The 70,959-nt window shown below is 37.9% G+C and overlaps 8 protein-coding genes and 2 long non-coding RNA genes across 17 annotated transcripts; 5 read left to right on the top strand and 5 right to left on the bottom strand.

Annotated features, from left to right (window-relative positions):
• Positions 1–16,872: 16,872 nt before the first annotated feature.
• Positions 16,873–39,622, top strand: LOC105954299 (protein TRAUCO). The gene is made up of 4 exons (XM_012977970.2): positions 16,873–16,890; positions 17,427–18,588; positions 38,606–38,845; positions 39,372–39,622. Exons 1-4 carry the CDS (start codon positions 16,873–16,875, stop codon positions 39,440–39,442), a joined length of 1,491 nt encoding a protein of 496 aa, XP_012833424.2. The 3' UTR covers positions 39,443–39,622.
• On the top strand, positions 19,721–21,215 carry LOC148766421 (uncharacterized). Its single transcript, XM_088826774.1, has 3 exons — positions 19,721–20,281; positions 20,366–20,591; positions 20,673–21,215. Exons 1-3 carry the CDS (start codon positions 19,751–19,753, stop codon positions 21,119–21,121), a joined length of 1,206 nt encoding a protein of 401 aa, XP_088682900.1. The 5' UTR covers positions 19,721–19,750; the 3' UTR covers positions 21,122–21,215.
• Positions 30,046–32,297, bottom strand: LOC148766420 (uncharacterized). Its single transcript, XR_016034861.1, has 3 exons — positions 32,202–32,297; positions 31,921–32,104; positions 30,046–31,775 (listed from the first exon to the last, which is right to left on the bottom strand). It is a non-coding gene; the product is annotated as an uncharacterized LOC148766420 (long non-coding RNA).
• Positions 39,623–40,657: 1,035 nt separating the features above from the next.
• Positions 40,658–58,811, bottom strand: LOC105954292 (ABC transporter G family member 12). The gene is given in 12 exon segments (XM_088827286.1): positions 40,658–41,184; positions 41,271–41,378; positions 41,478–41,750; positions 56,796–57,080; positions 57,234–57,311; positions 57,313–57,369; positions 57,446–57,568; positions 57,665–57,885; positions 57,888–57,939; positions 57,942–58,147; positions 58,456–58,700; positions 58,702–58,811. Coding segments are annotated over 12 exon segments (2,115 nt in total). The 3' UTR covers positions 40,658–40,827.
• LOC105976990 (uncharacterized) lies at positions 48,419–55,845 on the top strand. 2 transcript variants are annotated; one of them, XM_013002255.2, is made up of 3 exons: positions 48,419–50,216; positions 50,329–50,659; positions 50,764–50,839. In XM_013002255.2, exons 1-2 carry the CDS (start codon positions 48,419–48,421, stop codon positions 50,364–50,366), a joined length of 1,836 nt encoding a protein of 611 aa, XP_012857709.2. In that variant the 3' UTR covers positions 50,367–50,659; positions 50,764–50,839. The 2 variants fall into 2 exon arrangements, with proteins under 2 accessions (XP_012857709.2, XP_088682899.1); XM_088826773.1 differs by lacking the exons at positions 50,329–50,659; positions 50,764–50,839 and adding an exon at positions 55,788–55,845 and having other exon boundaries at positions 48,419–50,277.
• On the bottom strand, positions 50,044–56,478 carry LOC148766418 (uncharacterized). The gene is made up of 2 exons (XR_016034860.1): positions 55,788–56,478; positions 50,044–50,277 (listed from the first exon to the last, which is right to left on the bottom strand). It is a non-coding gene; the product is annotated as an uncharacterized LOC148766418 (long non-coding RNA).
• On the top strand, positions 50,341–52,390 carry LOC148766419 (E3 ubiquitin ligase BIG BROTHER-related-like). Of its 7 annotated transcripts, none has more exons than XM_088826781.1 (7): positions 50,353–50,659; positions 50,764–50,791; positions 50,843–50,912; positions 51,437–51,478; positions 51,559–51,680; positions 51,770–51,878; positions 52,143–52,390. In XM_088826781.1, exons 1-7 carry the CDS (start codon positions 50,353–50,355, stop codon positions 52,188–52,190), a joined length of 726 nt encoding a protein of 241 aa, XP_088682907.1. In that variant the 3' UTR covers positions 52,191–52,390. The 7 variants fall into 7 exon arrangements, with proteins under 7 accessions (XP_088682902.1, XP_088682907.1, XP_088682904.1 ...); XM_088826778.1 differs by having other exon boundaries at positions 50,825–50,912; XM_088826783.1 differs by having other exon boundaries at positions 50,764–50,794; positions 50,849–50,912.
• Positions 58,812–63,187: 4,376 nt separating the features above from the next.
• LOC148766417 (ABC transporter G family member 12-like) lies at positions 63,188–64,605 on the bottom strand. Its single transcript, XM_088826775.1, has 4 exons — positions 64,343–64,605; positions 63,989–64,261; positions 63,771–63,878; positions 63,188–63,688 (listed from the first exon to the last, which is right to left on the bottom strand). Exons 1-4 carry the CDS (start codon positions 64,538–64,540, stop codon positions 63,356–63,358), a joined length of 912 nt encoding a protein of 303 aa, XP_088682901.1. The 5' UTR covers positions 64,541–64,605; the 3' UTR covers positions 63,188–63,355.
• A 7-nt stretch (positions 64,606–64,612) lies between these two features.
• Positions 64,613–65,615, bottom strand: LOC148766416 (ABC transporter G family member 15-like). Its single transcript, XM_088826784.1, has 2 exons — positions 65,133–65,615; positions 64,613–65,048 (listed from the first exon to the last, which is right to left on the bottom strand). The coding sequence occupies exons 1-2, from the start codon at positions 65,454–65,456 to the stop codon at positions 64,920–64,922; spliced, it is 453 nt and encodes a 150-aa protein (XP_088682910.1). The 5' UTR covers positions 65,457–65,615; the 3' UTR covers positions 64,613–64,919.
• An 82-nt stretch (positions 65,616–65,697) lies between these two features.
• Positions 65,698–67,531, top strand: LOC105977923 (uncharacterized). The gene is given in 1 exon segment (XM_013003360.2): positions 65,698–67,531. A coding segment is annotated over 1 exon segment (1,632 nt). The 5' UTR covers positions 65,698–65,783; the 3' UTR covers positions 67,416–67,531.
• The last annotated feature ends 3,428 nt before the right edge of the window (positions 67,532–70,959 follow it).

Raw genomic sequence — 70,959 nt, 5'->3', positions numbered from 1 at the left:
ACCGCCCACGCGCCGCCGCCGTCGTCACGCACGCGCCGCCGTCGCCACACCTTCGGTCCAGCTGCCGTTTGGTGGTGTTCCTGCAGCCCCGAGGATTGGTAATCGTAGCTTGTACGTGATTGGTTCTTGATTTCGATTCGTTGAAATCTCACGCTACAAGAGGTAAACAAATCGAAACTGTCGTAGATTAATTCGAACATGTTTGTATGAATTGCAATTTATGACTATGAGTAATATGCGATTATGTGTTTCGATTTCATTAAATGATGTATAAGCATGTTTCGTGATTTTCGATTATACGTATTTTCAATTAAATCGAAAATTTACCATATGTATGGCGGAAGCGTTAAGGTACGTTGACTATGTGATTAGTTTATGCATGTAATCGAAACTAGTTCGATATAAATTTTTTAAATTCCGCTGCGTATACATGCACGATCCCCAACAGCTCATACTAGATAAGTTCACTGAACTCCCTCGCCCTAGAAATCTGTAAGTGGTTCTCATTCATCGAGTACTAGGTTTTTAAGATATAGTTGTACACCATTAGTCCTTAAGACCCAGACATCACCGTGACTTCACTAGAGGACCGATTGTATCGTGACCTGTCCCTGAGTCCCACAGCGGACCACTCCAAGGGCCAACGTTCGTGCAATCCGAAATCTAGTGTGAAGTATGTGCATTGAAGTAGGGGATTCGAGCGCTTGAGTAGTCATGGATGTCCTGTGTATTCTAACGGTTTATAATCCAAGGAATCTCTGGGAGGAGTTCGTATAAGAACAATGTGTTGTTCGAATCACAAAGAGTTGTGAGCCCACGGCTAGCATACACCTGAACCATTGAGGGTCACACTTCTCGTGTAATACGGATCCTTGATAACAATGAGCATAGGTTAATATGTTAATCTTTGCAAATTTGGAGGTCAATATGATTGAGTCCAAGATTCGTGATTGTGGATTACGAGTCGGCAAAACGTAGAGAAAGAGACATGCGGAATTTAGTGAACTTTCTAAATTGGGAAGTTTCCAGATTTAACAGGTCCACTGAAGTGGAAGTTTCCACTTTTAGAAATTGGAAATTTCGAAGAGGCACTCGTATCGACGAGGACTTTAAGCTCGTCACAAATATAATTTTGTTATAATTTTGTGAACGATCGTTTGCTAGAAACGAGGCCGACGAGGGAGTGGGCTTAATGCATCAGTGGGTCAAGCCCAATGACTTAAGCCCACAAGGGTTGAGAACCCTAGTATAAATAGACCTCAAACAAGAGTTTGAGTTCAGATTTTTTACTCCCACAGCCCTAGCCGCGCAAGCCTCTCGGCCGCCGCTGCCCCGCCGCACCGGCGTCGTTCGCCGCCGAAAACCGCCGGTTTTCTCTTCTTTTTCTCTCGTATTTCCCTTGTTATCTAACCCCTTTGTATCTAGTGCTACAGTAGGGGGAGATCGGTTTATTCGAGGTGAAACCTAATTGGAGAGGAGCTGCAGCCCCGAAGACATCGCTGAACCGCCCCACGCGCTGCCGCCGCTGATTCGCACGCGCCGCCGTCGCCTCACCGTCGGACCAGTTGTTGTTTGGTGGTATTCCTGCAGCCCCTAGGAATGGTATAACGCAGCTTGTACGGGTTTGAGTTCGGATTTCGATTCATCGATATCTCACGCTACATGAGGTAATTAAATCGGAACTTTCGTAAATTTGATTCGAACATGTTTGTGTGAATTTTAATTTACGAGCATGAGTAATATGTGATTTCGTGTTTCGATTTTTGCAATATGATGAACAAGCATGTTTTATATTTTTTCGGTTTTACATGTTTTAATAAAATCGAAAATTACCATGTGTATGGCGGAAGCGTTAAGGTACGTTGACTATGTGATTAGTTCATGCATGTAATCGTAACTAGTTCGATCTAAAAATTTTAAATTCCGCTGCGTATACATGCACGATCCCCAACAGTGGTATCAGAGCCACGGGTTAATCGTTTATTTGTCAACGTGTTTATCGCTTTCGAAAGCATGCTTCGATTTGTTGAATTGTTGAATTTTTGGTGTTATCAAATTGGGTGGTTTAATATTAATTGAATATTTTGAATATTTTCAGAAGATATAATTTTTTTTTTAATTTGAAAAATTCGGATTTTTCCTGCATTTTTAATGCTGATTTTTTCTGCTGTTTTTATCGGCCTTCAGCTGACCGAACCGATCCGGTCGGACCGGTCAGCACACACACAGAAAAAAAAATATTGATTTTCTGATATTAATATTAAAATTAATTGATTTTTAATTTTTGAAATTATTTATCAATTAAACCCAATTATATAATTGATCCATTAATTTAATTTGAATTCAAAGAATAGTGTTGGATTAATTATTAAATTAATTCGTTAAATTATTTTAATTAATGGAACACAAATTAAATGGCAAATAATTAATGGACTTCATTCTTATTTGATTGATTTATGAATGAAGGGAGTCCGTTAATTATATTTGCAATTAATCGTATTAATTAATTAATTCATGAGATGAATGATTGTAATTAAGTACGATGATGATCGTATGTCTCTCTTAGGATCAATATGCGTTTCCACATACCTAGAGAACATAGTTGTAGGAATCACAAACGATCATAACCTAAAACTTCCGATGAGCTAATAAGATTTAATAAATAAAATCCCTCATTCTTAATCAAGAATAATTATCAAGCTACAAAGAAAAACCAAATTGTTGAATTTTTCTTTCCTTCTACCAACAATTAAATTATGTGTAGCCTCTCATAATAGTGCAGTAAGTTGTGTTAGCGGGGAATGCTATTATGGGATAAGCTGTAATTTAATTGACATTAGATGGAGATACGGTCATAGATAAAATTCTATTGGATTAATGTGGTCGGCTAGATTACCTAGGGATTGCATTAGTTTGATATAGTTGGATCTATGACATCTCATATTGGTAGGCTAGACTTGACACACGAAGATTTTGATATTCACTAGATTAACTTAGGTCATTATCAAGTGTGAGGTAAATCAAACTTTAGGGTCACATAGTGATGTGATTGATAGTACTCTACCTTTAGGCTTATGTAATCGGGATAGATTAACTACGGGTTACATTAGCGCTATTGGACCTAAAGCCCATTAAAGAAAAATAAGTTTTCTCGATTGTCTGCTAGAGGGTGGTGGATTTCGATAAAATTAGTGGGAGAACAATTAAAATATAAAAGTCCAAAATTTTAATTGTAACGATTATTACGAAATAAACTCTAAGTATTGTCTTCTTAAAATTTTCTCAGCAACAATGTCCAAACATCCCCTTTCCTCAATCCTCGACCAAAACAAACTCACCGGTCCAAACTATTTGGATTGCCTTCGCAATCTGAAACTTGTGCTCCAAGTCGAGGAGCGTCTCTATGTGCTCAATGAATGTCCCCCCGCTGCTCTTCCTGCGACTGCTACTGCTGACGAGACTGCCACTTTCGAGGCATGTAAGAAGGACGACCTCCATGCGAGGTGCTACATGCTAGCATCCATGGTGCCAGAGCTCGCGAGGAAGTATGAGTCTCACGTGCATGCTTATGATATCAAGCATCATCTTGAAAGCATGTACAGTGAGAATACTAGGGCATCGAGGTACTCAGCTACCAAGGAGTTGATCACCATGAGGTTGTGTGAAGGGGCTTCGGTCCACGAGCACGGTCTCAAGATGATCACTCTCCTTGAGAAGTTGGTGAGCCTTGATGTCACCCTCCCGGCCGAGCTCTCGGTGGATTTGATCCTACTGTCCCTTCCTAGTTCTTATGAATCGTTCATAGTGAACTTCAACATGAACAAGCTCGATCTACCATTAGATGAGTTGTTGAACATGTTGGTCAGCTATGAGTCCACGATCAAGAAGGAGAAATTTGTTCTCCTAGTTGCTCCTTCTGCGAAGAAAGGTTCTTTCCAGAAGAAAATGAAAGAAAGGAGTTTCGGCCCGAGCAAGAAACTTGAGAAGGGCGAGTCGAGCGGAGTGAAGAAGGACAAGGTCACCAAGCAAGTTGATGACGCTTGCCATCATTGTGGAAAGAAGGGTCATTGGCAACGCAACTGCAAGGCTTACCTCGATCAGAAACGTTCTGAAAAGGGTACGTATTTAATTGAAGTTAATTTGTCTGTTAAATCTTCTTCTTGGGTATAGGATACTGGTTGTGGCTCAGTTCTTTGTAATGATTTGCAGCTCATGACAAGAAGTAGGAGGCTTAATGTGGGTGAGACCTACCTAAGAATGGGCAACGGAGCAAGGGTTGCTGCTGAAGCCATTGGGACGATTTATCTTTATGTTTTGGATTCTAGTTTTTCCATTGTTTTGAACAATTGTTTATTTGTTCCGTCACTTATTCGAAACCTTATTTCTATTCTTGTTTTGGATAATGAAGGTTTTACTTTTGTTTTTGGAAATTCGATTTGCATTATACAAAAGGATCAAAATATAATTTGTAAGGGACAACTTATAAACAACTTATATGAACTAAATCCAAGTGAAATACCAATTAACGTTATATCAGCAAAACGAAAAGATATAAGTCTTAACACTGCACAACTTTGGCACGCTCGACTGGGTCATATTTCCTTGAGAAGGATGAATGAATTTGTAGTGAAGGATTGTTCTCCTTGGAGGACGTGAAATCACTTCAAACTTGTGTATCCTGCCTTAAAGGAAAAATGACCAAAACTCCCTTCAAAGGGAAGATGGAACGAGCCGAGGGTCTATTGAATTTGATCCATTCAGACGTGTGTGGTCCACTAAGCGTTAGTGCTAGGGGTGGTTTTAACTACTTCGTTACCTTTACCGACGATTATTCTAGGTATGCTTTCGTGTACTTAATGAAGTATAAGTCTGAAACTTTTGAAAAATTCAAAGATTTTAGACACCAAGTAGAAAACCAACTCGGTAGACGTATTAAGAAACTACGATCCGATCGTGGTGGCGAATACTTAAATACTGAGTTTATAGACTATCTTAAAGAAAATGGGATTCTGTCTCAATGGACTCCTCCTGGAACTCCTAAACTTAATGGAGTTTCCGAACGTCGGAATCGAACACTGTTAGACATGGTTCGATCTATGATGGGGTTCACCGAGCTACCGGCATACCTGTGGGTTCATGTACTCCTAATTGCCGTGTATTTGTTGAATAGGGTTAACACCAAAGCAGTTAACTCCACACCTTATGAACTTTGGCACTCCAGGAAACCCAGGTTTAAACATATTAGGATATGGGGTTGTCCCGCTTACGTGAAGCGGCTAGTGGGAGATGAGTTGGATAGAAAATCCAACTTATGCTATTTTGTGGGGTATCCCGAGGATTCCATGGGATACGAATTCTACTATGTTTCAGAGGCAAAGGTGTTCGTCTCGAGAAATGTCGTGTTCCTTGAGAAGGAATTTCTATCGGATAGAAAGGGCAGTGTAGTTGATCTCGAAGAAGTTCGAGAACCACAATCTGAAGTTCAAGCACAACAATCAGATAATGAACCAATTCAACAAACCACTAATATACCTCATGAACCGTCGCTGCGTAGATCCGAAAGAGTTCGGAGAGCGCCCGATAGGTTATTCCTCGTTGATGAAGTTGACCAAGGATGTGATCCTAGAACTTTCAACGAAGCTGTATTGGATACAGACAAAGGACATTGTCTTAATGCCATGAAATCCGAAATGGACTCTATGTACTCCAACAAGGTATGGACCTTGGTAGATCCACCCGAGGGAATCGTTCCCATATGCTGCAAGTGGATCAATAAGAAGAAAATTGGAGTAGATGGAAAGGTATCGACCTACAAGGCTAGATTGGTAGCGAAGGGTTATACTCAAAAGCAATGAGTTGACTATGAAGAAACCTTCTCTCCAGTTGCTATGCTTAATTCCATTAGGATTTTGCTGGCCATCTCTGCGTGGTATGACTACGAGATATGGCAAATGGATGTGAAGATCGCTTTCCTTAATGGGGACATTGAGGAAGAAATTTACATGGCGCAGCCAGAAGGCTTCATATCTTCTGGAGATGAGCAAAAGGTTTGCAAACTCCAGCGATCCATTTATGGATTGAAACAAGCATCCCATAGTTGGAACAAAAGGTTCGACACAACTATCAAAGAGTTTGTATTTGTGAAAAACCCGGAGGAACCTTGTGTCTACAAGAAGGTTAGTGGGAGTGCAGTGACTTTCCTTGTACTTTATGTTGATGACATACTACTCATTGGGAATGATGTAGGGATGTTACAGTCAACTAAAGTATGGTTATCCGCACGTTTCTCGATGAAGGATTTGGGAGAAGCATCCTACGTATTGGGAATACGGATCTATAGAGATAGATCGAGGAGATTAGTTGGCTTATCCCAATCCATGTACATAGACACCGTTCTTAAACGGTTTAGCATGGAAGAATCCAAGAAGGGATTCTTGCCAATGTCCCATGGGGTTCGTCTCTCGAAATCCATGCGTCCTCAAACGCAAAAGGAAATCGAGGAGATGAAAAGGACACCTTATGCATCCGCTATAGGAAGCATAATGTATGGCATGCTATGTACACGACCTGATATTGCGTATGTTGTGAGCGTCACAAGAAGATATCAGTCCGACCCCGGCCCGGCCCATTGGAAGGCTGTGAAGGACATTCTCAAGTACTTGCGAAGAACTCGAGATTTGTTTTTGGATACCGAGTTGAAATTAGAAGGCTTCACGGATTCTAGTTTTCAATCGGACGTGGATGACTCGAAGTCAAACTCGGGGTATATATTCAAAGTCAACGGGGGTGTCGTGTGTTGGAAGAGTTCCAAACAAGGCACGACGGCTGATTCCACCACCGAGGCTGAATATATTGCAGCAACAGATGCATCAAAGGAAGGGTCATGGATTAGGAAATTTATCCAAGAGTTGGGTGTATTTCCGAACGCTAGCGATCTAGTACAGTTGTACTGCAATAACAACGGAGCCGTAGCGCAATCTAAGGAACCAAGAGCTCATCAGAAGTCGAAGCACGTGTTGAGAAAATACCATGTGATCTGAGAGATCATAGAGAGAGGTGAAGTCAAGCTAGAAAGAGTCACCTCGGAGGACAATATTGCAGATCCCTTCACCAAGCCATTGTCAGGATCAGTCCACGAGAAACATCGAGAGTCGATGGGACTTAGATTTATGAGTAGTTGGCTTTAGTCAAGTGGGAGATTGTTAGAGTAGGTGACCAACAAGTCAACTTGTGGTTGTGGTCTTTCTCTTTTTCTTGTAATAAAACAATCGTTTTTCGTTCGTAATAATAAAATATTTCATTTGGCATTCTATATCTCTTATCCCATGCAAGTAGCATAGATATAGCCCTAACGAGTTACTCTATTACTGTGAGTTGATCTAGTAGAATCATGAGATAACTAAGCAATGTAATGTAACTGTTAAACCTTGTTCCTAGTCGATGGGTTACGCCAATAATGTGGATACCGGCCTTTCCCTTTTGAGACTAGCACTTAGTGTATGTGTATTGCTTCTCATCAGTCCTCGGTGTTGTGACATCGGCATACTTGAGTGGGTGCTCATACTAGATGAGTTCACTGAACTCCCTCGCCCTAGAAATCTATAAGTGGTTCTCATTCATCGAGTAGTAGGTTTCTAAGATATAGTTGTACACCGTTAGTCCTTAAGACCCAGACATCACCGTGACTTCACTAGAGGACCGATTGTATCGTGACTTGTCCCTGAGTCCCACAGCGGACCACTCCAAGGGCTAACGTTCGTGCAATCTGAAATCTAGTGTGAAGTCTGTGCATTTTAGTAGGGGATTCGAGCGCTTGAGTAGTCATGGATGTCCTGTGTGTTCTAACAGTTTATAATCCAAGGAATCTCTGGCCAGAGTTGATAGTGGGGTGATTAGGGAAATGTGTTTCCCTAAGTCACACATGAACGGATTTATAATACCTAGAACGTTCGCACGGTTATTGAACTTTATAAAAGGTCTAGGTGAACCAATGCCTCTAGTTCAATCGTGACATGTGCTGCGAAGGGATCGTACTGTATGCTAACTATATCATAAGGTTCTTGCAAGCACTTCACTTGTATCTAGGGAATCATGATGCGTAGTTGCTAGACGGCAATCTTGATTCGTTGGGCACCGATTTGATCGGCGATTAAGTAAAATGAGTTTTACTCTAATCGGAACTCTTGGGAGGAGTTCGTATAAGAACAATGTGTTGTTCGAATCACAAAGTGTTGTGAGCCCACGGCTAGCATACACCTGAACCATTGAGGGTCACACTTCTCGTGTAATACGGATCCTTGATAACAATGAGCATAGGTTAATATGTTAATCTTTGCAAAGTTGGAGGTCAATATGATTGAGTCCAAGATTCGTGATTGTGGATTACGAGTCGGAATAAACGTAGAGAAAGAGACATGCGGAATTTAATGAACTTTCTAAATTGGGAAGTTTCCCGATTTAACAGGTCCACTGAAGTGGAAGTTTCCACTTTTGGAAATTGGAAATTTCGAAGAGGCACTCGTATCGACGAGGACTTTAAGCTCGTCACAAATATAATTTTGTTATAATTTTGTGAACGATCGTTTGCTAGAAACGAGGCCAACGAGGGAATGGGCTTAATGCATCAGTGGGTCAAGCCCAATGACTTAAGCCCACAAGGGTTGAGAACCCTAGTATAAATAGACCTCAAACAAGAGTTTGAGTTCAGATTTTTTACTCCCATAACCCTAGCCGTCCAGCCCTAGCCGCACAAGCCTCTCGGTCGCCGCTGCCCCGCCGCACCGGCGCCGTTCGCCGCCGAAAACCGCCGGTTTTCTCTTTCACTCGTATTTCCCTTGTTATCTAACCCCTTTGTATCTAATGCTACAGTAGGGGGAGATCGGTTTATTCGAGGTGAAACCTGATTGGAGAGGAGCTGCAGCCCCAAAGACATCGCTGCACTGCCGCTGCACCGCCCCACGCGCCGCCACCTCTGATTCGCACGCGCCGCCGTCGCCTCACCGTCGGACCAGCTGATGTTTGGTGGTATTCTTGCATCCCCTAGAAATGGTATAAGGCAGCTTGTACGGGTTTGAGTGTTGGGGATCGTGCATGTATACGCAGCGGAATTTAAAAATTTTATATCGAACTAGTTTCGATTACATGCAAAACTAATCACATAGTCAACGTACCTTAACGCTTCCGCCATACATATGGTAATTATCGATTTAATTGAAAAACGCGTAAAACCGAAAATTACGAAACATGCTTATTTTTAATTTCACAAAATCGAAACATGTAATCACATATTACTCATGCTTGCAAATTAATAATCATACAAACATGTTCGAATCGAATTACGAAAGTTCCGATTTATTACCTCTTGTAGCGTGAGATTTCGACGAATCGAAATCCTAAAACGAGTCACGTACAAGCTGCAAATTACCAATCCACGGGCTGCAATTCACGGCTGGAACAAGCTGATCCAGCAAGCGGCGAATGGCAACGAACGGCAGCAGCAGCGGCGGCGCGTGAGCGGCGGTGCGGCGCGTGCGGCGGTGCGCGGATTCGTCGGGGCAGCAGCTCCTCTCCAATTAGGTTTCACCTCGTATATTTTGACCCACTCGAACTACAGCACTAGATGTAAACGAGTTAGATAAACAACAAGAATAAACGAAGGAATAAACGGGAGAAAACCGGCGGTTTCCGGCGAAGACCGGCGGTGGCGCGGCGGAGATGCAACGGCCGAGAGGAGGGGCTGAGCGGCTAGGGTTTTGGTGCTGAAAAATCTGATCTCAAAACTCCTTTTGAGGTCTATTTATATCTAGGGTTTTCAACCCTAGCGGGCTTAAGTCATTGGGCTTGACCCACTGATGCATTAAGTCCATTCCCTTTACGGCCTCGTTTCTAATAAACGATCGTCCACAAAATTATAACAAAATTATATTTGTGACGAGCTCAAAGTCCTCGTCGATACGAGTGCCTCTTCGAAATTTCCAATTTCCAAAATTGGAAACTTCCAATTCAGTGGACTTGCTAAATCGGGAAACTTCCCAATTTAGAAAGTTCACTAAATTCCGCATGTCTCTCTTTCTCTACGTTTATTCCAATTCGCAATCCACAATTACGAATCTTGGATTCAATCATATCGACATCCAATCGTTCAAAGATTAACACATTAATCTATGCTTGTTGTTATCAAGGATCTATATTACACGAGAAGTGTGACCCTCAATGGTTCAGGTGTATGCTAGCCGTGGGCTCACAACTCTTTGTGATTCGAACAACACATTGTTCTTATACGAACTCCTCCCAAGAGTCCCGATTAGAGTAAAACTCATTTTACCTAATCCCGATCAAATCGGTGCCCAACGAATCAAGATTGGCGTCTAGCAACTACGCATCATGATTCCCTAGATACAAATGAAGTGCCTGCAAGAACCTTATGATATAGTTAGCGTACAGTACGATCCCTTCGTAGCACATGTCCCGATTGAACTAGAGGCATTGGTTCACCGAGACCTCTTATAAAGTTCAATAACCGTGCGAACGTTCTAGGTATTATAAATCCGTTCGTGTGCGACTTAGGGAAACACATTTCCCTAATCACCCCACTATCAACTCTGGCCAGAGATTCCATGGATTATAAACCGTCAGAACACACAGGACATCCATGACTACTCAAGCGCTCGAATCCCCTACTACAATGCACAGACTTCACACTAGATTTCGGATTGCACGAACGTTGGCCCTTGGAGCGGTCCGCGGTGGGACTCAGGGACAGGTCACGATACAATCGGTCCTCTAGTGAAGTCACGGTGATGTCTGGGTCTTAAGGACTAATGGTGTACAACTATATCTTAGAAACCTATTACTCGATGAATGAGAACCACTTATAGATTTCTAGGGCGAGGGAGTTCAGTGAACTCATCCAGTATGAGCACCCACTCAAGTATGCCGATGTCACAACACCGAGGACTGATGAGACGCAGTACACATACACTAAGTGCTAGTCTCAAAAGGGAAAGGCCGGTATCCTCATTATTGGCGTAACCCATCGACTAGGAACAAGGTTTAACAGTTACATTACATTGCTGAGTTATCTCACGATTCTACTAGATCAACTCACAGTAATAGAGTAACTCGTTAGGACTATATCTATGCTGCTTGCATGGGATAACAGATATAGAATGCCAAATAAGATATTTTATTATTACGAACGAAAAACGATTGTTTTATTACAAAGAAAAGAGAAAGACCACAGCCACAAGTTGGCTTGCCGGTCACCTACTCTAACAATCTCCCACTTGACCTAAAGCCAACTACTCATAAATCTAAGTCCCATCGACTCTCGATGTTTCTCGTGGACTGATCCTGACAATGGCTTGGTGAAGGGATCTGCAATATTGTCCTCCGAGGTGACTCTGTCTAGCTTGACTTCACCTCTCTCTATGATCTCTCGGATCACATGGTATTTTCTCAACACGTGCTTCGACTTCTGATGAGCTCTTGGTTCCTTAGCTTGTGCTACGGCTCCATTGTTATCGCAGTACAGCCGTACTGGATCGCTAGCGTTCGGAAATACACCCAACTCTTGGATGAATTTCCTAATCCATGACCCTTCCTTTGAAGCATCTGATGCTGCAATATATTCAGCCTCGGTGGTGGAATCAGCCGTTGTGCCTTGCTTGGAACTCTTCCAACACACGGCACCCCCGTTGACTTTGAATATATACCCCGAGTTTGACTTCGAGTCATCCACGTCCGATTGAAAACTAGAATCCATGAAGCCTTCTATTTTCAACTCGGTATCCCCATAGACCAAAAACAAATCTCGAGTTCTTCGCAAGTACTTGAGAATGTCCTTCACAGCCTTCCAATGGGCTGGGCCGGGGTCGGACTGATATCTGCTTGTGACGCTCACAGCATACGCAATATCAGGTCTTGTACACAGCATGCCATACATTATGCTTCCTATAGCGGATGCATAAGGTGTCCTTTTCATCTCCTCGATTTCCATTTGCGTTTGAGGACGCATGGATTTCGAGAGACGAACCCCATGGGACATTGGCAAGAATCCCTTCTTGGATTCTTCCATGCTAAACCGTTTAAGAACGGTGTCTATGTACATGGATTGGGACAAGCCAAGCAATCTCCTCGATCTATCTCTATAGATCCGTATTCCCAATACGTAGGATGCTTCTCCCAAATCCTTCATCGAGAAACGTGTGGATAACCATACTTTAGTCGACTGCAACATCCCTACATCATTCCCAATGAGTAGTATGTCATCAACATAAAGTACAAGAAAAGTCACTGCACTCCCACTAACCTTCTTGTAGACACAAGGTTCCTCCGGGTTTTTCACAAATTCAAACTCTTTGATAGTTGTGTCGAACCTTTTGTTCCAACTACGGGATGCTTGTTTCAATCCATAAATGGATCGCTGGAGTTTGCAAACCTTTTGCTCATCTCCAGAAGATATGAAGCCTTCCGGCTGCGCCATGTAAATTTCTTCCTCAATGTCCCCATTAAGGAAAGCGGTCTTCACATCCATTTGCCATATCTCGTAGTCATACCACGCAGAGATGGCCAGCAAAATCCTAATGGACTTAAGCATAGCAACTGGAGAGAAGGTTTCCTCATAGTCAACTCCTTGCTTTTGAGTATAACCCTTCGCTACCAATCTAGCCTTGTAGGTCGATACCTTTCCATCTACTCCAATTTTCTTCTTATAGATCCACTTGCAGCCTATGGGAACGATTCCCTCGGGTGGATCTACCAAGGTCCATACCTTGTTGGAGTACATAGAGTCCATTTCGGATTTCATGGCATTAAGCCAATGTCCCTTGTCTGTATCCGATACAGCTTCGTTGAAAGTTCTAGGATCACATCCTTGGTCAACTTCATCAACGAGGAATAACCTATCGGGCGCTCTCCGAACTCTTTCGGATCTACGCAGCGACGGTTCAGGAGGTATGTTAGTGGTTTGTTGAATTGGTTCATTATCTGATTGTTGTGCTTGAACTTCAGATTGTGGTTCTCGAACTTCTTCGAGATCAACTACACTGCCCTTTCTATCCGATAGAAATTCCTTCTCAAGGAACACGGCATTTCTCGAGACGAACACCTTTGCCTCGGAAACATAGTAGAATTCGTATCCCATGGAATCCTCGGGATACCCCACAAAATAGCATAGGTCGGATTTTGTATCCAACTTATCTCCCACTAGCCGCTTCACGTAAGCGGGACAACCCCATATCCTAATATGTTTAAACGTGGGTTTCTTGGAGTGCCAAAGTTCATAAGGTGTGGAGTTAACTGCTTTGGTATTAACCCTATTCAGCAAATACACGGCAGTTAGGAGTGCATGACCCCACAGGTATGCCGGTAGCTCGGTGAACCCCATCATAGATCGAACCATGTCTAACAGTGTTCGATTCCGACGTTCGGAAACTCCATTAAGTTGAGGAGTTCCAGGAGGAGTCCATTGAGACAGAATCCCATTCTCTTTAAGATAGTCTATAAACTCAGTACTTAAGTATTCGCCACCACGATCGGATCGTAGTTTCTTAATACGTCTACCGAGTTGGTTTTCTACTTGGTGTCTAAAATCTTTGAACCTTTCAAAAGTTTCAGACTTATACTTCATTAAGTACACGAAACCATACCTAGAATAATCATCGGTAAAGGTAACGAAGTAGTTAAAACCACCCCTAGCACTAACGCTTAGTGGACCACACACGTCTGAATGGATCAAATCCAAAAGACCCTCGGCCCGTTCCATCTTCCCTTTGAAGGGAGTCTTGGTCATTTTTCCTTTAAGGCAGGATACACAAGTTTGATGTGATTTAACGTCCTCCAAGGAGAACATTCCTTCACTAACAAACTTGTTCATCCTTCTCAAGGAAATGTGACCTAGTCGAGCGTGCCAAAGTTGTGCGGGGTTAAGACTTATATCTTTTCGTTTTGCTGATATAACGTTAATAGGTATTTCACTTGGATTCAGTTCATATAAATTGTTTATAAGTTGTCCCTTACAAATCATATTTTGTTCCTTTTGTATAATGCAAATCGAATTTCCAAAAACAAAAGTAAAACCTTCATTATCCAAAACAGGAATTGAAATAAGGTTTCGAATAAGTGACGGAACAAATAAACAATTGTTCAAAACAATGGAAAAACTAGAATCCAAAACAGAAAGATAAATTGTCCCAATGGCTTCAGCAGCAACCCTTGCTCCGTTGCCCATTCTTAGGTAGGTCTCACCCACATTAAGCTTCCTACTTCTTGTCATGAGCTGCAAATCATTACAAAGATGTGAGCCACAACCAGTATCCAATACCCAAGCAGAAGATTTAACGGACAAGTTAACTTCAACTAAATACGTACCCTTTTCAGAACGTTTCTGATCGAGGTAAGCCTTGCAGTTGCGTCGCCAATGGCCCTTCTTTCCACAATGATGGCAAGCGTCATCAACTTGCTTGGTGACCTTGTCATTCTTTACTCCGCTCGACTCGCCCTTCTCAAATTTCTTGCTCGGGCCGAAACTTCTTTCTTTCCTTTTCTTCTGCAAAGATCCTTTCTTCACAGAAGGAGCAACTAGGAGAACAGATTTCTCCTTCTTGATCGTGGACTCATAACTGACCAACATGTTCAACAACTCATCCAATGGTGGATCGAGCTTGTTCATATTGAAGTTCACTATGAACGATTCATAAGAACTAGGAAGGGACAGTAGGATCAAATCCACCGAGAGCTCGGCCGGGAGGGTGACATCAAGGCTTACCAGCTTCTCAAGGAGAGTGATCATCTTGAGACCGTGCTCGTGGACCGAAGCCCCTTCACGCAGCCTCATGGTGATCAACTCCTTGGTAGCTGAGTACCTCGATGCCCTAGTATTCTCACTGTACATGCTTTCAAGATGGTGCTTGATATCATAAGCATGCACATGAGACTCATACTTCCTCGCGAGCTCTGGCACCATGGATGCTAGCATGTAGCACCTCGCATGGAGGTCGTCCTTCTTCCATGCCTCGAAAGTGGCAGTCTCGTCAGCAGTAGCAGTCGCAGGAAGAGCAGCGGGGGGACGTTCATTGAGCACATAGAGACGCTCCTCAACTTGGAGCACAAGTTTCAGATTGCGAAGCCAATCCAAATAGTTTGGACCGGTGAGTTTGTTTTGGTCGAGGATTGAGGAAAGGGGATGTTTGGACATTGTTGCTGAGAAAATTTTAAGAAGACAATAATTAGAGTTTAGTTCGTAATAATCGTTACAATTAAAATTTTGGACTTTTATATTTTAATTGTTCTCCCACTAATTTTATCGAATTCCACCACCCTCTAGCAGACAATCGAGAAAACTTATTTTTCTTTAATGGGCTTTAGGTCCAATAGCGCTAATGTAACCCGTAGTTAATCTATCCCGATTACATAAGCCTAAAGGTAGAGTACTATCAATCACATCACTATGTGACCCTAAAGATCGATTTACCTCACACTTGATAATGACCTAAGTTAATCTAGCGAATATCAAAATCTTCGTGTGTCAAGTCTAGCCTACCAATATGAGATGTCATAGATCCAACTATATCAAACTAATGCAATCCCTAGTTAATCTAGCCGACCACATTAATCCAACATAATTTTATCTATGACCGTATCTCCATCTAATGTCAATTAAATTACAGCTTATCCCACAATAGCACTCCCCGCTAACACGGCTTACTGCACTATTATGAGAGGCTACACATAATTTAATTGTTGGTAGAAGGAAAGAAAAATTCAACAATTTGGTTTTCCTTTATAGCTTGATAATTATTCTTAATTAAGAATGAGGGATTTTAATTTTTAAATCTTATTAGCTCATCGGAAGTTTTAGGTTATGATCGTTTGTGATTCCTACAACTATGTTCTCTAGGTATGTGGAAAACGCATATTGATCCTAAGAGAGACATACGATCATCATCGTACTTAATCACAATTATTCATCTCATGAATTAATTAATTAATACGATTAATTGCAAATATAATTAACGGACTTCATTCATTCATAAATCATTCAAATAAGAATGGAGTCCATTAATTATTTGCCATCCAATTTGTGTTCCATTAATTAAACTAATTTAACGATTAAATTAAATAATTAATCCAACACTATTCTTTGAATTCAAATTAAATTAATGGATCAATTATCTAATTGGGTTTAATTGATAAATAATTTCAAAAATTAAAAATCAATTAATTTTAATATTAATTCTCAGAAAATCGAATAAAAAAATTTTTTTTTTTTTTTTTGTTTGCGCTGACCGGACCGGTCGGACCGGTCCGACCGGACCGGTTCGGTCAGCTGGGGAAAAACAACAGAAAACCGAGTTTTTTCAAAAATTAAAAATTTTTATATTTTCTGAAATATTCAAAATATTTAATTAATATTAAACACCCAATTTGATAACACCAAAAATTCAACAATTCAACAAATCGAAGCATGCTTTCGAAAACGATAAACACGTTGACAAATAAACGATTAACCCGTGGCTCTGATACCACTGTTGGCTATAATATATATAATAAAATTAGTTGGCTATAAGAAACATAAAAGACAATTTAGTAGAACATATATGTTCAATTACAAAATTCAACTTTGTAGAAAAAAAAAAAAAAAAAAAAAATTAAGCAAATACACTATCACTAACTTAAGGAAAAAATAATTGATGCCATTTATAAGCTTATAAGTAAACAAAATAGAATTACAAAAAATAATATCGAAAAAAATATATTAATCGGATTAAAATGTAAATTGCGGTACGGTACGGTATTACCGTGGTATTAGAAATACAATACCAATACCGTACCATATTGTAATGGTACGGTACTAATACCGTACCGTAGACAATGGTAACCGTTGTTTCGGTAATTTTTCGGTAATCCTTGGTTGGTATACCATGGTATATGGTAATCGGTATGTTTTTTCCAGCCCTATATACAGTCTTCCATACGGGACTAGACACTAAAGAACCAACTAATTTAGATATGTAACTCCACATTTTTCTGCTACAATATCAAGAAACTTCTTCATAGTCTTCATAGTCTCATTATTCTTGATTGCAACGATAAAGAGCTGATAATTCTTATGGTGGCGACAACATCCTAGCACTTCAATCAAAGGTTGTTGACTATTATTTTTCTCTCGTAATTTTGGGACGATTTGGACATGTTTGGGAACTATTATTATATATCGGAAGGAGGGATAACCGGTGTTTGGTTACATGTACAGTTAAAATAAAGAATAAAAAAATAGAAAATCGTTTAATAAAGGACATTTCAGACATTTTGTGTACAATTGAAAATATGATTTACATATTATTATTATTACTAGTGGGCTAAGCTATAGAATTGAAGCCCATTATTACTAGTTTATTAGAATTATAAAGCCCAATCATTTTCAGATAAAACTCAACCAGTCCACCGTTTTCTGTGTCCTTTCTTCTCAATACTCACTTCAATGGACACTCTACAGGCCACTTACCGAGACGACAGACACCGATGAAGACTCCCCTCCCCTTCCACCACCGATCACCGCCGCCGCCAAGCTGGTAAACGCCGTCGTGATACCCGATATGAAGCCCGAGTTGCCCGAACAGAATCGCGTGATTGAAATCAAGCAACAGCTTGAAGCCGCTGCCTCCGAAGACGTTTCGCCTGAAGAAATTTCCTCGTACGGAATCGTAACTCCTCGAGACGCCGATCAAATCGACAATCATGGTACTCCGAATTCCGCCGATCTCCCACCAGAAATTGGCACCGAGGAAGTTGGAGAGGAGGAGGAAGAAGAAGAGGAGCCCCCACAGAAGACGCTCCCCGATTCGCCCAAACGCGAAACCCCTGATGCTAAAATTACCGAAATGCCCCCGCCGCCTGATGTAGTTCCTCCACCGCCCCGGAGCGGAAACCCGCCCACCGCCAAATCAGGAAAGAAATCAAAGAAGAAGGACGTGTGGACCACCACCACCAGGAAGGGGAAGAAGAAAACCAAGCATGCATCAAACAGCAGCCACAGTTCCAAGAACCCCACATACGGCCACCCCTTAGCCGAAGATAGAATGTTGATTTCCCCGGTACCGAGATTCCCAGATAAAACCGACGATAGCCCGGACTCGAGAATCTGCCTCTCGAAGGTCCACAAGGCGGAGAAGGTCGAACTGAGCGACGATAGAATGACCGCAAGCTGCACAAAGGGGTACAGAATGGTGAGGGCGACGCGGGGAGTGGTCGAGGGCGCGTGGTACTTCGAGATTAAAGTGGTGCGTTTGGGAGAGACGGGACACACGAGGCTCGGGTGGTCCACCGATAAAGGGGATTTGCAGGCACCCGTTGGATACGATGGCAATAGTTTTGGATATAGGGATATTGATGGGAGTAAAGTGCATAAAGCATTGAGAGAGAAGTATGGGGGTGAAGGGTATAAAGAAGGTGATGTTATAGGGTTTTATATCAATTTGCCGGATGGAGGGGCCTACGCCCCCAATCCTCGGTGCTTGGTTTGGCACAAGGGGCACTGGTATGTGTCTGCTCCCGATGCAAAGGAGGAACCCCCCAAAGTTGTTCCGGGTGAGTGCTTTATGTTATGTGTTCTTGAGGAGGATTGTGGACTTAGGTTTGATGATTGTGAATTTAATTTTGCTTGATTTAAGGTGTGCTTGTTATTTGCTTATACAATTAATATGGAACCATCAAAATTTCATTAATTTAGCGAAATATTAACTTATCGATAAATTAATAATTATTAATTTATACATTAATTAATAAATTATTAATTTATGAAATTACTTTTATTATTATTTTGAATAAATACATTTTTTTTTTAAATTACGTTTATATTATTCATCGTACCATTAGTTCAATGCATTATAGAGCCCGTTTCACGAATGGAAGCTCTTAAAGCAGCAATGGTATAGAACGATTTTATGTTGATTTATGAGAAAACTATACCGAAAGTTCTAAAAGTGAGAGACGAGATTGATGGTAATGTGAACTTCAACAAGCGACAATTAAATTATATCGTATTAAGCTTTCATAGATCTATAAAATATGTACTACGGGCTCGTTTGGTTTGAGTGATAAGGGGTTATTGACTAATTAATCCAACTGAATCAGACGTTTGGTTAGAGTGATTAAAGCCCATGATTGATGGCTGGCCCGGTTTTTAATCCCTTACTTGAGTGATAACTTGTCCACCCAATATTGGGTGGATTACACAATCCCAAACAAATGAATACAGCTGGCATAGGGTTCTTTACACTAATACCCTCATCAATAAATTCAATTAATCAAAATATTTATTTTTCCCACCCACTATACACACAATCTTACCAATAACAGTAGATCCCCATTTCGAACGAATTTTCTTTTTTCCATTTTTTGCTTCACAGGTGTTCTTCAACAGAGAAAGAACAATCACTGGGGTAAATTAAATCGTATACATATTTTTTTCATGGATTCATTACATTATCATCCCGCATTCATTATTTTTTTGAATTTCTTCAAGAATCGAACACATGAAGGTGTTCGTTCCAGCGTCGGTGCTCCTACTAACTCATACGCAGGCTCGGTGAGGTAAATCTTCCTTTTTAATTAACATTTTTTCTACAATTTTACTTATTATTATGATATTGTGGTTCTAATGTGTTGGGTATGTTATTTTAAATTATATTATAAGTATAAAACTTGTTATTGATTTTGTTATTGCAGTTTCGTACAATTTTTGTTTGAAATGGATATTAGAGAGGAGCATGAAGAGATCTTGTTGGTTTTGGAAGAAATAATTAACATTTCCAAGTTATTCCTTATGGCATGTTATGGGGCTTATCGTAAGTTAAAAGAACGTCGTGCAATTCGTAATCGTTTAGTGCGTTCTTATATGTCTTATAGTTTGAATGCTGGAGTGCCCGACCAGTTAGAAAAAGTTAATAGATTGATACACGGTACTGATGTACATTGTTTTGATAATTTGCGTATGTCCAAAAATGCATTTGTCCGACTGTGTTTTCTAATTCAGAATTTTGGTGGCTTAGTTGATACACGGAATGTAAAAGTTAATGAACAATTGGCCATTTTCTTGCATATATTGGGACATCATACTAAAAATAGAATTGTAGGGTATAATTTCAACAGATCCGGGTATACGGTTAGTAAGCACTTCAATAGTGTTCCAAATGCTGTAATTAAGCTATACCCGTTGTTGATTGTGAAGCCAACACCTATTGATGAGGGGTGTACAGACGTTCGGTGGAAACCGTTTAAGGTAATAAAGACATGTAGTTACCTTTATATATGTTTAGTAATATGCAAATAAAGTGTTGTGAAACTTTTTGGTTTCAATGTGTAGGGATGTTTAGGAGCATTAGATGGTACTTATATAAAAGTTAGGGTTGCTCAACTAGAAAAGGCGCGCTATAGAAATCGCAAGGGAGATATTTCAGTTAATGTGCTAGGTGTGTGTGATGCAACCTTGTGTTATAGTTATATTTTAACTCGATGGGAGGGTTCCGCTGCTGATAGTAGAGTCCTTCGATATGCCGTTTGTAGACCTAATGGTTTGAGAATTCCCGATGGTACTGATCCTTTCCAAACCTCTTTCAATATTTTTGAACATATATGTGATTTAAAAATATTTTTCATTTTGTGGATTTCAGGAAATTACTACCTTTGCGATAATGGCTACACAAATGGAGAGGGGTTTTTAGCCCCATATAGAGGTGTTAGGTATCACTTGGATGAATGGGATGGTAATAATGCTCCAAAAGATTATAAGGAATATTTCAATATGAAGCATGCCAATGCTCGAAATGTGATAAAAAGATCGTTTGGGTTATTGAAGTCACGTTGGGGCCTATTGCGTACTAGTTCTCATTATCCTATCAAAGTCCACAACCGTATTATTATGGCTTGTTGCTTGTTACAAAATTTCATTCGTAAAGAGATGCCCGTAGACCCATTGGAAGCAAGTCTCCGGCCAATCCATAACCCCAGCAACGATCCCGCACTTAGGTTTATTGAAAGTGTGGAAACCTCACAACAATGGGTGTCGTGGAGGGACGATATAGCTAGAGCTATGTACGATGACTGGAGGACCAGACGATAATTTTAGTTACTTTGTTATTTGCATCACTATGTATTCAATTATTGTTGAACTTAAATCGTAGTATAATGTTATTTGTTGGCAATGCCGTCATATTTCATACCATGCTTATTATAATTTACTGAGTGTTGGTCGAAAACCTACACGCAAGTGCACGTATCGTACAAGTAATATAGTGGACAATTAAGTCCGGATATCGAACCCACAGGGAATATTTAATTACTTAATCGTAGACGCTAAATTCTACCAATTATTATCAAGCCCACCCTACACAGTCGACTTTAGAGAGAATTAAAATAAATTAAAAGGCAAGCAAAAACAAGAAAGCAATTTAAAACGAAGATTTAATCAAGATAAGCAAGCCTAGGATTTTATTCTTCCCCCTATGTGATTATTACTCCCCCAATTCCTTCAATTATGCAAACAATTAACCCGGATTATTAACCTCAGATGCTAAAATAATCATAACCCGCTTCCGCGTGTATTACGATTCTAATCCTCTAGATTCAATTACTATATTCCTATGCAATTAATTCTAGAACACAGCATTAAGCACAAATCTCAATAATGGCTACCTAATAGATTAACTATATTCCTATGTTAATACCACAAAGGCTCTTCTACCACAGTTCTAATTATTAACCCGATCTTCCGATTCATGCGATTAACAATAACATAAAAGCGCATAAAGTGGCCAGTTTCATGAACATAATAAAACAAGTAGAAGAAATAATCCGAAATTAAAACTTGCATAAAATCATAGAATTGGGTTCATAAATCCCACATAGGGTTCCAAATAAAATCCTAGAAATAAGAAAATTAGCTACTCGTGATTAAAGGAAAAACGCAAATAAAATAAATCATAGACGATAAATCTATGCTTGAAGTCTTCGAATTCTTCGTCTTCGTTATTGCTTTGTTGCTCTTGAAATTGTGTAAAAAAGATGCTCAATTGTGTGCTTGGATTGGTCTTATATAGGGTGAAGAACTTGGGGAAGAAGGCAGTTTCCTTGTACAATTAAAATTCCTTTACTGCGCAACTTCAGATTCTCGGACGGGGGTCCCACGATTTGCACTAAAACTGGGACGGGGGTCTCAGCATTAAATCTTCATAATTTTGATATTTTCACTTTTGACCCATATTTTCGCCAAAATTGCAGTTTTGACCCCATACTTTTCCAATTCTTCAATTTGTACCTAAAATACAATAAATCAACTTTTTAAGCACCATTTATCGTTAAAACACACCAAAAGCTCAAATAAAAAGATACAATAAAGTGTAAAAATATACACTTAACACACCCCCAAACTTGAACTTTTGCTTGTCCTCAAGCAAAATCTACCAATAAGCAAATAACTCAACTATTACATCTCATCACATAGATCAATGATCAACTTCACGTTTTCAGAACTTGAAATTATAATGACAATTCTTAGGCATTCGCAAGCTCAAAATTCAACAACACTTAGTCACTCACCATTACCAAAAACCACAATTCATACAATTGCTTCAAGCATCCAATATTTGCAAATTAAAGATAGAAAGAATTTATACTTACATGCATATGCTTGACTCCAAATACTCACCAAATTATTCTACTCTACTAATATCGAACATTAAGCTATTGGGATCATTGGGGCTTTGTGGCTTTCAATTGTTAGGCTCTTTGGTTTGAGGTAGGAAATATGGGTATGTGTGGCTATTCTTCTTGAATTTAGGTGATTACGTCAAAATTTGAAAGATAGGCGTTTGAAACAATGAATTCACTTCTACGGACTTTAATAAACTCGATTCTCAAAAGTTCAAAAGTCTCCACTTTTGCTTTTGAGACAATGGGTCGAGTTTTCAAAAATAATTCAACAACTAGTCCTTATTTCTCCCTTCTAGTCTCTTCTTCTTCTCTTTTTTCTCTTTTTTTTTTTTATATATATAGAAGCATAGATATTTGTCTTCTTTTTATTTCTTTTTTCCTTTTTTTTTCTTTTTTTTTTCCGAAGAAGAAGAAGGACCTTATAAAAAAATTTCGACCGAACTTCAAGGGGTAATTTTTTTTTTTTTTTTTCAAGAGTCTCCACTTTTCTACCTTATACACATGGCTAAAAGAAAGAACACATTTTCTCCGAGGCTCAAATCAAGGTTCTAAGGAATTTCGATAAAAATGTCGGCTTGAAAGGCTCAAACGGTTCAAAGAAGGCCCAAATCATATCCCAAATCACTTACTACTCAATACTTCGTATCATAAATTTTCTAAGGTGAGTTCTAAAACCGAACATAGCATGATCTAGCACAAATAAATTCCAAATTTAAAATACAAAACATTCAACCAAAGCAATGCACAAAATGTGATTCCTAACAATAATTCGCTTCTAAGTCCCGTTGAATCGAAAGCTAAACAAACATCAAATCCTTATCACATAAAACAAGCAATTTCATCATCTAACATTGATCATCTCTCATCATCATAAATCATCGATGCATTCGACTCAAGCAAATTTTTTTTTTTATTTTTTTTTATATATTCCGGAAAAGAAAACGATAAAAGCAATAAAAATAAATAAAACCTAATGCATGCAAACTAAAACAAATAAGAACAAAAACATGTTTTTCCCCCCCAAACTTAAAATTTTCGTTGCCCTCAACGAAATTAGCGCAAAGTTTAAGGATAGATAACACCTGATTTAGTCGGAGTCGATGTGATCGGGTTGCTCCTCCCTAGCTCTCTCACGCTCGTCCTCATTGGGCGGTGGCACTTTTCTTTCCCTTTCCCTTCCCTTTGGAAGATGATACTTCGCTCGTGCGGCCTCGTTTGTTGGATGACATAGTTGGGAGAGAGTTTGGAATAGATTCGGTGAGAATTGGTTGACAATCGAACTCAAAATTTGGTTGGAGCAAATTGTCGAACACCTTGTGGGCATGCCTTGAAAGAGTAGATTTTGGAGAATTTGGTTCGATTCTCTAGCCTCCATTTGTGTGTGGGGGAGTTTGAGAGAAGGAAAGAGGAGGGTTTAGGAAATAATTGGGGAGAAAATCTAATTTTTTAAAGTTAAAACGCCCCAAAAATAGTCGGACGGCCGTCCCGGTTTTTGTGCTGATTTTCGGACGGCCGTCCGACATCTTCTGTCTCCCATCTGTTCACGGGACGGCCGTCCCATGTTTGTGCCTTATTTTCGGACGGCCGTCCCACAGGCAGTGATGCCGTTTCGGGCTTTCTGTTTCCCAGACGGCCGTCCGGGATTTTGCTTGCAATTTCGGACGGCCGTCTCGACCCCCTGACCATGTTTTCGACCCTGAAAATTAAAATTCAAATAAATTCATTAGATTGCATGCCCATGACAATAAAAATGAAACGAAAAATTAAAGAAAACTACGAAAAACAATAAAGCTCGGGTTGCCTCCCGAGAAGCGCTAAGTTTAAAGTCTTCAGCCGGACATTGCTTCGTTATTTTCAAGCAAAAGTGACCGAGGTCACTTGGCATTCTTCACTCGCTTCCCAATACGATTTGAGCCGGCTCCGCTTCACGTTGAACGTACGATTTGAATCGCGCTCCTTTATTTTGACCACCTCGTGAGGAAGAAATTCTTGGACAATAAACGGCCGCGACCACTTTGATTTGAGCTTCCTTGGAAATAACCAAAGACGTGATTTGCACAATAACACCAATTGTCCTTTGTGCAATTCCTTTTTGATTTTCTCCTTACGACCACAATAGCTTGACTCATCCTTCTCTCGTGATTTGCTCGAGTCTTTGGGTGGCAACATCTTCCTTGCACTCTCATCGCCGTTAAGACTCAAACTCGTATGACTTTCTCTCGGAGGAGTTGAAATTGAGTCCATGAAGTAAACTTGCTCCTTCCGATTTTCGTTTCCGCCATCATCTCCTGCACTCAAATATGCTTTCCCATTGTCCAAGATCGAAACATCAAATTTTTCATTATTTGTAAAATCCATAAGCTCAATAGCAAAACAATCATTATTATCACATGGATTTTTATTAACACTAAAAACATTGAATTTGATTGTTTGATCATGCACAGTCATTGTAAGATCACCACTAGCACAATCAATGAGAGTTTTCGACGTGGCTAAAAACGGTCTCCCTACGATAAGAGGTATCTCCCTATCCTCATCTATATCTAGTATCACGAAATCAACAGGGAAGATAAATTTATTGACGTTCACTAGCACATTCTCTAAAATACCTTTTGGGTAAACTAAAGATCTATCGGCTAATTGAAGAGTTATAGCCGTCGGTTCAATTTCTCCTAACCCAAGATTTTTAAAAGTAGAGTACGGCATAAGATTAATGCTAGCTAGAACCTAAATCAATGAGCGATCTAAAATTTTTGCCTCCTATAGTGCAAGGAATAGTAAACTTACCTGGATCGCCGAGTTTTTGTGGAAGAGGCCGAGTAAGAATTGCACTAATTTGCTCCGTGAGTTGGATCATCTCGTTCCCTTGCAATTTCTTACTTTTCTTCACGAGGTCCTTGAGGAACTTCACCCACTTTGGCATCTTTTGAAGTGCTTCAATGAAAGGAATATTTATGCGAATTTCCTTCAACTTGTCCAAAAATCTTTGATATTCGGCGTCGAGATTCTTCTTTATAAACTTTTGAGGATAAGGAATTGGAGGGACTTGTGAAGGCACCGTTGATGGTGGCTCTTCATGAGTTGATTCTTTTTCCTCATTCACTTTTGGCTTCTCGATTACAGTGTTCCGCTTCTCTTTTCGTGGGGCTTCTTTCAATTGCTTACCGTTCTTCAAGGTGACTGCTTGGCACGTCTCGACCTCGATCTTTTTCGTTAGCAATCTTTGTGGATATGGGATTGGTTCGACCCATTCGGCTACAGTGACTTGCGGCTTGACTTGACTTTCTTCCTTTTTCTCGATCTTGAAATCGATAGTTTGGCACGTCTCGAACTTTTGCTTTCGAGGATCTTCCGTATTCGATGGCAATGCTCCCGCCGGACGTTTCTCTTGATTCACAACGAATTGAGCGAATTGATTCTCCAAATTCCGCAGCGAGGCTTGGGTAGCGGTCATGAATTGGGCCAATATCTCATTCGTATTTGATTTTTGGGCCGGTGGATTGTTGCCTTGATAGCTTTGTTGAGGAGGGGCTTGATTTTGAAATTGACCTTGGGGTCTTTGATACCCTTGGCCTTGTTGATTTCCTCCATATTGCCCTTCTGATCTCCACCCTTGATTTTGGAATTTGCGAGGCGCATTGTTGACGTAGTTGAGCGACTCCACATCTTGTTGGCATTGGAGCGTGTAGTGATTTCCACCGCAAATTTCACAACATGGAGAATCGATTGCTTGGACTTGTTGTGGTGGACTTGCTTTGATGTGCTGCAGAAGGAGTTGATTTTGTTGAGCAATTTGGGTCACTTGAGATTGAAGGGCCGTAATTGCATCTAACTCCAACACTCCGGGAACTTTCTTGGCTCCACTAACCGTCCTCTCGCTAGACTTGGCAAACCGATTTTGAGCAATTTGATCCAACATGATAAATGCGTCCGGTATCGATTGACTCATAAAATTACCTCCGGTTGAGGCATCTAAAACGGTTCGTGCATTCTCGTTGATCCCTTGGTAGAAGATGTGGATTTGCCGCCATTGTTCGACTCCATGTGTTGGACACTGCCGCAAAAGAGTTTTTAATCTCTCCCATGCCTCGTATAATTGCTCTCCTTGCTCTTGGAAAAAATTATGAATTTCTCGTCGGATTCTCTCGTCTTTCTCGGGTGAGCTGTAAACTTTCATGAAAAGGTTGAGGAGTTGAGACCACGACGAGATAGAGTGGGGGGCTTGGGACATCAACCACTGGCGAGCTCTTCCTTGTAAGGAGTGCTTGAAGATAATTAATTGAAGCGCCTCTTGGGACACGCCGTTTTGACGGTGGGAGTTACAGGTATCTAGAAAATTGACAATGTGAAGATGGGGATCTTCACCCGCCAATCCACTAAATAGCCCGTTATTTTGGAGCATCGTCAAAAGGCCTTGCTTGATCTCAAAATTGTGCGCCTCAATAGGTGGATATTGGATGCTCGGCCGGAATCCGTCATGAGTCGGGATTATGTAGTCTTGAAGTGCCCGTGGCCTAGCTGCTGGTTGTAATGGGAGTTGAGCGGGTGGGTCTTGGATTTGGTTTCTGTTGGCATTGAGTAAATTACCCGCTGCCCCGCGTTCTTCGTCCTCCATTATATTGTTTTCGCGTTGAAGTCTCCTAGCCGCTCGAAAAGTACGTTCGATTTCGGGATCAAACGGTTCTCTAGCAAGATCGAGTCTTCTGCGCATACACAATACCTAAAAAGAAAAATAAAATAAAACAAAAATTAAATGGGTGAATCGTGAAAATTGTTCAAATCTAGAGCTAGAATAAAATAAATAATTAAAATATTCCCCGGCAACGGCGCCAAAAACTTGTTGGTCGAAAACCTACACGCAAGTGCACGTATCGTACAAGTAATATAGTGGACAATTAAGTCCGGATATCGAACCCACAGGGAATATTTAATTACTTAATCGTAGACGCTAAATTCTACCAATTATTATCAAGCCCACCCTACACAGTCGACTTTAGAGAGAATTAAAATAAATTAAAAGGCAAGCAAAAACAAGAAAGCAATTTAAAACGAAGATTTAATCAAGATAAGCAAGCCTAGGATTTTATTCTTCCCCCTATGTGATTATTACTCCCCCAATTCCTTCAATTATGCAAACAATTAACCCGGATTATTAACCTGAGATGCTAAAATAATCATAACCCGCTTCCGCGTGTATTACGATTCTAATCCTCTAGATTCAATTACTATATTCCTATGCAATTAATTCTAGAACACAGCATTAAGCACAAATCTCAATAATGGCTACCTAATAGATTAACTATATTCCTATGTTAATACCACAAAGGCTCTTCTACCACAGTTCTAATTATTAACCCGATCTTCCGATTCATGCGATTAACAATAACATAAAAGCGCATAAAGTGGCCAGTTTCATGAACTTAATAAAACAAGTAGAAGAAATAATCCGAAATTAAAACTTGCATAAAATCATAGAATTGGGTTCATAAATCCCACATAGGGTTCCAAATAAAATCCTAGAAATAAGAAAATTAGCTACTCGTGATTAAAGGAAAAACGCAAATAAAATAAATCATAGACGATAAATCTATGCTTGAAGTCTTCGAATTCTTCGTCTTCGTTATTGCTTTGTTGCTCTTGAAATTGTGTAAAAAAGATGCTCAATAGTGTGCTTGGATTGGTCTTATATAGGGTGAAGAACTTGGGGAAGAAGGCAGTTTCCTTGTACAATTAAAATTCCTTTACTGCGCAACTTCGGATTCTCGGACGGGGGTCCCACGATTTGCACTAAAACTGGGACGGGGGTCTCAGCATTAAATCTTCAGAATTTTGATATTTTCACTTTTGACCCATATTTTCGCCAAAATTGCAGTTTTGACCCCATACTTTTCCAATTCTTCAATTTGTACCTAAAATACAATAAATCAACTTTTTAAGCACCATTTATCGTTAAAACACACCAAAAGCTCAAATAACAAGATACAATAAAGTGTAAAAATATACACTTAACACTGAGTCTATTTTTTACTTCATTGGATTTCTTTAATGTAATATAATATTTGGGGTTCTAGTACAGGTTAAGATGAATTCAAGTGGGAACAGAAAAACTTTGGGTGTTCGGAAGACCGACAAAACTAGAAGATCATGGTCCGTTGCCGAGGAACAAGCTTTGATTAACGGTTTGAAGGACCTCGTTCTCACGGGTTGGAAGTGCGACAATGGATTTAAGACGGGGTTTCTTGGGATTCTACAACACCATATGTTGAGAGCATTTCCGGGCACAGATATTAGAGCGGATCCTCATATTAACTCCAAGATACACGTTTGGAAGAAGACCTATGGCTCTTTGTCAACTATGATGACCCGTAGTGGCTTTGGATGGTGTGATGCTACTAATACCATCGACATTGAAAGTGATGATGTTTGGGATACCTATGTCAAGGTAAATTCGAATTGTTTTGTCATGTTGTTGCATATAATTTAGTGAGTTGGGATCAATAATATTAGATTAATATGTATTCTTAATTATTACAGACAGACAAAAATGCTCGTACCATGCGTCACAAGTCGTTTCCTTTTTATAAGGATTGGCTGGAGATCTTTGGTAAGGACAGAGCAATTGGAGAAAACGCGGAAGATTTTGTTGATATGGTACAAACCATGAGAGATAAAGAGGGCATAGATAACGAGGGTAGTGGTGATTATGTGCCAGAGATGCCATTCAATTTACAAGAAGAAGCTACCGAGTTTCAATCTAACAATTTGGGTCAAAGTTCCATTGGCACTAAAACGAAGTCCTCGAACAAGCGCAAATTTGAAGATGACAGCTTTGATGAAAAATTCTTCGCAGTAATGTCTACTTCATCCGAACAAACCGAAGGGCGTTTGGGGGAAATTGCGAAGAGGATAGGTTTCGAGCAGGACCGTAAGGCAAAAGCTCGCAAAGAAGTTTACGATGCACTGAAAAACATGAATTTTCTTGGGGTTGAGGAAAAAATACAAGTTGCGAAATTGCTTGTGAAGAACACGGAAGAGCTAGACTTGTTCTTCAGTTTACCTGATGCAGAAAGAAGCATATATGCTCGCATGATTGCTGAGAAGGAAATTTAAAATTTGTTGTTTAGTAATAGTTTATTTTTAAGGCATGTTTCTGAATTATGCTTACAACTTTTATTTTCCCAGACTATGAACTTAAAGTTTTTGAAGACTTGTGTAACGATAAATTTTAAATTTGTTGGAATTCTAAAATTAAAACGATGTATAATATTTTATTACTACGCAATTAATTTATTATGGTTATAATTTATAAATTATATATGTATATAGCTTATCTTATATACCACAATATAATCTTGTACTTACTTATTTTATCTTATACCACAACTTAAAGTACTTAACAAACAAAGAAATTAACAACACCACTACTGAAACTTAAAAGACTACAACCGAGAAAAGACAACCACAAACCAAGACCCCAATGAAGAAGATTCATTTGTAAATCGGTGAATTTGATCCAGACGAGCTGCGTATCTCCATATTCGATGAACCACCATCATTCACTGCCCCACCACCAACGTCCATGTCCGAAGACTCGGTCTCACTAACTTCCAGTGGCTCCTAATACTGTTCACCGTCATTGTCCTCTTGCTCTTCGTCTATCTGCATCACGGCAGGCTGGTACCCTTCAAGCAAATAGGTCCACATCTCACTATCAATAGAATCATCAAGGTCGCTTGAGATGTTGATGTAATCGGGGGGCATTGGTGGTGGCGCATTAACGGGCTCAACAGGTAGCTTTTCTTCAAATATGTCCTGGGATGCGGAGTCAATGTCAATGACCTCGTTGTTCTTCCAACCGAAAGTGTGTTTGTCGCTGAAGATGAATGATAACTTTTTCCATTCTGGTTCACCCCACGGGTTGTATGCACGGCCTAGTTTGAAACGCTATAAGAAAAAAAAAAAAACCGCAAGTTAACTAAACAATTACAAAACAAGTTATAAAAATTATAAATAAAACAGTGGACTTACATAGAAGATGGCATCCCATGTGGTCTTGTTTGCATGCACGAAATTAGTTTCTTCATCATACTGAACACCCGTAGACGAAATGATGGCTTTGAACGTGTAATACCTCATTTCCATTAACTTCAGCTTGTTTTCACACTGCTCATAGGTAAAGGAAGTTCCAAACTCTTTGTTGATGGTTCCAAGTCCGCGAAGAATCGTAGTGCTGTTGTTTGAACCCCACCAAAAGTTACCATTCTTTGCATCATCCACCACAACTTCAATAAAACGGCGATCAACACGCCAAGTCCATTCTCCATCATAGAAGAAGGCATCTTGTTTGATTCTTGGAACAGTGGCCATTTTTTGAGGTTTTTTATTTCAATTGAGGAAATTAAAAAGACACTAGTGTCCTTTGAAGAATAAACGGGGGTCAATTTATAGAACAGATGGGAGGGGTGGTAGGTTATTTTCCACTTAATGCTTGCATAAGTGAAATGATTAGTATTCTTCTTGGAAAAGCAAGAAATTTAATACACACCAAAAGTTCATACGCATAAGTTCTGCAAAACGTCTACTTGCCAACTACATTACATTAATTACCTATTAATGTGTCAATAAAAACATTAATTACTTATGAATGCATTAAAAAAATTCGCCTTTGACATGACAAGTCAGAGTAAATTTATTTATCACAATGTAATATGGAGATCTTGCAAAGAACAATACTACTCAAAATCAGATATCATACAATTAATTTCAGAACCTGAATTAATAGTTAAAGGCTACACAACAACATTTGAAAAAAAAAACTTTTAATTTAGACATACACCATGTAACACATAATGAACAACTAACATTAAGAACAACATATCAATTATAGTAGTCCAACAAAGTACCTTCATCGTTTGGACTTTACGTTTATACAATAATACCTGGGCTTTTAAGTTAGAATTCTCTTGTTCGTAAAGATTAAGCTTGGTCAATAGCCCAGATATAACCTCAACCGACGGTTCGCGAGTTGACTCGTCACACCATCTAAAGAAATTACAACGATGTTCCTACAAATATTTTTCCAAATAAAAAATAATTAGATAATTTCATAGAAATAATATCGTCTTCGTGGATTTTTTTCCAAAAGAACAACTCAAAATCAGTAAAAGACTTAACGAAATAATTAGATAATTTAAATTTTAAATTACTTACCTCTTTTAATGAACAACAATAAAATCGTCTTCCTGGATTTCTTTCCGTTCTCGAGGTTTTAATTGTCGTTTCCAAACCGCAATGACAATGAAAACATAATCCAGAACAATAAGGATTAGACTCACCACTGTCACTGGAACGACAATTTGCCCTATTTCGCATATAGTTCGAATTCGAACTCATACTGGAAAATTAATAAATAAAAAACTCATGAGCAATGTGCGAATTATATGAATCAAAAGTATAATTGAATGGGTGATTCCAAAATAATTTTACTTTACCTTCGGAACTTCAAATTCGTGCAGCTCTGTTGTAGAAGTTGAAGAGCCGGAACACTAGACGAAATTGGGAGAGAGAGAGAGAGAGAGGGAGTCAATTTTGAAATGTTTGGGTTTATTTTTTTAAATGTTTAATATCTATTTTTTTAAGTTAGGGGTATTTTCGGATTTTTATATAAATTTCATCCACAAGAAATAAAATGCTATTTTTAATTGAACAGTACAATCACCCATACCAAATATGGGATTAGCCATTAAGATGTTATTTTGAACAGTACAATCCTTGGATTAATTATCAATCCATGTAATCCCCTCACTCAAACCAAACGAGCCTCATGTAATTTAAGAATTATTTTTATGCATTATTAATTTATATATTATATGGGGCTTCTTAAAATTTCCGAATGTGTATTATCTTATAAATTTAGCGAATTATTTTAGCACGTTGTCCCCGAATCGGGACCGGGAAAATTTATTATTTAAGCGAAGTTATTAATTTATCGGATATTAATTTATCGAGATTCTACTGTACTTGATTGTGCATTGTTTATGGGAAATGGAGTGTCGTTTGCAATTGAATGTTAATTTTTGATGTGCTGAAGATTGATTTGTTCTACCTTAGTGTTGGGTGCTAAATACTCACACGCAAGTGCACGTATCGCAACAAGTAGTAAAGTAGACTCGTGAGAGTCGGATGTCGATCCCACAGGGAATACGCAAATTATTTAATCCTAAGTACCAAATCCTAACAATTGTGATTTTTATCCAGCCTACGCAAGTTTGTCAAATTAATTAACTAAATAAATTAAACTAATTAAGAAAGCAATTAAACAAGAGAAAATATCAATATAAAACGGATTTAGGATTTTATCTTCCCCCTATGCGATAATTCTTCACCTAATTAATCTCCTATTATGCAAGTTACGATTCCCGATTATTAACCCAAGACACGAAATTACTCATAACCAGCTGTCGCTGTGTTATAAGCCTATTATTCATAAAAGATTCACTATATGTCTATGCAAACCTAGTATAAATAAAGCATTAAATAACAAGTCTCGAAAACGGCTACCTAAGGTATTATCTGTATGTCTACGATAATACATGCAATCAACACACGCATTCGGTGAAAAACTACTCGAAGGCTCTTCTATCCCTGTTCTAATTATTAAAACGATCTGTCAATCAATTCTAACAATAACAAATAGCAACATAAATTAGCTACGTTCATGCGCTAAATAAGATCAAGATAGAAGAAATAATCGAAGAATTAAACTTGCATAAAAATCGGTTTGAATTACCACATAGGGTTCCAACAAAATCCTAGAATAAAAACTTAGCTACTCATGTTCGCTACGAAAAACATAATAAAAATACGAAAAATCATAAAAGCTATAAATAAAAATCAAAGAGGAGAACTAGGATGAAGATTCGTCAAGTCTTCGTCTTCGTTCTTGTGCTCCTTGATCGCGTGTAGAAAGATGAAGAATAAAAACTAAGATAAACGATAAAAGGTTAAAAGATGACTCCTTTAATTGTGTGCTTTTGGCCTTTAAATAGGGTGCAAAAATATAATAGGGCGGGTTTCCTTGTGTAATTAAGATTCCTTCACTGCGCCAACTCGACCATCCGGACGGCCGTGCGAGAATAGGCTTTAAAATCCGGACGGCCGTCCGGTCTTCAATTCTTCAGAATTCTGGTTTTTTCACTTTTGGCCCATTTTTTCTCCGAATTTGCAGTTTTCACCCCAAAAGTTGCCAATTCTTCAATTTGCACCTAAAATACAAATAATAACCATTTTAAGCACCAATTATCGTTAAAACACACCAAAAGTTCCAATTAAAAGGTACAATTAAGTATATAAATATACACTTAACACACCCCCAAACTTGAACTTTTGCTTGTCCTCAAGTAAAATCAAATTAAGAACATAAAACACGACTATACATCTCATTACATAGATCGATTGGTCAACTTCGTGTTTTCAGAACTTGCAATTATGATGATAATTCCTAGGCATTCGCAAGCTTAACATTCAACGGCACTTAGTCACTCACTATTACCAAAAACCACAAATCATACAATTGCTTCAAGTATCCAATATTTGCAAGTTAAAAATAGAAAGAATTTATACTTACATGCATATATTTGACTCCAAATACTCACCAAATTATTTTACTCAACTAATATTGAACAATAAGCTATTGGGATCATTGGGACTTTGTGGCTTTCAATTGTTAGGCTCTTTGGTCCGAGGTAGGTAATATGGGTATGTGTGGCTAATTTTCTAGAATAGAGGTGATTACGCCAAAATTTTAAAGATAGGCGTTTGAAACAATGAATTCACCTCTAGGGACTTTAATAAACTCGATTCTCCAAAATTCACACGTCAACACTTTTGCCTTGAGGCAATGGATCGAGTTTTCAACACAATTCAACCACTAGTCCTTATTTCTCCCTTCTAATTTATTCTTCTTCTTCTTTTTCTTTTCTCTTTTTTTTTTTCGAATCGAATTTAGATATATATATATATATATATAAAGATGCACGTATATATATATATATATATATATATATATATATATATATATATATATATATATATATATATATATATATATATATATATATATATATATATATATATATATATATATATATATATTTTCTTTCCGAAGAAGAAGAACGATCTTATAAAACATTTCGACCAACTCCAAGGGATAATTATTCAAAAATCTCCACTTTTCCACTTCTACATATTGGCTAAAAGAAAGAACACCTTTTCTCCGAGGCTCAAATCAAGGTTCTAAGGATTAAAATTTAAAGGTAGGATTGAAAGGCTCAAACGGTTCAAAGAAGGCCCAAATCATATCCCAAATCACTTACTACCCAACACTTCGTATCATAAATGTCCTAAGGTGAGATTTAAAACCGAACAAAGCATGATTTAGCACAAATAAATTCCAAATTTAAAATGCAAAACATTCAACCAAAGCAATGCACAAGGTGTGATTCCTAGCAATAATTCACTTCTACGTTCCGTTGAATCGAAAGCTAAACAAATATCTATTCCCTATCACATAAAACAAGCAATTTCATCATCAAACATTGACCATCTCCCATCATCATAATTCATCGATGCGTCGAAGCAAATAATAAAACGGAAATAATAAACAAAAACTAAAACAGAAACTAAAGCATGCAAACTAAAAAATAATAATTAAAACACAAATAAAACGCACATAAACGAAAACAATTAGTTAACCACCCCCAAACTTAAAATTCACATTGCCCTCAATGTGATTTGCCCGAAGTTTAAGGATAGAAAACACCTGTTTAAGCGTCGGGACCATCGTCGGGTTGCTCACCAACTCCACCATGTGCATGAGCATCATCCTCCTCGTCATCCTCCAATAGCTCGGGTACCGGCTCAAGAATCGTTGCGGGAAAATCGTCGAACACCTTGTGGGCGTTCTTGGTGGAATGGTTTTTTTTTTTTTTTTTTTTTTTTTTTTTTTTTTTGAGAAAATTGCACCGTTCTTGAATCTTCCTGCGGAAATCAACAACAAACCACCTTGATTACGTATTACATGTGTGTAGTTGGTAAATTTTCGGTGAAATTTGTCAAAGAAAAGGGAAAATTTCGAAAAAAAGGAAGGCTAGGGTTCGAAGTGGGGGAGAGAGAGGATTTGAAATTATGGAATTCTTTTTTTTTTTTTTTTTTTTTTTTTTTGATTCGCACGGCCGTGCACTTTTCCAATTTTGGGCAGTAGCCTCTTCAAATTTCGCACGGCCGTGCGAGATTTAGGTGTAAAATCCGCACGGCCGTGCCCTTTTCCAATTTTGGACAGTAGCACCATCGATATCTCACACGGCCGTGTGAGATTCCTGCCTTTTCCTTGCACGGCCGTGTGAATAATTGCAAATTTTGCAACTAAGCCCCTGAAAAATAAAAAAATCTTATTAGTGCCCCTGAAACTTTTTTTTTTCAGAAAAATAAAATAAAAACAAACTAAAAATTAAAAAAAACATAAAATAAGAAAAACGAAAGCTCGGGTTGCCTCCCGAGAAGCGCTAAGTTTACAGTCTTCAGCCGAACTTTGCCTGCTTCTTTGTTCAAGCTAACGTGACCGAAGTCACTTGGCGATTGAATTCGTCTCTCCGATAATGCTCGTTTGGTTCTTTAGGTGGCCACATCCTCCTTGCACGTTCGTCACCGTTAGCACCCCAACTCTTTTGACTATCTCTCGGAGGAGTTGAAATTGAGTTCGCACAATAATTGTGCTCCTTCCGATTCCCTTTTCCGTTGTCATCTCCTGCACTCAACGATGCTTTCCCATGGTCCAAAATTGAAACATCAATTTTTTCATGATTTGTAAAATCCATAAGCTCAATACTAAAACACTCATTATTCTCACATGGATTTTTATTAGCACAAAAAACATTAAATTTGATCGTTTCATCATGCACCGTCATTGTAAGATCACCACTAGCACAATCAATTAGAGTTTTCGAAGTGGCTAAAAACGGTCTCCCTAAAATAAGAGGTATCTCCCTATCTTCATCTATATCGAGTACAACAAAATCAACCGGGAAGATAAATTTGTTCACTTTTACTAGCACATTCTCTAAAATACCCTTTGGGTAAACTAAAGATCTATCGGTTAATTGAAGAGTTATAGCCGTAGGTTCAATCTCACCTAACCCAAGATTTTTAAAAGTCGAATAAGGCATAAGATTAATGCTAGCACCTAAATCAATAAGCGATCTAAAATTTTTACCTCCTATAGTACAAGGGATAGTGAACTTACCTGGATCGTCGAGTTTTTGTGGAAGGGGCCGTGTAAGAATTGCACTACATTGTTCCGTGAGTTGGATCATCTCGTTCCCTTGCAATTTCTTCCTTTTTGTCACGAGATCCTTGAGGAACTTCACCCACTTTGGCATCTTTTGAAGGGCTTCAATAAACGGGATATTTATGTGGATTTCTTTCAGCTTGTCCAAAAATCTTTGATAATGGCATCGAGCTTCTTCTTTATAAGCTTCTGAGGATATGGAATTAGAGGGGCTCGTGATTTCACTGGAGATGATAGTGGTTCTTCGTGAGTTGCTTCTTTTTCCCCCATCACGCTCGGCTCCTCGATTACCGTGTGTTCCTTCTCTTTTCGTGGGGCTTCCTCCAATTGTCTCCCATTCCTTAAACTCACAGCGGTGCACTGCTCGACGTTGTTCTTCCGAGGATCTTCCGTATTCGACGGCAGTGCTCCCGATGGCCTCGCGGTTAGCTGGGTTGCAAGTTGACCCATCTGTGTTTCCAAATTTCGGATGGAGGCTTGGGTGGTTGTCATAAATTGCGCCAAGATATTTGTGAGATCTCCACCTTGAGGTTGAGCTTGAGGCGGATTTTGAAATCCGGGAGCTGGTCGTGAATAATTAGCCGGTTGGCCTTGAGGTGGTGCTTGCCTTTGTCCTTGCTGATTTCCTCCCCACCCAAAGTTAGGGTGATCCTTCCATCCGGGATTGTAAGTGTTGGAGTACGGGTTCCTCTGTTGTCGGTTGGTGTCATGCACATAACTCAGAGACTCCGTTTCTTCTGCGCGCTGGTCGGGAACTTGGACTGCGTGGACTTGCTGAGTCTGCAAAGCCGCTACTTGCTTCGATAACTTCTCCAATTGGGCCGTGATTGCAGAGACTCCGTCTAATTCCAAAATTCCTCCCGTCTTGACGGCTCCGCTATTCGACCGGTCCGATGCCCGCATGTATTTATTTCGAGCGATTCGCTCTAAGAGTTTGTATGCTTCGTCGTAGGTCAAACTCATGAACATACATCCAGCTGCAGAGTCGAGCACGGTTCTCGAGTTGTCTTGCAATCCATCGTAAAATATTTGCAATTGGCGCCACTCTTGCAGTCCGTGGTTCGGGCACCTCCTTACTAATTGTTTGAACCGCTCCCACGTCTCGAATAGTGCTTCACCGACTTCTTGTATGAAATTTTGAATTTCTCTCCGGATTCTCTCAGTTTTTGTTGGGGAGTTGTATGTGTTCATGGAAAGTCTAGTTCATTGTATTTGACGTCTTATTTCAAACTTGATGAGATTCCTTGCTTACTACCATGAACTTAAGTAGGTACTCAATCAGTATCCACAGTTTTCAGGAACGAAGAGCGATTGATATAAATAGAGTTTCTCACGTTACGTTCTCTCATCCAATGATTTGTCTGATTAAATATTTTTGTAGTTCAATTAATTTTGTAACCGTTTTTTTTTCCTGCACATCGATTATACTTGAATATATATGTAAATGCAAGTATTATTTATCTCTCACAGAAACTTGCTTTTATTCATATAAATAAGTTATTTCGAAACTTTTCATTGAGCTATGTATGAACTATGACTTGTGCTATGCAGGGAGTGAAATATCGTATTTCAAAAACGGAATTAGTCAGGGTGTTTCTTTCACAGATATTTGTGGTGGTCGTTACTACCCCGCTGCTTCAATGTACACTCTTCCCGACCAGCCAAATTATGTTGTTAAGTTCAACTTTGGTCCTGATTTCGAAAAATTTCCAGAAGACTTTCGCGAACGTGCTGTACCGAAACCTATGATCGAAGTTCCGTACCAAAGTTACGATGGCAGAGTTGAGACTGGTGTGTCATATCAGTAGCTAAAATAATCTGCTCCCGTATTTTCGAATTATTAGGAACATGGTTTTATTTAACAATCTGCTCCCGTATTTTGGATTTGGATGTAATTTTGTTTGCTTTTGATGACTCAACTTTTAACAACGGTCACCTAGGTGAAACAACTTCTCTTTTTAGTTTTCAAAACTCGTTCCTTGCGCCTTTAAATACGAGGATGGATGAAATAATGAAGTAGCTGTAGATCGAGCGAAATGAAAATATAGTAGGGAAGAATGCTTTATTCAGTTAGATTCGATGTTTTGTCGTAAACGTTGTTCATTAACTATATCCTGTTAATATCGAGTGAAGAAAGTTGGCGTGGGTACTATTCTTTAATGTATTAGTGAAACTGCTTCGGAAATGAACAAAATCTTGAAGATATTTTCCTTTATTACAAATCCTTGAGTTTACCTGTCTTATTAGTTAAGAAGAGGGGAAGAAATGCATCTATATAATGAACTCAACGTGGTGGAATCTTTCTTTGTGATGACAGGTAACAAATGGAATATTACCAGAATGTGCCCCGTGTTCAAAGCGATAAAAGAGGAAACGTTAAAATTGTGAAAGCTGCTGCTGAAATCGCCGTTAAGCTTGAGCGTACACTCAGGTTGGTCGTATCTAATTTGTAAAAAAAGCTACTTGGTCGCCTTGTGTATCTTACTTTGTTAAAGAATAGAAATCGCCGTAATGTTGTTATAGATTCGCAATAGATGAAATTATTGTTGAATCGTTGTTTTATGTGCATGGAGAATATCTTGTTAAAACCACCGTGTAAACTGTTGTAAAGTGCAAACGTGTAATAAGATGTCTAATTCACGTGGCCTGATTTATTGGAGGAATACTTTATCAGTGCAGTGTATCTAAATTCCTTTCTCGTTTCACAATATAGTATTTCCGTCATTTATGTCGAATGTGTTATTTTGGTTTGTGATCCCTTATAGAAACTAAATTCTCCTACAACAAGAATTAGCACAATCTTAATTAGTTAATTATTTAAGTAGCCATAGGCTCCCTTGTTTCGTATCTTCTCATTTCATTTCCTCCTTTGTCAAATTTTCATCTATCCTTCACCATAAATTATAAATTTTGAGAAGAAAATTTTATATATATAGTTGTATGTGAAATATATTTCGATTTGTTCTCCAACTTCCTATGAATCTAGACAAAATAGTATATATGTCAACCCTTTTTGTCTACATGTAGAACCGCTCTAGTTTCCGTTAGTAATCCGATGAAGAGAAATTGAAGATGTGAGTACGTAGTATTAATATAGATGAACAAATAAACGATTGGTCAATTCTGCACACATGTGAGTGACGATTCCTTTTTGAAATGCTTCTCTGCGGTTGTTTCAATTTGAATTCTGTTTTCAAGGTAATGGGTGCTAAGATTGTATTTGTTATTAATTATTATCATAGATTAGGTTTATTAATGCGACATAGTGATTTAGTAACTAATTCAGGAGTCCTGCTCCTAATCGTGTTTTCATACACTAATCGTTGTTTTTCATAATTCAAATTGCTGAAATTTATATTTATATCTATTTGGTGTGGAAGAACATTACCGAAATTAATTACCACTTGTGAGAAATTTATTTTATTAGATTATCCGATCCTTTTCCCATTATTTCTCCTACTAATTGTTATCAATAACCAAAATAAGTAGTTCTTCGAGAAATAAAGCTTTGAGCTGAACATTTTGGTTTTTACAATAGATGAATAGAACAACAATATGGAAGCAATATGGAAACATAGCATTTGATATTGTATCTAATGACATTACTAATGTATAGATCACCCGTATTCGTACGATGTAATAGAATGTCACTTTGAAACCGAGAATCGAGGTTGGTACAAATCACTACAGTTCCATATAAGTATTTCATAGCAGGTAACAATGTGATAATAGTATAATCGAAAATAAACCCCCATGTAAAAGCCTCAATAGTTTCAGTTTAACGGAGAGTTTAGCCCCTCTTGAGAAGACAACGAATGGACAGTATAATGTCGCTTCGAAGAAAAAGGCAGCGTCTTTCGGAAAGAAGGCCTCTGCTTAAGATTGTGAAGAGTTCTCTTTGCGTAATAAGTTTTGAATATCGGCATAGCCCTCTCCTTCAACTTGAGAATGAAAAAGAAGAGCAATCTGTAAGCTACGAGAATGGCTGCAACTGCTGCCAGGTCCCACCATTTCGAGTGATCAAGTGTTATGCCTATCATTGAGGTTAGTACTTCTTCCCCTTTCAGTTTTGGTTGGTCGGGATAGAGCGAATCGAACTCGATCCCAATCATGTCGTTTTTGTAGGCTCCCTATATGTAACAAATCCAGTGAAAAAAAAAAACAAGGGAAGTAAAAGATTTAGTATGTTATATTTACGACTGATTAAACTATTTACCTGTAAAGCCCATGACATGTAGTTGATATAGGAAACGGGATATGTCCAAAATATCATCGGAAGTTCGGGAAGGAGCCGGAAGAAACCTGCTGTAGCCATCATTATACCCTGCATTAACATGTAACGGTTAGTTTATAGAGAGAGAGAGAGAGAGAGAGAGAGAGAGAGAAGAATAAGGAAAAAAAAAAAAAAGGAAAGAGGACTTACGATTAGACCAGCTCCGAGTATGACCCCCATCATGAAGTTGGGGACAACTGCAGCCACAACCATCATGCAGCTCTCGATTACAGCTATAGAGAGTAAAAGGTCGAGTGCTGCATACACGAAATGAAATATTCCAGGGTGAAACTTCACCATGAAATAAGTGATGGATGCTGAACTAAGCGATATTGCAATCAAGAACGGAAACGAAGAGAGGAAATTCGAAAGAATGAACACTCCGACTCCGTAATGTCCGTTGAGCCTTTCCTTGTAAAATACCTGTTTATTAGAAACAGAGAAAAAAAAACTTATATGTTTCTTCTCCGAAGATGATATTATTTGAATGGTAAGTGGGACCGTTTTTTTTTTTTTACCTTCATTTCTTCGATGAATGATGGGAAGCCTCCGATTGTCATGAATGTCATAAAGCTGGATATAAATCCACCGCAGGCTCCCCTTGCTAGAATTGCGTGATAATTGGATCCTACGTTGTGAAAAACGGAACCGACACAGATGGATACTGTAATGAACACTATGATTCTTAGCCAGTAATACCCGAAATCTCGGGACATGTTTGTGAACGATCGCTTTGTGAGTGTGGAAAGTTGCTTAAACCATGTCGCCTGGTAGTATCATACGGTATTCATAATAGTATACTACTGTATTACAATGGTTTAAGACTTCACCGAAGTTACCGAGCCATTACATCGTAAACACGACATTAATTAAACATATCAAATCTTGTGGTTTGGAAAATAACAACCATCGGAATCATTTGAATTCATTGAGTTTATGTCCTCGTCGCTATCATCAGGAATGCATTCGACTTCTTCTTCGAACAACTGCACAAAGCCTGCATTCAATGCCTCACTTCTAGTGGCATCAACGGCTCCAACTAGTTCACCCCCACCCCCTGTTCCATCATCATCAGAAATAACAACTTCAGCGTCATATGAACCTAAAATCATGAAACGAACTTAAAAATGCTGAATACTAAAAATGATTAAATAGACTGCAAATACATTTGAATGACAATAAATTAACATCAACAAAAATAAACTTGAAAATGCATAATCCATACAATCAGTTAAAAAAGACTACGGAAATGTATTTCAATGTACTACCGAGCACACTAAAATAAACTGTTATAAACAAATAAACCAACTATCACTCGATGCGTAAACCAACTACGATTCTCATATAAAACAACTCTGGTCCGACTGCGTGAACCATCCTCTGCCACCTCTGTGAATCCTCTTCCAAACAAACATCATCAGCCAAAATAAGGATGTATATGTGACGACGTAATTTTTTTAAGAAACGATCTACTTTACTACCAATATAATCAACGTATCAACACAAATCTTAAAATGTCTACCCACCATAACACAACAACCCCCGCACAAATACAACGAAAATAAAAACGAAAAAAAAAGTTCATACCCGCTTAACGACGGACAACGATGAACGCTCAGATCCGAACCTACCTCCACACCGGTGAAAACTTCTTCAAAGCCGATGGAAACGATGAATGGATGGAGAAATTCTTCAAAACCGATTGTACGCGTTGTGATAATAACGACACCGCCAATATACTCACGTAATTTCATACCGTGATTTTAGGCAACGTATCAGCAATCTCATATCACGTAATTAAGGAAATAAATGCCGTTCAAAAATAAATCAGGGGTATTAAAGGGAAGTTAAATAATATATTGTGCTAAGTTGGCATATTTGGGTGTATATCAAAAATGGAAAAATTAATTGGATCTACCTCATTAGAAAATATGAACAAGGGGTTATCCCTAATAAACCCCCAAAACAAAATGGTTTGGAGGTGCATTTAATTAATTGATTATGGTGCATTTATATATTATGGTTTTATTATGACCAAAATATATTTCAAATCTTCTCTACTTAAAGATTCGTGTTCGTACAAGCTTGTCTAAGTATTTCTTTACTCCATTTTTTTATTTTTATTTTTTATTTATTAATTTTTTTTAGCTCGTACGTGATTAATTGCCTATTAACGTTTACGTGTTTCGTATGGTTTGATAACTAACTGTAGTATTCGTATTTCGTGTGGTTTGTTCACTGCTACATAAACTCACAGCTGTGCACAGTGCACCTATATATTTATGATTAATAAGTAAGTGAAAATTAGGGGCGTAATCTATATAATATCTAAAGGGAGAATACACAATTGAAGTTTTGACATTTTCAATTTTGATCCCAAATCTTTTCATCTCTTTTATTTGTGAACTTCTTTCCTTAATTAGTCCTTATTACATTTTGTCTTATTTATTATTTAACTTATTTCAAAAAAATGACTTCTTTATTACATTTATGTTAATTAGAAAATAAATTTTATATTGATATTTAGTAAGGAAATTTCGAATTTCCTTTGATTTGGCCAATCATATCTTTTATTTTTTTCTTACAGATTTGAATATCAACGTTTATGTTAATTATATCATAAATGGTTATTTCCTTATTTATACATATTTAACTTAATTATCATACTCAATACAAGTATAAAACCACATTTCTCATCCAACATCAAAGCAAAATTGTCCACCCGTTTTTATCTTCATCTTCACCTCACTCCGACGCCAGAAGCAAGAAATGAAAGAAGAAAAAACTTGGGTGATGATATTTTGTTACTGTTATTTTTTCCGTTTTTATTATTATAATTTTTATACAATTTTATTTCAATGATGCTTTATCATTTTTATTTACTTATTTATTTCTATTGCTTTCAAAAGATATTTTAAATTACCATTCTATTTTATTTCATTTTTTTTAATATATCCATTCAAATCTTTATACATTTTTTTAATGAGTTTGAATTATTCTTTTTTTATATTATGTTATTTTAGTTTTGGTTTTATTTTCATATTTTAAACAACTCCCAATGTTAAATGCTATTTATTTACATATAGTTTTATTTCAATAATTTTGTAGCATTTTATTATTGTTTTCCATCATTTTCAATATAAAATTCGATTCACTATTCATTTTTATTTCTATTTTTTAATAATTCCATTCAAAAGTTTGTTCAAATGTTTAACGACTTTGAATCATATTTAATATATTTATATAAAATTTGAAATCCATTCTTTATTTTTTTTTTAATTTTTTTTTTATTTTCTAAATATTTCATGATTTTATGGTATTCATGTATATTTTACATAGTAGCAATAAGTAGACTAATATACCGTATTTTAAACCAGATTTATTTCCTTGGTGACTTCTTTCCTCGGTTACTGTTTATATCAATGGATTTCACAATGATTTATTTAAAAAAAGTATTTTACCTGTTTTTCAATATTTTCATGAAATTAGATATTATAAAATTCAAAAACAATGATATTAATAATTTATTTGAGTAATTTTCTTACCTCTTTCGCACACCCTGCACACATATAAAACCTCATTTTATATATATTTTACTACTTGATTTTCATCAATATTCGTTTAAACAAACTACATACTAAAAATTGAAATTAAAATTGCAATTGATTTTCATACATCCAAAAATGGAAATTTCTTGAAAAGGATAATTCTTGCATTCGATCCGACTTTCAGCTTTGAATTGGACAATTAATTACATATCTACATATTTATAATTAACCATTTATTCATAACAAATAATAAATAAATTATTTATTTATTAATTTGTTCCTATCGAAATATTTAAAATAGTTTAATTAGACTTAATTTGGATACAACCACCACTCAGCTTAGGTTAATCTTTTGAATTTTCTAAACTGATAAATACATATAAAACAAATAACTACATTATTTATTTCAATTGAATTATTCAAATTTAAGTCTAATTTTTTTTTTTTGAGTAAAAAATTAAGTATAATTAAGACTTACTTTGGATTTACTTATTAGAAAACCACCAATCAAATGTGGTCAATATTTAACATATAAGTTTGTTTATAAAAATATAAATTTTACACCGTATGTTTCATTCATTCAATGACAATCCCATTAATTACGTATTTCCATTTTTAACTTATTTGTTCCTTTTTTATTTATACACATACAATTTAGCATTCACATGATGAGTATTAAGATTATCATTAGCATCACCATTAGTATTAATATTGGCATTAACATTAGCATTAACATCAATATTATCATCAACATTAGCATTAGCCTTAGTATTAGCATTACTATTTTAGAATTAGTATTAGGATTATAATTATGATAAGGATTAGAATTAGTATTAATAATTAGGATTATGTTTAGTCTTAGGATTAATATTAGTTCCGTATTAGCATTAGCATTAAGATTGGTATTAACATTAGTATTATAATTAGGAGTAGCATTAATATTAATAATAATATTAGAATTCACATTAATATATTAGGATTAGCATTAATATATTAGGATTAGTATATTATTATTAGTTTAGTATTAGTATTAATTTTACTCTGACTATAGTATTAGTATTAGTATTAGTATTAGTATTAGTATTAGTATTAGCATTAGTATTAGTATTAGTATTAGTATTAGTATTAATATTAGTATTAGTATTAACAAGGCCGGTTTTGGGGAGGCGAAGTAGGCGGTCGCCTAGGGCCCCCGAATTTCTAAGAAATTTTAGGGCCCCCAAATTATTTTACTTACATTTTATATATGAATACTTATTTTTTAAAATTTATTATATATAATATTTTGGAACATCAACTCTAAAATAAATTTAATATAAATGATCAATAGATATTTTTTTCAATTTTCTTAACCTTGGGGCCCCTAAATATTAAATTTATAATATCTTAATTATTTATTTTTGTACCTAAAGTAAGAATCATTATTCATTACGCAGCTATTTAAGTTTTATAAATATTTATAAAGTTTATTTGCTATAAAGATTATACGTCACGGGAGGACGAAGTGAACCAGCAAATCATCATGTTAATTTTGATTTTTTTTCCATATTTGAAGTTATTTTATGTTCATACATTTCAAAAAATGTTTCGGGGCACAACCCTCGAACCCCCGTAATCTTTTATTTCATATTATTAGAAAATATTATTTTTATGTTTTTAGTATATTTAATTTTGAACACCCTTTAATAAAATTGATTGTCAAATAGGGGCCCCAATTTTAAGTTGTTTTTTATATCTCGCCTAGGACCCCTGAATTCTCAGGAACGGCCCTGAGTATTAACATTAGTATTAGTATTTGTATTAGTATTAGTATTATGATTATTTCTACTAGGATTTGGATTGGATTACGATTATGATTATTATTATGATTATGATTATTATTATTATTATTATTATTATTATTAGAATTAGAATTAGCACTGACATTAGAATTATAATTAGAATTAGCATTAGAATTAATATTTGAATTAACATTATGATAATGCGTAAGATTATGATTATGATTAATATTAGCACTAGCATTAGGACTAGGATTAGTAGCATTAGTTTAGGACTAACATTAGTACTAGCAATAGCAGTAGAATTAGAATTACGATTATCATTAGCATTAGTATATTATGATTAACATTAGCATTAGCATATAAGTATTAGTTTAGTATTATGATGAGCATTAACATTATTATTAGCATATTAGTATGAATATTAGTATTGCGATATATTAGCATTATGATTATTAATATTACTAGCATTATAATTAGAATTATTATTAGAATTAGGATTAACATTACCATTAGCAGTAGCATATTAAGAATAGTATTAAAATTAGTGTTAGCAATAGCATATTTGCATTTCTATAAGGATTAGAATTATGATTCGTATTATTAGGATTAAGATTACAATTAGAATTAGATATTATTATTAGAATTAAGATTAACATTAATATTAGTATTGGGATTATGATTATAATTTTGATTAGAATAATGATTGGGTGTAGTATTAGGATTAGGATTATGGTTAGGGATTAGTGGTAACGTTATGATTAAGATTAGCATTAGGATTACTAATAGTAATAGTATTATTATCAGATTAGTATTAGTATTGCTATATTAGTATTAGTATTATCAATGGTAATGGTAATGATAATGATAATGGTTACGGTAGTTGTAATGGAAATGATTGGTATTGGTATGAGTATCGGTATTTGTGTTGGTATTGATTGGTATTGGTAATGGTAATGATAATGGTAATAGTAATGTAACGGTAATGGTAACGATGTACTCGCCTTTTGTATACGAAAATTAAACCTTCGGTATTTATTTTTTTTCACTTATTTTGGCTTAATTTGTTATCTACATAAAATATTTTTTTTTAACTTTGTATTGCACATTGATCTTACTATTCCGAGAGCTTTTTAAAATTAAATATTTATTTTTATGATAAATTCCTCGTGCAACGCACGGGTGAAGTACTAGTATCTATAAATAAACAATTAGTGACAAATATAAATTATATTTTTTGCGCCTCAAGTTTATCTTGATTCCTCATTTAGTCCCTTATTTTCACAAAAAAATAGATTTAATCCCTCGTGTTTCAATAATTTCACATTTTTTGTTATCTCCGTCAATTTTCCATTAGCACTAGCTGAATCAAGCATGTGTCGTCCATCACTCTCTTAACATACGGACCAACGGTAAAATTAAGTACATGATCAAAAGTGTCAAATTGTTGAAAAATAAGGGACCGAATGTGAATTTTATAAACATTGGGAGCCAAATGTGAAATCTGTACAAACTTGAGGGACCAAAACTGTTGTTTTACCCCTTTGTAAGAAACAGCCCAATTAACAATTACATAAAATAAAATCAGCAAAACAAAAGCCCAATAAATGGCCCATTTTTCTTCATCTTCTTCACCTACTACCCACCCGTGAGTTGCAGAACTGCGGGCCTGCGGCCAGCAACCAAATCTTCAACCTCATAAATCCTCTCCGATCAGTACTTCAACCACTACTTTCCTCTCTCTTCCTATTTTAATGGGTACCCAATGGCTTTTCATTTAAGAAATTCAAGAAAATCGCCGCTCTCCGCATCCACACAGATCCACAACTTCCTCGCCGGAGATGGCGGCCGACCGTCACTCATCGCCGCCGGGTTACACTCTCCCGTCCACGGAAAAGACACGCCGTTACGAGGGCGAGGAGTTCAAGGAGAGCAAGTTGACGGTAGCTCTCTGCCCGTGTATTTTCTGCTTAATTCTTTTACTCGTAGCAGCATCAATCGTACTCGTTGTCAAATTCCGTCTGTACTGCCATACCCCTCTTCACTCTCTCCTATTCAAAAAAGCTTGCCGTTAGTATCTTCGTTGTATCGATCGAATAAAAGTAGGCACTTCTGTAGCGATGTCAATTCGATGCATACCGATTCCGAATTCGAGAGCTACATCGAAAATGAATCAGCTTCTGCCGAATTGGAGGCCGATTCGAAGGAGGTGGAAAGAGTATGCAAGGTGATCGACGAAATGTTTGCTCTAGATAGGAACATGGAGGCCGTTTTAGACGAATGTGGGATCAATCTGAATCATAAACTGGTGTTGTGTGTGCTGCAGAGATTCAATCATGCTCGAAAACCCGCATTTCGGTTCTTCCATTGGGCTGCAGATAGGCCTGGATTCTCTCACGATTCGACCACTTACAATGCAATGATGAACATTCTTGGAAAGACCAGACAATTCGAGACATTGGTTTCTCTCCTCGAAGAAATGGGAGAGAAGGGTTTGCTCACGATGGAGACCTTCACCATCTGCATCAAAGTCTTCGCCGCTGCTAAGGAGAGGAAAAAGGCAGTTGCCATTGTCGATTCGATGAAGAAATATAATTTCAAAGTCGGAATAGAGACCGTTAATTCTTTGCTCGATGCATTGGGTAGGGCCAAGCTTGCAAAAGAAGCTCAAACGTTGTTCGAGAAATTGGAGCACAAATGTGCCCCGAATCTAAAAACATACACAATCTTGATCAACGGTTGGTGCACGGTCAAGAATTTAATGGAAGCCGCTAGAATGTGGAATGAAATGATCGATAAAGGGTTTAAACCCGATATCGTAGCCCACAATATAATGCTCGAAGGGCTTTTGAGTAGCCATAAAAGATCCGATGCAATCAAGTTGTTCGAGGTAATGAAATGTAAGGGCCCACTTCCCAATGTTAGGAGTTATTCTGTATTAATCAAGAATCTATGCAAACACGGCCACTTAAAAGAAGCTATAGACTATTTTGACGAGATGGTCAATTCTGGATGCGGGCCCGATGCTGCGGTGTACACATGTTTAATGACAGGTTTTGCGAATCAAAAGAAGATGGATATAGTTTATCGGTTATTAAGCGAGATGAAGGAGAAAAATTGCCAGCCCGATGGCCGATTGTACAATGCATTGATCAAGATGATGGTGAACAGAAGAATGCCCGACGAAGCGGTGAAGATATACAAGAAGATGGTGCAGAGTGGAGTCGGAGCTTCGGTCCACACTTACAACATGATCATGAAATCGTACTTTGTCGCAAGAGATTGCGAAATGGGGCTTGCGGTTTGGGAGGAGATGAAGAGGAGAGGGTTCTGTCCGGACGAGAACTCGTACACGGTTCTCGTGGGAGGGCTTGTAAGGCAGGGGAGATTGAATGAGAGTTGTGGGTATTTGGAAGAGATGATTGATAAGGGGATGCGGGCCCCACGGATCGATTATAAGAAGTTTTCGGCTGGTTTTTATTGGAGTGGTGGAAGGAATTGTTTGGAGGATTTGGCTGAGAAGATGAAATTGTCTGGTAATTCTGAGGCGGCTAATTTGTCTGGTAAATTGTCTGTTAACTCAAAGAATTACAAAATTCATGTTTTGAGTTTTACCAAATTCAGCTTATTTATTGTTGTTGATAAATTTAATTTAATATATGTTTTTTGGAACAGGAAAGAGCTTATATGATGTTGAGAATGGATATGGGTGAAGGCAGTGATTACGGAAGTTGGGAAGCTGAGAGCTACGAGGATGAGGATGAGGTTGATGCATATGATGACGCCAGTGAAGAGGATTATGATGGTTCTGATGTCGAGGTGGATGATGAAGCAGAAGATGCTTTTGATGTGCATGCCCGTGCTGCAGGAGTAGAAAGTGATAGTCAAAACGACGAAGTAGATCCATCTGCTTTTTCGAGTGACGAGGCATATGCTAGAGCCTTGCAGGATGCTGAAGAACGGGAAATGGCAGCTAGATTGTTAGCCCTAGCTGGAATAAATGATAGTGAGTCTGAATTGACCATAATTTAGTTCTTTGCTTTGTTTATTGTCCTTTGGACAATGTATGAGAACTATGTGATATTGAAATGCCGTTTAACGATTCTGTAGTGGTTGTTGGGGAGGATGATGAAGAAGAAGAAGATGATGATGATGATGATGATGATGATGATGATGATGATGATGATGATGATGATGATGATGATGATGATGATGGTGAATATGATGAAGATGAAGAGGAGCATGGTAGTAATGCTCAGGTATGTCTGACGTGATTTGGTTTTTATCTCGTCTGTGCATATGTCATGAAGCTAATATATGTCCTTATTACTAAACAACATCATTTTCGCTCTGACACTGTAGTGTTTGACATATCTTTCTGGTTTTGGTCCTGTAATTTTTTATAGTGCCGTACACATTTAAATGATTCTGGAAGTTGTTGTTTGCTTATTCCTGGCATTCCTGCCAATATATATTTACTCTAATTTAGGCCATAAACAAATATAACTTGGCAAAACCCGTTGTAGCACCGCCATAATGTTGTTTTTAGTGAGGAGACGCTTAAGCTTCATCAATGTCATATGGCTTGTACAACATGTTTGCTCCAAGATTTAGATGTATTATTAATGTATGTAAACTATTGAAATCTAAACATGTCTGAGATGGTGTTAATAAGAGTGTGCCAAAGGAATGATTATCGGTATATTCTTGTATGACCTTACATTTTAATTGTCTGTATTTCCTCACTCCCGTTTGCTGAGATTCATGTATTTTTTAATATTAGGATGCATGGGAGGAGGTTGATCCCGATGAACTGTCATATGAGGTAAAATAGTGATTGCACAGTACTTCCATCTTCTCTTGGGGTTTGTTTTCAATTTGATAATAGTTGATTTACTCTTACAGGAGTTGATTGCACTGGGCGATGTCATTGGAACAGAGAGTCGGGGTCTTTCTGCTGATGCAATTGCTTCATTGCCGTCCGTAAACTATAACTCAAAAGGCACTCATGAAGGAAACGGTGATTCGTAAGTGAACGAGGCCCTCTACTTGTGCCGAAACAATATTACGTCTTCCGTTTAAGGAATGCTGACAATTTTTTATCCTTCTCCCTCAGCTGTGTTATATGCAGGTTGGACTATGAGGATGACGATAACTTGACTGTTCTCTCTTGCAAACATTTATACCATCCCGAGTGTATTAGCAATTGGTTAAACATAAACAAGGTAAATTTTTCGACAAATGAAAGTTTCTTAGACTTATGCTTCTTCTTTCAATTCTGGTTATCACAAACTTGACATTAATCACATGAAGAACAACCATAAATTTATATCCAGGGATGGAAATGGTTTTTGGGTTCTGGGTTTTCGGGTTTGCCAAACTATTAATATTTAATTATTATGTTTTGCTCTTTCGAAGATTTGTTTACATGCATTGAATGTTTGAGAAAGAGGAAAATATTTAATGACATGACTCGGCAAATCGTGTAGGTTTGTCCTGTATGCAGTGCTGAAGTCTCGATTCCGGGGAAAAGCTAGCAGATTATCATCGAATATATTTTGCACAAAGATGGGAGCGGCCAATAATTCGATTACTTGCACTGTTGTTTGGCTCCTATAATTAAAAACCTAGACATATAAAAAAAAGAATGTACTGATGAGCTTTCTGCCAATGGAACCTTTCCTTGTTCTATCTGAATTATTTTGGTCTTATTGAATTGTTTGTTCCCATATTTTAATTTGTTTATTGCATTTAGTATCCTCGTTTACTCATTTTGACACGGATAAACTCCATTTTCCAAAAAGTTGGAAATGGGAACTTGGCGAAATGCGTAAATAATAAAAATATAGGGGTATATTCATAATTATTAAAAAATATTAGGGTAAATTTTTGGCTTGTATATATCAGATTGTGGTGCATCATAAATTGCATTTTTACACAAAATGAGTACAAACTAAAGTATATTCTACGAAATGTAGATGATTATGTTGAATTTGACACCATAAAAGTGGAGGTGTAACAAAAAATCATAGTTAATGGGTAGATGTAATTATCCAAACAAGAGAAGTTTTTCGTACATTGACCATGCCTCAGGGGTTGTTGTAATTTATCCAAAATATTATAACGGTTATCTTATTTATTGTCAATTACATATTTGTATCTACAAATTATAAATAACATACAAATTCCATCGTCAATTACATATTTGTATTTACAAATTATAAATAACATACAAATTCCAATTCAAATTATCATTCCACAAATTACGTTTGGAGCGTATAAATTTTGCGTGGAAACACGTTTCAGCTTTTCATTATTACCAGAAACGACCTGAATTTCTCAGATATTTACGGAAATGTCCCCCAAACGTTTCGGACTTGTGTCGTGGAGTTTCGATTTCAGAAACGTTTCTGAAACATGGAAACCCGTGTGGGTAGAAGTTTCCGTGCATCATAAATAGCAATTCTTTTTATTTATTTATTTTTCTTATATACAACTTGTTTGAGAATTATAATTTATACCAATAGCAAAATTATGGGTTTTTGGCACTCTGCACCCTTATCTTACACCATTTTGACACTATTGCACCCTTAAATTACAAAATTGGCAGACTGCACCCTTTAAACATAAATTGTTTGACAATTTGCACCCCAAATCACTTTTGGCTTAAAAAACTTACCTGCAACTTGATGGAAACATGGAAGATGGGCAAATTCATAATTTTCTTATTATCTATCATCTTCCCTCAATTCTTACTCACCGTTCCACCATTTTTATCTTTCGTCCATTCAATCAAAAAATCCTATAATCTTTTTAGCCATTTCTTTCAATGGTAAAATCGGTATAAACACTAAACAATAATAGTAAATCACTTTTTTTTTTCTTTTGAGTATGAAAAATAATGTAACTGGAAATTTTAGGCCGAACCCTCAATTTTTTTTTGAATAGTCAAATGACAAAATAAGGCTACTGAGAAGTTTATTTCGTGGTAGAAATGTGGTGCCTATTAGTTTCATGATGGGAAGATTTTTGTGCCTCCATTGAATAGTTTGGATCTGCAAAATTAATAAAAAAAAATAGCGTTACCATGGAATAAAACTTGATTTTTTCAAGGTGTTTTATCGGACTCTTGTCTATATATTCTGACCATTCTTGAGTTTTAGTTCAGAATTTACATATTATGGCAAATAGAAACGGCTAAGAAGAATTTATGATTTTTTGATTAATATGACGAAATATAAAAATGGTGGAACAATGACTAAGAATTGGGGGAATATGATAGATAATTAGAGAATTGCGAATTTGCCCATCTTTCAGGTTTTCAACAAGTTGTAGATAATTTTTCTATGCCAGAAGTGATTTGGGGTGCAAAGTGCCAAACAATTTATGTTTAAACAGTGCAATATGCCAATTTTGCAATTTAAGGGTGCAAAGTGTCAAAAGGGTGTAATATAAGGGTGCAAAGTGCAAACAACCCCAAAATTGAGGACTGAAAATTTTGCATTTCAGCTTCGTCTCCAAAATTCAGGTTCAAAACCCCCAAACCCCCGGGAGAGAACTTTATCTCTTCTTCCAAAAATCAAAGCACAAATGTGGTGAATGGTGATATACTGATATGTATTCTACTCTCTCTTCTCCCCTTCTAAACCCTCTCCTCTTCAACTTCCCACTTCGCTACTCCGCCAAACCCTACCCCAGAATCACCACCACCACCGCCCCATTCACCGGAAATTCCATTTTCCTTTTCAAATCATTCTCACCCCTTCATCCACTCCGAGCTCCGGCGGTCGCCGTACGGTCTTCTGTTAATGACGATAAGGTGAACGAAATACGACCCGTAATCCTATCCGACAACCCCAAACGCTGCGGCGAAGAAAACAATGCACTCGCGATTGCCAAGCCGGTTGCATACGCATTGCTCTGCATCGTGTTCGGATTTTGCTTTCCGTTCTTCGGGTTCCGGAGACCCGCTTTGGCTGCCGCCGCGGCCGCCCCTCCTGCGGCCGCGAGCAGATTAGTTGTAACCGAGGAGAATGGGCACGAGTACTCGAGTTGTACCAGAAGGTTGTTGACGGTTGTCTCGAAGCTGCTTAAGATAATCGAGGCTGCTAAAATTGAGGGGAAAACGACTAAGGGGGCATTACAAGAAGAGATAATGAATGGTCTTTACGCTGAGTTGAGGGTTTTGAATGGAGAGAAAGAGACGCTGATGAACCGCTCGGAGGAAATCGTGGACAAAGTATTTAAGTCGAAGAGGGAGGAGGAGAATTTGGCGAAGAAAGTGAAAGGTGGTGTTGCTAAGGGAGGGAAGGAAGAGTTTGGAGAATGAATATAACGAAATATGGGGGAGGATTGGGGAAATTGAAGATTTGATTGAGAGGAAAGAAACTATGGCATTGAGCATTGGTGTGAGGGAGCTTTTGTTTATTGAGAGAGAGTGTGAGGCGTTGGCCGAGAGCTTCCTTAAGGAAATGAGGAGGAGCAAGACTGAAAGGTAGTAAACGAACCCCCTAATTGTAATTTTGAAATGATTTAGATGCTTACAAGTTACAAACAACCTGAGATGAATTTCTCGTAAGAAGAATGGACTTGAACATGAAATGTGGTTTCCTTTTCCTTTTATGTTTGATAGAAGTCTCAGGACGGTGAAATACAAACTGGTGATGTTAGTGTTATAGCCTGCCTATAGGCACAGATTTCAAGTTTTCCCCGATCTATCTTTTCTTCTTCTGTTGTATCTCAGACTCTCAGTGAGACTCTCAGTGTTAAGCTTATAACTCATTAGTACTCTATCTTTTTTATGGTGACCCAGTTCTTATATTCTGCTTTGAATCAATTAGTGCTGTATTTTCGTGATTCGTTTGTATTTTTCTACCATAAGCGGACATTGCAAATTTCATTAATTTGGTGAATAAACTCTCACTGTATGAAAGTTGTTGTGCATATTTTTCTTTGAATATGGTGCAAATGTAGCCAAACGAGTATGGACATGGGGAAAGTATTATTTGAATAACATACTGTTCATGTGAAGACCCGATTAAGTTTTAATTTGCTTCTGCAGATATGCACAAAATTTTCCTCATATGGAAATTATGTTCTGTTCAATAATTCTTGAATTTGGGAAGAAAAGGGACCTCCAGAAATGGTCAAAATCATCGTTTATTAAAACTGAAATGACATTTAACACAAAAAAAATATTTGATTTTGTCTGGCTATTGCATGAGTTTACCGGATTTATTCATGGCCGCGAAAATAATATACATACTAATTAGTTGTTATAATAATAGACATTTGTATTGTTTTGAGTTAGTACTTCTTCCCCTTTCAGTTTTGGTTGGTCGGGATAGAGCGAATCGAACTCGATCCCAATCATGTCGTTTTTGTAGGCTCCCTATATGTAACAAATCCAGTGAAAAAAAAAACAAGGGAAGTAAAAGATTTAGTATGTTATATTTACGACTGATTAAACTATTTACCTGTAAAGCCCATGACATGTAGTTGATATAGGAAACGGGATATGTCCAAAATATCTTAGGAAGTTCGGGAAGGAGCCGGAAGAAACCTGCTGTAGCCATCATTATACCCTGCATTAACATGTAACGGTTAGTTTATAGAGAGAGAGAGAGAGAGAGAGAGAGAGAGAGAGAGAGAGAGAGAGAGAGAGAGAGAGAGAGAGAGAGAGAGAGAGAGAGAGAGAGAGAGAGACATTATACCCTGCATTAACATGTAACGGTTAGTTGAGAGAGAGAGAGAGAGAGAGAGAGAGAGAGAGAGAGAGAGAGAGAGAGAGAGAGAGAGAGAGAGAGAGTAAGGAAAAAAAAAAGGAAAGAGGACTTACGATTAGACCAGCTCCGAGTATGACCCCCATCATGAAGGTCGAGCTCTGCATACACGAAATGAAATATTCCAGAGTGAAACTTCACCATGAAATAAGTGATGGATGCTGAACTAAGCGATATTGCAATCAAGAACGGAAACGAAGAGAGGAAATTCGAAAGAATGAACACTCCGACTCCGTAATATCCGTTGAGCCTTTCCTTGTAAAATACCTGTTTATTAGAAACAGAGAAAAAAAAAATTATATGCTTCTTCTCCGAAGATGATATTATTTGAATGGTAAGTGGGACCGTTTTTTTTTTTACCTTCATTTCTTCGATGAATGATGGGAAGCCTCCGATTGTCATGAATGTCATAAAGCCAGATATAAATCCACCGCAGGCTCCCCTTGCTAGAATTGCGTGATAATTGGATCCTACGTTGTGAAAAACGGAACCGACACAGATGGATACTGTAATGAACACTATGATTCTTAGCCAGTAATACCCGAAATCTCGGGACATGTTTGTGAACGATCGCTTTGTGAGTGTGGAAAGTTGCTTAAACCATGTCGCCTGGCTTCCTCTGGTTTTCTCGAAAACAGGTACGTCCTGCAATATTTTCTCTCTCTCTATCAGATCGAGTTTTTTTGAAAATTTGCACCCCTTATTTGCCGTGTCTGCGTGTGTGTGTGGGTAGTAAGACAGATGTGAATCGTAAATAATCGAAGTAGACAGTGCAAGAAAGTATGTAAAAATGCTCACAGTAGTTGAGAATTCTTTGATTCTAGCTTTAACTCTCGCTGCAAGTTTTGAGTTTCGATATTTCATAAGAAGCCTCGCCTCGTATTTCTGCTGTTGTCAAATTGATTATCTTTCGATCAGAAGCATCATTTATATCCTGTAAGAAGGAACCGAAACATAAATATAACCAACTGAATATAAATAGTTCTACAATCATCCGTTAAATCACTCACTCTCATTCTCTGTGAACCCATCAAAGTGTTATTCACATCATCAAAATCCGAATTCACACATCGTAGAAAATGATCGGAAGGATTCCGCTTACGTGGACAAGGGAATCCCGCCTCAGCAAAAAACTGCAAAAAAAAATTCATCAAATACTCTTTAAATTCAGATTATCTTGCTATATTATATTATATTATGTACATTTGATGTTATTAATTATTATATACCTCTAGTGCAGATTCCACTTCTCCAAAGTAAATCGTTTCGCCATTCGACAGAAGCAAAAGATCGTCGAAGAGGGAAAAGACTTCACTGCTAGGCTGATGAATAGATGAAATAATCGTTCTTCCACTCCGTGCAACGTTCTTAAGTGCTTGGACCACAAAAAAGGCCGAGGCACTATCAAGACCGCTAGTCGGCTCGTCGAGGAATAAAAGACGAGGCTTGTTATGATCTCCAGCGCAATGCTCAGCCTCTTCTTTTCACCGCCGCTTATCCCCCTTTCAAATGCCAGTTCCCGATCAGGTGGTCAGCACATTCTTCGAGGCCCATTTCGGTAATTGTGCTTTCTACTGTTTCGTTTATCTCGTGTTTTGATGTGCTGCTTGGGAGCCTTAAGAAGGCCGAGTATTTGATGGTTTCTCGTACCGTTAGGGTACCCAAGAAGATATCTTCTTGAGTTACATACGCCTGGTAAAGTCGGTCCCGTTAATGTGTTTCGTAATTTTACGTGTTATCCTATCGGACAACATTTATTGTATGTACTATAGTATATATAATCTTGTTCATTGAGAATATAATGGTCCAACACGAAGGAAATGATGTACGTTATTTTAAGGTACAATATTAGTTATGACATCCCATCAAGAAAAAAAAACAATTTAATTATATGAATACATAATTTAAGCTATTAATTAATTATTTGATAATTTTTGTTAATTAAAAATTCTTTGATTAAGTTTTAAAATAATGCTAACTCTCTGAAATCAGAATTCTTTTGTGAAAAATTAAATAAAACCTTTGGCCTGAAGATTTATGCATGCAAAAACGTTCAGGCAACCCCCCATGCACAAAAGCACAGAGAGAGAGAGAGAGAGAGAGAGACCTGCCAAAGAATCAAGGAAAGTGGATTTGCCAGAGCCAGAAGGACCCATAACAGCCATGATCCGACCCGGAAGAGCATAACCGGTCAGCCCATTTACCAACCTTCTAGTATGCCCATTCCCGTTATTCGGCAGCACCGCCGTCCTCCCACGCCAAACACGCGCCTCCACCACCCTCCGCCCCCCATCCCCCGCCGCCCCCATTCTCAATATCTGCTCCACCGCCGCCGCCCCCACCAAGCTCATGAGAAGATGCCATCTCTATCTCCATATTGTCATATATGTATACTCTATATGTACCTCACCAATGTGTGTGTGTATATATATATATATATATATATATATATATATATATGTGTGTGTGTGTATATTAATATTTAATATATATAACTTGTAGAGGAGGAATATTATATATAAATATAAAATAAAATAAATAAAACCCGGAGAGTGAGACGAGACGACCCCTTATTTATACATAAAGAAGATGGAGTATTAATTAATAATGAAGGGGAAGAGAGATAAAGTTAACAAATTTGCAGAGAGAGATAACTGTTGTAATCAGATACGCTTCAATGCTGCCATGAATGGCGTTGCAGTGTGGGGGTTGAGTGTGGGGGTTGAGGGCTATTACCGTCTTTTATACTACCACCCATTACTAACTAGAGGTGGTAAACGAGCGGAGCCGACTCGTGAGCTCGACGAGGCGGCTCGTGAAAAGCTCGAACTCGGACTCGAGGTTTTCGAGCTCGAGCTTGAGCTTTCTGACGAGCCGAGCTCGAGCCAGATTTTAGTTGTTCATCAGCTCGCGAGCCGGCTCGCTAGCCGAATTTATTATTATTTTTTTATTTTTTTTATTTTTTATATTTTTTATATGTTATTTTTATTTAAATAATGTATAATAATATAAAATATTATAGAAATAAATACAAATATTAAAAAAAATATATAATCACAGTTTAGGTTTTATTTTGTATTTTTTTTAAATAATTTTTAATATTAAAATAATAATTAAAAAATAATTAAAAAATATTTAAAAAAAAATAAAAAGATTGGGCTCGAGCTCGACAAAATTAACACGAGCTCGAGCTTGAGCCAAAAAAAGAAGAACTCGACGAGCTCGAGCTCGACAAAATAGACTCGAGCTCGAGCTCGAGCCAGCCAAAAGAGACGAGCTCGGCTCGTTCACACCCCTATTACTAACAATGTCAAATTTCACACACAACTAAATATATATAATTTTTTTTTTTACCAACCTTTATTAGAAGAGTTGGTACCTGACCTTTATCAATAGGGTAACGTCTATGGATCGAGTCCCCCCTCCCCTACTTCCCCTTGTAATGGATTTGAATTTACTCAAAAAATATATATATATTTGTCAACTTTATTTTAAAAAATAACATAAATTTATAATTTTATTTAAAATATTATAATTGAATCTACTGAACTGAAAATTTCTTTTAACCTATCGACGTCTCTCATCTAGCCGTCTCCCTCATTCTCTTCCCTCTCCTTTCTCTCCACAACCGACGCTCATCCCCGCCTCTCTTACCAGCCCCCAAAACGGGACAAGGCGTTTGGGCTCTTCCTCCTCTTCGCCACCCAATGTTGGTATAATTATAAACAATCTGCGTAAATGAAAAATACTTACTTGTTTGTCGAAAAGAGGAATTGTGAAAAACACAAAGAACGATCGAGGCTTGCCAAAGCAATTCCCTTAAGACAATATTTTCGGGCTGTCAACGGTGCACAGTCTCTTCCCGGTAGTCTCCCAAGGTACAACGATCGGGTGTCAAATATTTGCACGAATATTCGACCCACGGCGAACTTGAACAACAACAGAACTTTGACGAAGGAAAAGGAAAATATGAAGAACTATCTCTTAATTGATGCCGATGAAATTCAGTACAGAATTGGCCAGATTCTGCCTTTATTTATAGGCGGAAGAGATCCATTCATGGAGGGTTGCAATGGTTGAAGAAGAAGCAGAAGGTTGTGTTTGTTCTTATTACGAGTTCAAAAAACGTAGGAAAATTAATTGGTCATGGTCCAATTAATTAAATATTTGGTTTGAGCCAAATATTTTATTATTTAGATTTGGGTCAATTAATTTGACTAATTACTAAATGTCCCCAAAAGTAATATTTGTGGACATCTAAACCCAAACTAGTCCTATCACTCGATCACACCGAGCGCACACCTTTTGAACTTAAACCATTTAATCAAGACAATTTTCATTCACTTTACTTCATAATTTTGATCAAGTAAATAAATGAAATTAATCTTTACATAATTAAATTAATATTACTCAATATTAATTATTGGAAATCATGAAAATTCCAACAATCCCCCACATGAATAAAATTGTTCTTCCAACCTTATAACATAAGATCTATTTGTCAAAAATTCCTCAGTGAATAGTACAACATCGGGATAGGTGAAATATTTCATCTTGAACCTTCCCTAGTTAAAGCTTATCGGATTTACTTAGCCAATCGGTGAATTATTTCATCTTGAACCGTCGGCTGTTTGTGTAAACCAAGACAATAAACTTAACACCATACTAAACGAACTTGTTCAAGTTCTCGGTTGTGTTCGTTTTGGCCCTGAACATCCTCGGGTTCTGCGAGTGCTTTAGAGAATTCCAGCCTTTAAGAGTTCTCAACGAGCCGACCCAACTCACACTAACATAGGTGACCGCATCTATAAAGAGTATCCTACTATACCCCACTTGTAAATTACAAGATATAGACGTCATTAAAAGCAATAGCTTAACCTTTTTTAACGTCGTAGGTTGCACTTATTGCATCATAGGAATAAGGTGGAGTTAAAACTCCTAAGTGCTTCATTTTAAGTTACGCAGAACTGGTTGTCCTATTGAACTTGGTCCGTGGGATCTCCAGTCGCCAAGTTAGGTTTCCGTATAAGGTAACTTAGTTATTTAGGCTTTAAACGTATTCCCCTCGATGCACATTTAACTCTCTCGCTAGATAAACCTTTATTAAATGGATCCGCTAGGTTATCTTAGGACTTCTCAAAATCAATGGAAATTTATTCCATTAGAGAGTAAATGTATCACGTTATATGTCTACAACGAATATGTCGAGACTTACTATAGTAAAGTATGAGAGCAATTTGTTAATTGATTATTTTTAAATCAAATATCTAATTATATTGCTTCGCCATATCCCCCAAGGACATATACAAACATATTTAACTTGTAGTCAAATGCCCCCACATTTTGAGATATTTATAGCTCAATTATATATATTTCCATAACTCATAAGGAATGTTCATCTTGTGTGAAACTCTATTTAATATGTCATTAGACACACAAGGAGTTTCCCCCACAAGTTGTTCGGTAAACTCAAGTTTAATCGTGTCTTTAAATCATGATTTTCCATTTGACTACCCCATTCGATGTGAATAGGGTGCAATGATTTTTCCATGCACACAAATGAGTTACTCATATTATCCGCTCTATCGGATTTAAGAAGTTATCTTCTTATTTTGTACTTCACAAGTACGCATTTGCTACTTTTTTATTAAACTCAAAATTTTAAGAACTTTAATTTGTATTGAGAAAATACTCACAATATGATTGGACAACATCATATTGCACCGTTTAAATCAAGAACTAACTTATAAACGTTTTGAAAACAGAGAAATCAAGCACCCCTCATGAGTATAAACAAATATTGATTATGCCCAAATTCAACCGACTCATTGGATTGAAAACAATATTGTTTCAAAAGAAAGAGTAAAATATTTATATGATTTAATAATTTTAAATTTCATACAGACTTGTAAAACATAGGGCAATTTTTTTAAGAAAAAAATATACTAGTCAAAAACTTGTATAATAAAACCTTGTTTTACACACGACATTTCCCAACATAATAAGTTCTTACAACTCTTAAATAAACCATATAAACTAAAAATTATTAATATAAATTTAGTAGCTTAGTTCTTGACGATAACGGCTACGTTCGCCTTAAAGAGGCCGTCACATAGGCGTACCCCTTTCCCACATAGAACCCTCCTTTGGTTAGCACAAATTTGTCCGACTCAAAAGCCAACTTGAAACCTTTCTTGGTTAGGATAGAATCACTGATTAAGTTCTTCCTAATATCCGGAACATGTAGCACATCGTTCAAGGTAACTTCCTTTCCGGAAGTGAATTTTAGGATCACTTGTCCTTGTCCTTCAACCACCGAATAATCATCATTTCCCATGAAGAGCTTTTGTTCTTGCTCCAACGCCGGTCAACGGCGGCGACCGGCGGTCTCCGGTGGTGGCGGGTCAAAATTGGTGTCAAAATTGAAATTATGGTTAAAATTGGTTAATTGATGAAATTAGGCTAATTGGGGTGTAAATCATGAAATTGAAATTGAATTGGATTTCAATGAATTGTGGGTAATTTTGGTATATATAAAAAGATTTTCTTTATTTGCAAATAAGTTTGAATGAACTGGATTTATTTGAAAGACAAAAAAGTTGGATGTCGTTCTTTTAATTAAATGCCCTTGTCATGACCTATTTGCCATTACCCCATATATGAAACTAGAAATTGTAATTCCGATTCTATCACTTTGGTGCAAATTACAGCCTGTTTGGATTGTCAGAATTAGGCCCACGTTTCGGAAATCGAAAAACGCCATTACACCTGTTGTTAACGTTTTGGGACCGTTTCCGTAAATATTTAAAAGTTTCGGGACGCTATTACAAATTTACAATATTACTATTATTCTATAAAAGAAAGAAGATTTAAAAATAATTATGTTTTGGTTGTTAAGGAATTGGAGAGGTAAGACCTTCCTACGAAGAGAGCGAGCGGAGATTATGGTGCCTCTTGGAAGGGCGAGACGGTAATTTCTGCAACGAAGGCTGCATTTTGAGGCGATGCAGAGTTCTCGTTGCGTAAAGTGAATGGAAATACGGTGTGGCTCTCTCCTTCAACTTGAGAATAAGGAAGAACACGATTCTGTAGACAATGACGAGTACGTACAATGCGAATAAATCCCACCACTTTGAATGATCCAACGACACCCCGAACAAGTGTGTAATGACATACTCGCCCGTTACTTTTGTTTGACCACTCATTGGGTCGGCGTCGAACACCAGCCCAAGCATGTCGTTCTTGTATCCTCCCTGCATTTTTCGATTCGTGTTCGCATTCATTTGCTTTAAATTAATATTATTAAAAAAAATGTATATATATTATATATAATACCTGTAATGACCATGAACCATATCCAATGAAGGAAACGGGATAACGCCAAAAGGCCTTGGGAAGATCCGGAAGCAACCGGAAGAAACCGGCAGTCATCATCATAATAACCTAAATTTAAAAAAACATTATGAGAAGGAAAACGAAAAACGAAAAACGAAAAACGAAAAACGAAAAAGGGAAATTTGAAGTTGTATATAAGTAGTTATAAAATTACTTACAAGAACACCAGCACCAGCTATGATTCCCATCAAGAAATTAGGAACTAACGAAGCTACGAGCATCATAACACTCTCCACCATAGCAATGCATCCGAATATATTAAGGCAAAAGAACACGTAATGCGAAAACTCGGTCCGAAATTTCACCATGTAATAAGTTATAGTCCCAGTAATAACCGATATTGCCACCAAGAACGGGAATGAAGACACGAAATTCGATAATATAAACACAGCAACCCCATAATAACCATTTAACCTTTCCTTATAAAACACCTGTTTGTCACAAAAAAAAAAAAAAAAAAACCCGTGAAAATTAAAGGATGGAATATTATTTTCGAAGTAAAATATGTTTACCTTCATTTCCTCGATAAAGGATGGAAATCCACCAATGGACATAAAAGTCATAAATCCCGTCACAAAGCCACCACAAGCTCCCCGAGCCAAAATCGCGGTATAACTCGTTCCAACATCGTAGAATAGAGATCCAACACATAAAGCAACAAGGGTGTATATGACTATTCGGGACCAATAATATCCAATATCTCTAGACATATTCAAGAATGATCTTTGCGTCAGTGTTGTAAGCTGCTTCCACCAACTAGCTTGGCTTCCTTTTATCGACTCTTATCTTAAGATTAAATTTTGAAATGAATATTAATTTTAAGATGCCGCCATACCCCCAATTTTGCTTACACGAGCCCATATTACTCATTGAAGACCAAGAAAAGAGTCTCTAAAATCGGGTAATATTGCAAGTTAATGCCCGATTGGCTATTAGAGATATGAAAATGCTCTTTCATCTCTCGAGAGTAGCAAATAATCGAGAGGTTTCTTGTAGGCAATAACATTTCATTACAATGTAACTAATAAGATCATGATGCATTGCTTTAAGCTATAAAACAAAAAAATAAACGGAAAAAATAAATTGGATTCATACACGGAGTCTTTGTGAGCCTCTTAATGTAGCAGTGACAAGATCGAAGTCCGAGTTAATGCAACGCAAGAAATGATCCGAAGGATTCCTTCTATTCGGACAGGGGAACCCTGCTTCCGCAAAAAACTGAAAAAATCAACACAGAAAAACATTAGAATTCTTTCATTTTATTTTTTTAATTTTTTTAGTGATAAAGATATCGAATAAAACCTTTATAGCCATCTTAGCTTCACCAAAGTAAACAATTTCACCGCCCGATAGTAAATAAAGATCGTCAAACAGAGCAAACACTTCCCCACTAGGTTGATGAACTGAAGAGATGACGGTTCGTCCATCTCGAGCAAGATTCTTGATGGATTGGATCACGAAAAAGGCGGCTGCACTATCAAGGCCGCTAGTAGGTTCGCCAAGAAACAACAAACGGGGCCGTATTAGAATCTCGAGGGCAATGCTCAGTCTTTTCTTTTCTCCGCCGCTTATCCCTCTCAACTGCCAATTCCCGATTTGTCGATCGGCGCATTCTTGAAGCCCCATTTCCGAGATAGTTCCTTCTACAATGGCTTCAATCTCTTCTTTAGATGTGGAATTCGGGAGCCTCAAATTGGCAGAGTAAGTTAGAGTTTCTCTTACTGTGAGGGTTCCCAAGAGTACGTTCTCTTGTGTGACATAAGCCTGAGTCAGTCAATACGTCGAACATGTCAGATTGAAAAACATTTTTTTTAAAACTAATATAATTCTATGAGATACTTTCTAGCCGCCGCTTCTTCCCGTTGAGTCTTACACTCTCCCGTCCACGGACAAGACACGCCGTTACGAGGGCGAGGAGTTCAAAGATAGCAAGTTGACGGTAGCTCTCTGCCCATGTATTTTCTGCTTAATTATTTTACTCGTAGTAGCATCAATCGTACTCGTTGTCAAATTCCGTTTGTACTGCCCTACCCCTCTTCACTCTCTCTTAAAAAATGCCTGCCGGCAATAATCCCACACCAAAATCCCCCACTTTGCTTGAATAAAATTAGGCCCTTTTGTAGCGATGTCAATTCGGTGCATACCGATTCCGAATTCGAGAGCGACATCGAAAATGAATCAGCTTCTGCCGAATTGGAGGCCGATTCGAAGGAGGTGGAAAGAGTATGCAAGGTGATCGACGAAATGTTTGCTCTAGATAGGAACATAGAGGCCGTTTTAGACGAATGTGGGATCAATCTGAATCATAAACTGGTGTTGTGTGTGCTGCAGAGATTCAATCATGCTCGAAAACCCGCATTTCGGTTCTTCCATTGGGCTGCAGATAGGCCTGGATTCTCTCACGATTCGACCACTTACAATGCAATGATGAACATTCTTGGAAAGACCAGACAATTCGAGACATTGGTTTCTCTCCTCGAAGAAATGGGAGAGAAGGGTTTGCTCACGATGGAGACCTTCACCATCTGCATCAAAGTCTTCGCCGCAGCTAAGGAGAGGAAAAAGGCAGTTGCCATTGTCGATTTGATGAAGAAATATAATTTCAAAGTCGGAATAGAGACCGTTAATTCTTTGCTCGATGCATTGGGTAGGGCCAAGCTTGCAAAAGAAGCTCAAACGTTGTTCGAGAAATTGGAGCACAATTTTGCCCCGAATCTAAAAACGTACACAATCTTGATCAACGGTTGGTGCACGGTCAAGAATTTAATGGAATCCGCTAGAATGTGGAATGAAATGATCGATAAAGGGTTTAAACCCGATATCGTAGCCCACAATATAATGCTCGAAGGGCTTTTGAGTAGCCATAAAAGATCCGATGCAATCAAGTTGTTCGAGGTAATGAAATGTAAGGGCCCACTTTCCAATGTTAGGAGTTATTCTGTATTAATCAAGAATCTATGCAAACACGGCCACTTAAAAGAAGCTATAGACTATTTTGACGAGATGGTCGATTCTGGTTGTGGGCCCGATGCTGCGGTGTACACATGTTTAATGACGGGTTTTGCGAATCAAAAGAAGATGGATATAGTTTATCGGTTATTAAGCGAGATGAAGGAGAAAAATTGCCAGCCCGATGGCCGATTGTACAATGCATTGATCAAGATGATGGTGAACAGAAGAATGCCCGACGAAGCGGTGAAGATATACAAGAAGATGGTGCAGAGTGGAGTCGGAGCTTCGGTCCACACTTAAAACATGATCATGAAATCGTACTTTGTCGCAAGAGATTGCGAAGTGGGGCTTGCGGTTTGGGAGGAGATGAAGAGGAGAGGGTTCTGTCCGGACGAGAACTCGTACACGGTTCTCGTGGGAGGGCTTGTAAGGCAGGGGAGATTGAATGAGAGTTGTGGGTATTTGGAAGAGATGATTGATAAGGGGATGCGGGCCCCACGGATCGATTATAAGAAGTTTTCGGCTGGTTTTTATTGGAGTGGTGGAAGGAATTGTTTGGAGGATTTGGCTGAGAAGATGAAATTGTCTGGTAATTCTGAGGTGGCTAATTTGTTGGAGAGATGGGTTAAATGATTGTGTGATGATGATGATGAAGAAGAAGAAGAGTTATTAATTAGTGATAGAGATTAATTTGTAATTGTATGATTAGTAATGTTACTTATTGGTGGAGAGGGGTATGAAATTTTGTTGTAAATGTTTGTGGCATTGTCATTTTATATAAGCTTTTGTTATCAAGAAGTGAAATGTTAAATGTTCGTTTCGATTTTGCTAATATTAATTTGACTTCGAATGTCCTTTTGATTATTTTTTAGTTTGAGTTTGGTAAAACTCAAAACATGGAAATTGTAGTTCTTTGAGTTAGCTTTGTGATCCGACTTGAATCGGCTGAATTGAATGTCGGTGACAAAGTTATACACGAATGAGATATATTTTAAAAATCAAAACTTGTGGGTAGTGTTTCATTGATTCACGCATATATTTCTCATGTGACATTTAATTTTGTTGATTCGAGTTAAATTAGAAAATTAACTCAAAGAATTACAAAATTCATGTTTTGAGTTTTACCAAATTCAAGTTAAATTAGAAAGTTTTATCAAATATTTTTGGGGAAATGTGGGATAACCCACTAGTTTTGAAAATATATAGGGATATGTCCTATGTATTTTTCTTGTCTAGTCAAAAACTCAAATTCTAAACTTAATTTGATAGACCCCCTAGACAAATTAAAATACCCGTTTTGCCCTTTTAGTTATAATTTAAAACCTTGAACCCTAATCTTTTTCTCCCACCCTTCCCCTTTTTTTTTGGGCCGTCATTTCCCCTCACCTACTCTCTCTCTTCATCTCTCTCTCTAACTCTCTCTTTTCTCTTTCTTTCTCTCTCTTCATTTCTCTCTCTAACTCTCTCTCTCTCTTCTCTTTCTTTCTCACTATTCATCTCTCTCTCTATCTGTGGCTGCCCACAACTCTCCGCCGTCGCGGCTAGCTCCCCCACCTTCTTACGCCACCGTCGTCGCTGCTCCCCTCACCTCCTTGCGTTGTCGCTGCTCCACCACCGCCTTGCGTCGCTGCTCCGCCACGGCCTTGTGCCGGCCGTCGTTGCTCCTCCCACCGCCTTGCACTCGGTATTAAACCATTCACATCACCTTTTTAAGTTATCTTTTTAATTTATGAATGTCCATCCATTTTTAATTTATTTTTTAAGATCTGAATTCTTTTCACCATTTCACCTTATTTTATTGTTTTTTTTATGAAAATCAACTAAATTCGAAAATTTTAAATTGTGATCCGACGATGTGTAGTTTGATCTAGAATTTCAGATCTGGAATTGGTGGTGTTCGATTTGTATATATTTACTGCATTTACCAAAAAAAAAACACAGATCTACTATGTTTTTTAAGATCTGTGAACAATTAATATTAAAATATTTTTCGTTGGATTAATTTGATTTTTTATTATAAATCATACGTAATTTATTTTTTGTATTTACTTGAAGATGATTCGAAATACCTAAAGTGTGAGAGCTTTGTTTGTCTGTGATGAAAATTTAACCAGTAGTGGTTACTTACATGGGTGATTTGAGTCAGGTGAATATACAATTATATTTAGTCATATACAGTCATATATAGTCAGTCACATGTAGTCATGTATAGTCATGACTACATGTAACTATACATGACTGATTCGGCCAGGGCCACCCAGACGGCCCAATAAGGAGCAAAGGCTCATCAAGGTGGCTCTAGCCCGTTACCGTTTGCCAGATCAAGTAAAGACCAAAGGCCCAAGCAAGGTCAAAGGGCACCATTAAGCCCACTAAGAGAAGAAGGTACATTTAACTGGTGTGCTCGTTAGGCGAGAGGGACCAAGCAGCGGGTCGCGAGTAACCCGCGAGAGAGAGAGGCCTCTCGCTGACTCACCCTCCCGCCAAGCTTCTCGCCAGACCAGCCCGGAGATGATTCTAGCTGCACATGGAGGCATTTAATGCACGTCCAATCCACTGACAGACGCAGAGGAATGTCGTTTCGGCCCCCTACTTTTTGCACATGCAGCCGCCAATGAAATGACATATTAAACTGCATTGAAGGTAATATGAGGTCCGAATGCCTAAATTACCGCGATTGGACAGGTAAATTAAATTGAAGAATATTTGACGTCCGTCCCCTTTTTTAGTATAAATAGGGGCAGTAAATACAGGAAAACCACAACGAAATCATGTACATCAATTACATACAGAAGCATAATATCTTCTTCAGGAAGTTACTGACTTGGCCGTCGGAGTGCTAACTCCGGCCTAAGTCCGGTTCTTTTCTTTCTTGTAGGTTTATCGTGGGCTCCGGTCAGTGTTCAGGCCTACTCAACTTTCTAAACCAGCCCACCACGAATCCAGCCTGATCAAATCGTGGGCTCCGGTCCAAGTTCAGGCCTACTCAACTTTCTAAACCAGCCCACCACGAATCCAGCCGGATCAAATCGTGGGCTCCGGTCCAAGTTCAGGCCCACTCAACTTTCTAAACCAGCCCACCACGAATCCAGCCGGATCAAATGGCGCCGTCTGTGGGAAATTGAGCGTTAAGACGTCGATTTTTCAACTACTTCTACTGTAAGCAAAACACCTGTGGGAGTGGATGTTAGTGAATCGAGGGAGATTTCTTAAGCTTTCCTTAAAATCCACTGCATCACCATATTTGTTTTACTTGTGCGATTTCAATACATATGAGGCAGACCTGGGTACATAAACCGACCCAAAACCTCAATCAGAGATGTTGGATCTGGAGGACTCCTTAGAGCTCGAAGTTGATTTGCTTTAATGAGCTTGATTCATGGGAGTTTGATTTCCTAAATTTATTTTTTGGCTTGAAGCTTTTCAAGCACGCAGTATTCTCTCAAAATGAATTCCGGAAGTTTATATTTACTTCTTGGAGCTCAATTATCTGATTCTGGCCCAGGTTTTGCCGACTCAATGCCCGTCGAGCTGAGTCTCGCGACCCAATGTCCGTCCAGCTGAGTCTCGCGACCCGATGTTCCTGAGCTGAATTTCGCCGACTCAATGTCCGCCGAGTTGAATTTCACCGACTCAATGTCCGCCGAGCTGAAATTCACCGATCCAATGTCCGTCGAGCTGAGTCTCGCGACCCAATGTCCGTCGAGCTGAGTCTCGCGACCCGCGGTTCCTAAGCCGAATTTCGCGGACTCAATGTCCGCCGAGCTGAAATTCACCGATCCAATGTCCGTCGAGCTGAGTCTCGCGACCCAGTGTCCGTCGGGCTGAATTTCGCCGACTCAATGTCTGTCGAGCTGATATTCACCGATCCAATGTTCGTCGAGCTGAGTCTCGCGACCCAATGTCCGTCGAGTTGAGTCTCGCGACCCGATGTTCCTGAGCTGAATTTCGCCGACTCAATGCCCGTCGAGCTGAGTCTCGTGACCCGATGTTCCTGAGCCGAATTTCGCCGACTCAGTGTCTGCCGAGCTGAAATTCACCGATCCAATGTTCGTCGAGCTGAGTCTCGCGACCCAATGTCCGTCGAGCTGAGTCTCGCGACCCGATGTTCCTAAGCTGAATTTCGCCGACTCAATGCCCGTCGAGCTGAGTCTCGCGACTCGATGTTCTTGAGCCG

The sequence above is a fragment of the Erythranthe guttata genome, chromosome 12, assembly GCF_056151865.1.
Source record: "Erythranthe guttata isolate IM_541 chromosome 12, IM_541, whole genome shotgun sequence".
Classification (NCBI taxonomy): Eukaryota; Viridiplantae; Streptophyta; class Magnoliopsida; order Lamiales; family Phrymaceae; genus Erythranthe; species Erythranthe guttata.
This window is presented reverse-complemented; position numbering and strand designations above follow the sequence as displayed.

Bases quoted from the DNA above. Each gene is read 5' to 3' on its own strand.
- LOC148766419 (XM_088826776.1), top strand. From the start codon at position 50,341: ATGATGTTGAGAATGGATATGGGTGAAGGCAGTGATTACGGAAGTTGG. The intron at 50,913-51,436 runs GTATGTCTGACG...TTTTAATATTAG, and splicing joins AGCATGGTAGTAATGCTCAG to GATGCATGGGAGGAGGTTGA. The intron at 51,681-51,769 runs GTAAGTGAACGA...CTTCTCCCTCAG, and splicing joins CATGAAGGAAACGGTGATTC to CTGTGTTATATGCAGGTTGG.
- LOC105976990 (XM_088826773.1), top strand. From the start codon at position 48,419: ATGGCTTTTCATTTAAGAAATTCAAGAAAATCGCCGCTCTCCGCATCC. The intron at 50,278-55,787 runs CTTATTTATTGT...AAGAAAAGGGAC, and splicing joins TTGAGTTTTACCAAATTCAG to CTCCAGAAATGGTCAAAATC.
- LOC148766417 (XM_088826775.1), bottom strand. From the start codon at position 64,540: ATGTCTAGAGATATTGGATATTATTGGTCCCGAATAGTCATATACACC. The intron at 63,879-63,988 runs GTAAGTAATTTT...TTTTAAATTTAG, and splicing joins TAGCTGGTGCTGGTGTTCTT to GTTATTATGATGATGACTGC. The intron at 63,689-63,770 runs GTATTATATATA...CGAAAAATGCAG, and splicing joins ATGGTTCATGGTCATTACAG to GGAGGATACAAGAACGACAT.
- LOC148766421 (XM_088826774.1), top strand. From the start codon at position 19,751: ATGGATATTAGAGAGGAGCATGAAGAGATCTTGTTGGTTTTGGAAGAA. The intron at 20,282-20,365 runs GTAATAAAGACA...TTCAATGTGTAG, and splicing joins TTCGGTGGAAACCGTTTAAG to GGATGTTTAGGAGCATTAGA. The intron at 20,592-20,672 runs GTACTGATCCTT...TGTGGATTTCAG, and splicing joins TGGTTTGAGAATTCCCGATG to GAAATTACTACCTTTGCGAT.
- LOC105954299 (XM_012977970.2), top strand. The intron at 18,589-38,605 runs GTGAGTGCTTTA...TGTGCTATGCAG, and splicing joins ACCCCCCAAAGTTGTTCCGG to GGAGTGAAATATCGTATTTC. The intron at 38,846-39,371 runs GTGTGTCATATC...TTGTGATGACAG, and splicing joins CGATGGCAGAGTTGAGACTG to GTAACAAATGGAATATTACC.
- LOC148766416 (XM_088826784.1), bottom strand. From the start codon at position 65,456: ATGGGGCTTCAAGAATGCGCCGATCGACAAATCGGGAATTGGCAGTTG. The intron at 65,049-65,132 runs GTTTTATTCGAT...TGATTTTTTCAG, and splicing joins AAGCTAAGATGGCTATAAAG to TTTTTTGCGGAAGCAGGGTT.